This window comes from Abramis brama, assembly GCF_963993115.1.
Source record: "Abramis brama genome assembly, chromosome: 10".
Classification (NCBI taxonomy): Eukaryota; Metazoa; Chordata; class Actinopteri; order Cypriniformes; family Leuciscidae; genus Abramis; species Abramis brama.
In genome coordinates, this window is record NC_139972.1 from 22,741,018 (window position 1) to 22,813,106 (window position 72,089).

Sequence of the window (72,089 nt, forward strand, 5' to 3'; positions counted from 1 at the left end):
TGCATCCCTGATTTCCGGTTAATATGAGGTTATAACATACTGCATATCTATATCTATATATATCATATCATATCTATCTTTTGGATTGAGTATCAACGTCCTGAAGTATCTCATATCATCTATTTATTAGTCTAAAAATGTATTACTATGTTGTCACATTCATGCCTTGTATAGTTTTATTATCTTGTTCTGTTTAGTTTTATTGTCACTGTCTTTTACCTTCACTGAGTTCTCATTTGTTTCCACGGTTTCTTATGAATGCGCATAAGTGTAGGTTTTACGCATGCGCAGTAAGGTGCAAACACCTGAAAACGCTAGTGTGGACGGAGAGCATTTTTTAAACGAAAACAACGTTTTCAAATGTATCCATATTAATGTAGACGTAGCCCAAGTTCCCTGAGTTCTTTAATGTTTGTAGTGATTATTGCTCTTGTTGTTGTTTATTTAAAGTTGCTATATTGTTTATTCTACATCATGCATCAATTTTTTTTGTATTCACTACACCGCCCTGTGACATTCTAATGACTCATAAAACTGCACATTGTGTTGTGCATGGTTTTAAGTTTAAATTTTGCAAATTTTGGAAATTTGCTTTATGTTTGTAAAATTATGATTGGATTCATCACAAATACATGTTATGGTTTAAAATACATGTTGTAGGCTACCTCTACCAGTCTCTGTCACTGTACAAAATATGTATTTTCATGCTTTGGTAAGTATACCCTGCCACAGTTCTTCTCATCTTAGACATGTTTGAACTGTACATACAAATGTGTTAGGGCAAGAGTCAGCTGCACTGAAATTCAGCTACCATGAGAGAGGCACGTAGCAATATTTAAAAGACAGATTGCCTGCAGCTTCAAATGACACAAGGGAATGAACAGCAAGGCCTTTTGCTGTTTGCTGCGCTCCAAGGGGGCTCAAAGCAATGATCAAGCAGAGGGAACAAAAATATGATTAAAGAGTGATGCAAGACAGATGCAGGCACCCTGTCTTCTAAAAAAAAAAGGCGATAGAATGTAGGAAAGAAAGCTTATAAAAAACGTTTTTGCCACAGTAATCCTGAGGTTTGGATTTTATATATTATGTTAGTTATTACTGGTAGATTCAGTAAAGCAATGAATGCCTCCTCACATTGCTTTGTAAACGGTGAACAAATAATTCAGGCTGTTTTAGTCTCCCAGGCATGTGCTGGATTTGATTTCCTCTGAATATCGTAAGAGCAAGTTTATATTCTCTTTATGTTCTCAAACAATCTTTTGTCACCACTTCTTAGAAGATGAAAAAAGACACCAGCTTGCATCATGAATTTTATTCATTGTATTTTCACAACAGCAGTCAAACCTTGGGGACCGGCCCCTCTCAATAGCATCCACTCAAGTGAATAGCAGTCACAGAGTCTGACCGATGTCAAGAGAGTTTATGAAAGTAAAAAAAACCAAAAAAACACTTGAGCTCATTATGCCTCTTGTTCATTTGTTCTAGGATGGCAGAAATAGAACCTATTTGCTTCTGTGGAAAGTTCAGTGAACATAATCAATTCATAATGGAATTCGATTTTTTTCTTTTGTCCATGGAAAGAGGCACCAAAACATGAACAACACCGTGTGCACACACACACACACACACACGCACACAAAAGACGTAGGCAGTCGCATACTACTGTACACGTTTCGATGTAGCGCAAATGTGCACCGTATACTGCAGCGATGTGCATGGAAATAAAATTCTGTTTCATTCAGACGTTAATCTGTCACAGTTCTCCAGGCAAGACACAATGACCTCAGCACCAAGCCTGCAGGAAATCACAGTGGGGGCGCAATGGAATTCATTTATAATTCATATCAGGCGCACAACATTTTATTCTCCACGGCAGAGGCTTATAGAACAAACCTAAAGCGAAATCTGATATATTTCATTAAACCTCATATATGGCTCATTAATTATACTTGTGTTAAGCTTACTGATGTATATCTCTTTGTAAGAATCCTTTGGGGCCAAAATAATGTAACTTATAGTTAATAAGGGCTTAAAGGGATATTTCAGGGATAGAAAATGAAAAATCATTAATCCACCCTCATGTCGTTCCAAACTTTCTTTCATTATAAGGAACATACACACAAAAAAGGTATTTTGAGCGAAGTTTCGGCTGTTTTGGACCCCATTGACTTGTATGGACAAAAACTGTTAAAACATTCCTCAAAATGTCTTTTGTGCTCTGAATAAGAAAGAAAGTCATGGCAGTTTGAAGCAGTGTTGTTAATGTTAGCTAAAACCATTAAATATAAATATACTAAATATTATATGGTTTAAAAACCATTCTAAAATGGTTTTCATTAATTGAAATAAAAGCTTAAATGAAATACAATTTTAATATTAGATTAAAAACAAACAAAAATTTGAAATGTTGCATTGGCAACCAACTGAAATAAGCTGAAGTACTGAAATTGCTCAAATTAAAAGCAAATTCAAAATGTTAATAAATACTAGAATAGTACATAAATAATAATAAAATAACATTGGTTTGGGATAAACATGAGGGAGAATAAATGAGAGAATTTTCATCTAAGCTTAGTTGATTCGCCCCAAAAAGTGTAAACAGTATGGCTGTGGGACTATTAAACTGATCTTTTTGTTTGAACATCCCAAGCAGTACAGCATAGCAACACAGACTCAACCAATGGCGTGAGGTTGGGGGCGTTACTGTCGGTTTTCCAGACCAATGATAGATGAGGGGAGAGTTTGTTTAAAGTTACACACTCCTGCTTTATGCAACACTAATCACTGGTATTAAATTATGGATCAAACTCCAGCAATGAGGAATTTTTATTTAGCCTACACTGAATGACGCTAACCGATAGATTTTTTTGTATCTCATTGAATAACTCTGCAGAAACAGACCCCCGGTGGGATTCCTGCCACTAGCACTACAGTGACATTGTCTGAATATGCCGCTGATCCCAGTTTGGCAATGTGCAAAAGAGTATTACACCAGCGCTTAATCCAGACACATCTGGAGCATGCTGGCGGCGTGCTAATCAGCTCTGGGAGGATTAGCATCAGGCTAGCGTCATTCCACAAGGCTTGTCTAGTCCAGCTGAAAGCTTCCTTTCCATTCTGAAGGAATCTAGCGGGATGGGGACTGTCACTACTCGTTTGACTTTGATGTATGCTAAGTCTGTTTGCCATGTCATATTTTCTTGATCTTGAAGCTTTGGAAGAAAAACATGTTTGTTATTCTGCTTCTTCATGACAGAGTATTATGTTTCTCATCTATCAGGGCCATAACCACCATAGACACGTTGCACTCAATATTCAGATTTAGTCAACCAATGACTTGATTCGTTTCAGTTGATAACATTCGGTCCACCCTTATCTTCAATATGTGTTTAAATCAATGTCATCTGTTATGCTAATAGATTACATAGGCCTACATTGATATCAGCTCTATAAACGGTCTAAATGGTCCCTACAAAAAACGTCACTGTATAGTAATAAAATGATCATGTTGTTATTGTGGTAGACATGTCATTATCATCTGCAGTACATGTCAGATTAGTTCATAAGCAATTACATCTGTTGTTTATTAGGCCTCTTGTTGACTTGTAGTTGAAGTATGTAATTAAGCACTCAAGTTTCCTCCCAAAGGAGGAAGGAGAACTTATTTAGCTTCTGACTAGAGATGTTTTTGAGTTTTAAATCTACAGTTGTCAAATGTAATCTTTATAATTATTCACCACGTTGTCAACAGTGTTGAACTTTGTTCTCCTTTACAGATCGCCGTTAAAACATGACGATCTCAAAGCGCACCAGTGAAGAACAGCATCATATGGCATCATTTCGACCTCAATATGTGAGGAAATAAACGTATCAAAATATCTCCTGGACATGGTAGTAGCGTTGAAACTTGAGCAAGATGACCGCGCCTGTGCTCTAGTTCTGGGCTTATCATCTTGGAAGATACTCCTGTGGCAAGCCAGAATGGTTGCTGGCTCTGAGTGCCTGGTCCACAGTACTGATGTAACCGTCAATCAGCCGTTTCATATCTGGGGTGAAGGGGTCAAAGGTGGGATGTCGCGTACCTGAGCGCTTGAAATGGCCATCCTTGTTGCACTCAGCACAGAGAAGACTCTCTTCACTGACACTGGTATTGAGGAAGGAAGTGATGGATCGTAATGTGGGCACCAATGCCTCCTGCAACTCCTCATAATGCACCACCAGAAGTGTCTTTCCATAACGCAGCCAGTCCAGTACGTGAGAAGCCCACCAGGAGGCATAACTACCCACAAATTCTGGCCACTCTGGAAAGAGGAGAAAGTAGGATGGTAAGAATTACATAAATGATTTGTACTAAATCTTGAGTTTACATATTATGAGGATACAGTATGTGTCTCATTTTTGTGTCTCCGAGTCATGGACCTCTTATAATGTGTTCATAATACCTTTGCTCTTCCAGTGCTGATCAGAAGCGTAACCAAGGTGCCCGGCGCACTTGCGGTTGAACTCAGCCATGAGTGAGCGGTACGGGTTTCTTATCAACAGTATTGCTGTGTCATACATCTCTATATCCCGCTGGCTGCTCTCATGTGTCTTCACGCAGATGGTCCGTCCACTCTTCCAGTAATCTTTCTCACCCTTGAAGCCTGCACAGTTGGGAGGAGAAGAGGATTAGAATATACAGCCAACTGCATGTGGCGACCACTCAGTGCCGGCTCTGAATCCAAACATATACATTCCAAAAACTGCATCCAAAAATGGTGTTAGTCCAGGCATGAGCACCACGGCCCCCCTCAGGCAAATGTGTCAGGCTCTGTGATGGATTTGAAAAGGCACTGCGACTTTCAAGGCAGGTCAAGTTCTTTAATAATAGAACAAAAATATGCTCAATAAAGTTTGGCATTTGAAAGAGAACAGAAAGTCAGCTGTGCCCAAATGCACAACATCAAGCGATCGCAAATAAATTACGTATATTTATGGATTAGAAAAGATGAAAAATGTCAAGAAACTTCACATAAACTCTATAAAATAGTCTCTGCTGTATGAATCTACAGCCCCATGTAAAAAAAAATATTTTACCTGAATTTGCAGACCAAATTGAACGTGATAAGATAATAAGGCTGTGTACCACAAAATAATGGCAAGAACAGACATCTTTCTGTTGAGTTATTCTTGTGAGCCGCACTAAATAACTTGCATGTAGTCAGATTTATGAAGAAATGACTCTTTAAGAACCGGTCCTTGTAATGATGAATCATTCCAAAAACTCACAAATCCTGGAGTTACTGTTTGAATCAGACTGAATGAACTTACTGAATCAGTTGCAGTAGTTATACTGGAAATATTCCCAAATGAATTAAATTGTGGAATACAGTTTAAATGGAATGGAAAATGACTGATCTTATGACTGAACTTGTAATTCTGAATTGAGTCAGGAAATCCATATTGATACCCATTCCTAATGACAATGGCAGTTGTGCTTAGTAATGCAGTTATGCCAAGATGTTGTGGTGGCAGATTAAAATGCCCATTTTCTATTAGAGACATCAATGTTTTTGATTTTCTGTTTATGTGCATGAGAGAAAAAGATATTATGATATTATGATAAATTCATCTCATCCACTGTCTGAGCAATAATATTTTTCAGAGTGGCTCAATATGTGGGAAAGATTGCCTCCAGCAATGATGCATGCAGTCTTTTAAAATGGTAATATATATTATCACTGATATAGCAGTGATAGTGTTACCTCTATTGTAGAGGGTGCCATCAAAGTAGTAACTGCCTGTGTAGTAGCCTGTGGCAAGCTCGATCAGATGCCTCACCCAGGTGTTCCCAGCCCCAGGAAAACTGGACAAAGCCACCAGTGAACTTGACTTCTCAGGTAGAAACTTCTTCTCTGTGCATCTGGAATCTGGACCAAAAACTGGCACTTACAGAAGGTAACTATAAGCAAAAACCTGTTATTTTCAGCCAGAATTAAATGAGTTTAAGGACTACAATTGTAATTTGCTGTGCTTTTTTTCTGGTTGTGTAGCACCTACAGCTCTGCATAGCCCTTCAGAAGGATCCGGATGCTACTGTAGGTAAGAATGACTAAAGTTTATTTTTAACAACAACTGTTTACAATTTTCTTTCTTGTCTTGACATATTTTCTATTGCAACAGGAAGCAGTGGAAGGACAGCCTGAAAAAAAACAAGTTGCTATTATCTCTTGCTAGAGCTAGTTGGTGGCAGGTGGTATTAGATAGACGAAACATTTGGTACATTATAGTATACTACAGTTAAAAAGTTTGGGCTCAGTAAGATTTTTTTTTAACTTCAATTACTGAGATAATTATTAAGACCAACGAGATAGTATTAGTCTTACCTTGAACAGGTGTCTGATAGACCTGGAGGAAGAGATGATGGGAACTCTGGTTAGGCAGACTGCTGTTTTCCACAGCACAAAGCTCCTCCTTCACTGGCTCGTGAAGAGTGAAGCGAGGGGTGGCATAGCCACAGAAACAGTCGGGCTTCCTGACCAGGGCCAGAGGAAACTCCTGATAATAGAGTAAATATGTGTATGAATCTCACCAAGAGCCGACCCCTATGTCTCTCCATCCATACTTCAAATTACAACTATTTTGAGTTATCCGAAAACGTTCTCAAGCACTGCAATTAGCTTCTCAGCTAAAGACGAAGATAAATCAATTTACCATGTTGCTGGAGTGGAACAAAGCATGACCATCTGATAGAGAGGGCCAAATTATACCACAATCAAGAGGATTGATTACAGAGTGAATTTGTGCTCTTTAGGGACACATTAAAGGTTAAAAAATCAGATTGTGTTTAGAAGACTGTGTGAAAAAATCTGTACACCTAGAAGAACAACAACTAAAGCGGACCATATCCAATCTGAATTAATCTATATTAAGTCAGACCTGATCCATGCAGGTCTTGATGCACCATTGGGAGGTGAGGTTGGGCTGGACGGCATGGGCCAGGGATGCTGCTGTCGTTTTGTCAGGATTTTTGAAGCATCCCCGGTAGCGCACGTTCCTGTCTAAAGGCAGAGAAGAATGGAGAAAATTGCTGATTGACAGGAGAAAAATAGTGTAGGAACAAGACTTTGTGCCAACACTCAATTCATTGCTCTAAGGTCTGGAATGCTGCAGTGAATGCGTAATTAGGTATAAGATGTAAAAAGAAAAAAACCCTTATAGACCTTCAAAGAAATTTCAAATAGTTCAAGGAATGAGGCTGTATGGATAATGAGTGAACAGCAAAGAAGCCACATTTCACAGAAAAAGGAAACTACGCTATCTATTTTCCGAACCCTTTTCAGGCACAGCTGTATGTTTCTTTTAGAAGGTGCTTTTGAATCTAAGGAGATGAATTTTATAAAATTTACTATGCTTTAAAACGACATTGACATTTTATTTTGAATTAACTTCTCATGATAGCAGATGTACACAACATAAATATGAATGATAATATGTTTAATTGATATGCACTACCATTTCAAAGTTTTAGGTCCATAAGATTTTTTATTTGTTTTAGATATAATAATTTTATGCTAACCAAGGCTGGATTTGTTTGATTACATACAGTAAAAACAGTAATATTGTGCAATGTTGTTACAATTTAAAAATAACTTTTCTGTTTGAATAAAAAATGTCCTTTATTCCTGTGATGGTAAAGCTGAATTTTCAGCGTTATTACTCCAGTCTTCAGTGTCACATGATCCTTCGGAAATCATTCTAATATGCTGATTTGGAGGTCAAGAAACATTTCTTGTATAATAATACATTCTTTTCAGGATTCATTGATGAATAGAAAGTTCAAAAGAACTTTTTATTTGAAATATAATTATTATATATATAAAATAATTTAATGCATCCTTGTGGAATAAAAGTATTAATTTCCTTATGTAGTGTAGTGTAGTGTATATTTTTTATCATTTATATAGCATCTTTCCAAAGTTCATAGTCACTTAAAACATTTAAAAACATTTTATTGGCTTAAAACAAACTTTTCTTTATAAATGACCCACCAGCTAATTTCCAGCCAGCGTTGACAGTGAAATCAGTGGAGAAACTGATTAAAAACATGGACAAACACAGAATGTGAGTGGATACTGTGATTTAAGGCCTTCATGACACTTTGTCACCTTTGCAGAGTAAACAAGCACTGTAAACGAAACCCCAGGGCTTTTGTTTGCCTCTGCAACTAAATGAAGAGCCCCCGCGGACCGCCGTTTGCGTTTGAGGGATCACATGTTTCTTTGTGAGGGCCGTAAATGAGACACAGCTGCATGAAAACATCAAACAAATCACTATTAAAACAGACTTTAGCACAGTGGAGAACTGCAGCTCTCGGGTGAGTCTCTGAACTTCTTACTAAGACAAGAGGTAGAGTGTTCAACTTTACCAAAAACAAGGCAGACCCCATGCAGTCACTGATACAGGTGTGGAAAAGTGATTCTGATTTTGCAGAATATTATACATAGAATATTATTCACATAAATATGCTATGCACTACAGGCTATACTGCAATAATTAAAAAAAGAGATGATAAAATTCTTTCATAGTTTGGGAGTATGCTTCAAAATGATATTTTATGAATATATATAAAAATAAAATAAAAAAAGGCCTTTAAAATGGGGGACTGCAATTCTGAAGCAACATGAAAAACTAAACTTGTATTTAAAAGCTGTCTTAACCGTACAATGCACATCTTATTTAAATAGTGATGCACAAATCCCTCTTAACAAGATATTAACTTGTACAATGGATAGTATTTTCAATTTAAGCCACAAAACATATGGTCCGTGGTTAATAGCTGTGTCTGTGAGTGCTGTGCTGGGCCGAATCCAGTTGGCCTGAAACTGCAGAGGGACATTGGGTCTGGACTCCGAGGTCCAACAGCATGTGGAAGAGACTGATGGAGGAACCTGTTTCAAACATATGGCCACATCAAAGCACCACTGCCAGACTGGATTACCTGCAGAAGCAGCGCTGGGTAGGAACTGCAGATATGTGCATTCATATTTACATTTATTCATTTGGCAGATACTTTCATCCAAAGCAATTAGGTTATATATATATATTTTTTTTTTTTTACTTTTGTGTTTCCTAGGAATTGAACCCATGACCTTCATTGTCAAGACTATGCTCTTCCAGTTAAGCTGCATTTTTGCACACACTAACTGCAGTGCTAGAGAGCAGCATATTCGATTTTAAGACTTTACGAGTTATGCGTTTTTGCATGTTTGTATGAGTAATATTTAATATTCCTTAAGTGATTTTGTATGCTTCCCAATGCACTGGTAAAGCTATGCATGACAGAGTGGGAAGTTCTGTCCTGAGAATAAGTAAACTTATTTCAAGCACTCACATCTCCGCTGGCCAGGAAGAACCTCCTCCACCTTGTAAACGGACAGACGGGACACACCTCCACAGATGGCGCCCTTCTCGCCTTTGCAGTCCAAGTTACACTCCTCTTCTTTCATCCGACCGCTTGTGATGCGGTTGCCACAGTAACATTCAGTCCCATATTCAAGGCCAGCGAACTGGTATCCGCTGTGTTAAACAAAACATTCAAAATCTAATTATACTCACAAAAAGTAAGCCACCCTGGTTGGATAGCATGAATATTTACAGCGAAAACGCTTTCATTTCTTAATACAAGACGATATTACATTTTTCACAGCAAAAGAAATGTTAATACAATATATATAATGTGTGCATGTGTGTGTGACATACTACCAGTTTCATTTTGGAATAATGTTTTTTATATATATGTTTCTGAAAGAAGTATCTTATGCTCCAATGGCTGCATTTAATTGATCAAAAAATACAGTAAAAACAGTAATATTGTGAAATATTATTATAATTATTTTACAAGAACTATTTTAAAATGTAATTTATATGCATGTGATGCAAAGCTGAATTTTCAGCATCTGTACTCCAGTCTTTAGTGTCACATGATCGTTCAGAAATCATTCTGATACGATAATTTCATACACACAAAACATTTCTCAATATTATCAATGCTGAAAACATTTTTATTTATTTTTTGTATTTTTTTGCTTATTTTTGTGGAAACTGATAAGTTTCAGGTAAGTTTTATTTATTTATTGTTTTATTCTTTTTTTTTACCAAGGATGCATTATAGTCAATTTATCAAAAGTTACAGTAAGAACATTTATAGTGTTACAAAAGATTTATTTTTCAAAAACCACTCTAGTCTTCCAGAAAAGCCTTACACAAGTAACTCACACTAAAACCCTTGAATGCAGCCCGGACCCAGTAGGGATTCTGCTAAAGTCCACCTGCATCTCTCTGTCCATCCCTGCCTGTGAGCCCAGCGGTTTACCAGCTGGTGATTGGCCAGCTTGCTGAGCCAAACATCTGTCTCACCCTTTCCATACCCTGTGGTGCTAGACTCAGCCACTTTGTAGTGGCAGCCCTTCTCATGGTGCCACTGCGTACCACCTGCCCAGCTATCTCACAGTAACGAGCTTGTCCAGGACGCTGCATCTCAACTTTTAGATGGAACGAAAATAATTTTTCTTCAATCACATTGACATAAGAATCTTTATTGTCATAGCACATCAGGTATACAATGAAATTGCAATGCACCTGCGGCCAGTGCATAATAAATGCATAGCATATAATAAATGCAGTGTATAATAAATGCACTGGCGAGACAGCAAGTGTCATGGTTGTGTTAACCACAACGATCATCCTCAATCTCAACGCTTTTGTCCTTCTCCATGGCTCTCTCGCCTTTTTTTTTTTTTTTTTTTGGAGGTTGCAAAAAGGCGCAGCACGATTCCATTCAAGCATGTTGGTGTAGGGCTCAACAGGTATTAGCTTGAGCCCCTCTGCAAATTGTTTCCCTGATCCTCTGCTTTAAACGTGGCATTGGCACTGCCATGGCAACCTCGCCAGGGACATTCCCACTGTTAATCTGCACTCTGAATTAATCGCTCAGTCTGAGCAGACACGACCCTGCAGACACAGAGCAGGGGAAGATTTTCTACCTGTCATCTATCTGCAAGAGGATAATACTGGGCTGGGATGTCAGATCCTTTTCCATCTGAGCAAACATAGAATGTATTCTTAGATATAAGTAACTTTTGGCAGGTTCCATAAATATGATGTCTTACAAGGTTACAAAATGTTGTAACCTTTACAAAGATGGGTGCACCCTGCTCCATCAGTTTGTTTCATGCTATGCAGTTAGACAGACGTCAATCACCGAGCACCGCAACCGAAACAGCAACCACCTTTTATTATGCTGCGTTCACGCCATAACTACTGTAATTTGGAAGAGATGGAAACCTGTGACGTATATTCGGAGCGGTTCGTGACTCAAACTTATGTTTCAATGGCAACACTATCAACAGCGAAATGAAACTGCAGCAGTCAGGTGGTACAGGTCAGTGCTCTTTAAGTTGTTTATGTTCATTATTATTGTAATGTTATTTGCTTTGAGTTTTACGCCATCTCTCGACTCATGATGCTTTGCAAACTGTGCTGGCTTTAGAAGACGCTCTGAAGGGAGGGTGGGATCTCATGCTTTCATAGCTAACTTGCTATTGCTAGCCGCTCCGAAAATTACCTACCCTACCTTTAAGCAGCATAACTTAACATTGATAATAAAAATAAATGTTTCTTTAGCACCAAATCTGAAGGATCTTTCTGAAGGATCATGTGACCCTGAAGACTGGAGTATGATGCTGAAAATTCAGAAATAAATTACATTTTAAAATATAAATCAAATAGAGAACAGTTGTTTAATATTTCACAATACTACATGTTTATACTGTATTTTTGATCAAATAAATGCAGCCTTGGTGAGTAGAAGAGACTTCTTTCAAAAGCATTACAAAATCTTACTGACCCCAAACTTTTAAGATTATTTCAGGCTTTACAACCTTAATGATTTTTTTCTTTTTCCTTTTATTTCCTTTATTTTTCGTTTTAAATTTTTACAAAATTTACTAAATTATGAAAATGATAAAATCACAAATTTAGTTTTAAACATTGTGGTAACAAGACTACAAAGAATAGCAAATCTCACAGAAAATTAATAGAAATTAAAATAACTCATTTATAAATATAAATTACATATTATATGATACTAATTCTGAGGCTGACGATCTGTACCTCCTTTTCACTAATCATTTGTTGAAATAGAAATAGAAAAATATTTTTTTTCAAGTTTGTTTGTTCTTTGTACAATTTCCATAGACATTATATCTAGCTGTAATGCAAGACCATGATATTGCACAGGTCATGATGATTGAGGTAAAACAAAACCTTAAAGTTGTTTTAATTTTATAATTAACACGGTTAATTATGATTTCTTCTTCATAGGAAGTAACTATGTCAATGTGAACAAAGAAAATCATCTCTAGCTCATGGTTAGGTTTCATGGTTTCTAATGGACTATTTGGATTCCCCCTGAACATTGCAAATGTCACCCAAGTAATTAAATAAGCTCTGAAACGTTGGGGGTAATTACAGGAGGTCAGTCTTCCTCACACTTTTTCTCTGGTGGTCAATTATCTATCGGCCTAAGAACTAGAGACAGTGTATACTCCATCACGGCAGATAGATGTTTCTCCTCCAGCATTAGCGGAAGCCAGGTCCAGAGTCGCGGTCCATTAATTGGGCCTGATCCCATTCCCAGCATGAGCTCCGCCAGCTGGCACACGGATTCATGCTGCATGTTCTTTTCCCTAAACACTGTTTCATTATTTCGTGATTTAAGATGAGCACAAAGGAGACTCAAGGCAACAGATGTCCATCTGCTTTTCAGTGGCTCCATGTTTACAACAAAAGATGTCTGTATTTAACTATATTGTGTATTAATCACATACCTTTCCATGCAGGTGTCCTGACACAAGGTGCTGGTCATTTTCCGGAAGTCATAGAACACCATCCCTTTGAGTGCCCGGTCCTTGGCGTCATCCAGAAAGCAGCCGATGTAAGTGCCTGAGCGAAGAATAACAATCGCATCACAAATTCAGAACGTGACCTTTTTCTGCACAAACAGATGGGAAGATTCTGCAGCACAGCTTGGAATCGAGATAATTGAGAAAATAATCCAATTATCATAAACAACCAATTTGTCATCCTGAAAAGCACACAGCTCATTTAGCACAGACTTTCACCTTTGTGTCGGATTTTTCTTTTCGGAAGGACTTTCTCCACTCTAGACGCTTCCTGTTCGGACATGAGGCTGTGGAACCAGCGGCGTCTCAGATATCGGATCTCCTGGTTTCGTGAGGTCAGCCATTGTGGTCCAGCATTGTCTTCGGACAAACCGCTTTGGTATCCCACCCCCTTGCCGTTGAGCCGTGCGCTCATTATTCCATAACTTGTCCGGAGGGCAGGCGCCTCCAGGGACCTGGGAGGAGACGGCAAAGACGGTAATGGAAAGTAACTGCTCGTCCCACGCTGTGACACCACCAATCCATGTCTCTGCAGAAGAAGGACACTTCCAGCCATAATGTAGGCGACACCGAGGAAGAAGAAGAGTAGCTGAGTCCGTCGTAAAAAGCGCTGAAGCCTGTAGAAGGGCTTTGCCATGTTGCCCTACTTCCAAGTTAGTGAAGAAAAATGTATTCTACAGTTTCATGCTGCCATTGTTCCAACCAAAAAAAGGTAGAGATCTATTCCAGGTTCTTCATTCTCTAGAAAGCTCTACCACTGATACCTTATTCACATTCTGTTTAAAAGCTCTTTGAGCGCAAAATTCCTCCGGCAAAATGTCCTGCCGTTTACCTGTGAGAGGATTAAGTGAAAACTTGAGTGTGGCGTTACATCCCCTTGATGACAGAAGTACTTGTGGCAGAATGTACTCTGAGCTCTTACACCTCAAAGACTTCGGGGAACCTGGTGGGAAAATAGAAAGCAGTTAGACACAAGTCAAAGCACATCTTTCACTTTTTTTATTCGCAGATATAGACCGGCGTGCTAGAGACAAGAAAGAAATATAGAGTGTGTAGCAGTTATTCTGGTAGTATGTCTCCATTAAGAGGAGATAGAAGGGCTCGCTGGCTGGAGAAACATTACCTGTTTGTGCTCCTGTCTGTCTTTATGAGTACACAACAAATGTGAAGATTGTAAGAGGGTACATACAGTCTCCTACTGGGTGCAAAATATGGTGGGCTTGGGCTCTGACAACCCAAAGGCAGTATACACAAAGAGTTGCGGATTTGTGTGTGTGTGTACATAATAAAGTGAAGTACGTGGAAATGTTATTTCGTTTTTTACAGTATTTCAGCTAGAAAGAACGCATAAATTGTGACCCTGGACCACAAAACCAGTCACATGGGTCAATTTTTTGACATTGAGATTTATACATCATCTGAAAGCTGAATAAATATGCTTTCCATTGATGCATGGTTTGTTATGATATGACAATATTTGGCCGAGATACAACTATTTGAAAATTTGGAATCTGAGGGTGCAAAAGTTGTCCATTTACGTGAGATGGTCCTCACTGCAGAACATGAAATCCACGGGGAGGGGTCGGATCCAGATCCAACTCCTCCCACCTTACATATACCTAAACCTACCCATCTCCACCCCCTGATCCCTAAACCCACCCCTAAACCTACCCATCTCCACCCCTTAATCCCTAAACCCACCCCTAAACCTACCAATTATATCTGGATCCAACTCCGCCCCCCGGATCTCGTGTACTGCATTGAGGTGCTACTGATTTATGTTCGCGATTGTGCTGCATTCACTCACAAAAATAAATGTTTTATATATTTACGGTAGGAAATTTACAAAATATCTTCATGGAACATGATCTTTACTTAATAGCTTAATGATTTTTTGGCATAAAAGAAAAATCGATAATTTTGACCCATACAATGTATTGTTGGCTATTGCCACAAATATACCCGTGCAACATGTGACTGGTTTTGTGATCCAGGGTCACAATTGATCAAAATTGACAGCAAAGACTTTTAGAATGTTACAAATAATGTTATTTCTATTTCTAATAAATGCTGTTCTTTTGTGCTTTCTAATAATCAAACAACCCTGAATTTTTTTTATTACGGTTTCAAATATTAAGCAGCACAACTGTTTTCAAAAATAATCATGTGACACTGGAGACTGGAGTAATGATGCTGAAAATTCGGCTGTGCCTTCACAGAAATATATTTAAAATGGAAAAGTAGTTATTTTAATTGTACAGTATGTTTTTACTGTATGTTTGATCAAATAAATGCAGCCAGCTTTAAAAAAAATTAAACTTTTAAATATAGATAGATAGATAGATAGATAGATAGATAGATAGATAGATAGATAGATAGATAGATAGATAGATAGATAGATAGATATAGATATAGATATTTAACATCAATCCTCAACAAATGAAAATTACAGAAATCTGCCAGGGGTGATTAAATACTCTTTCCATTCCTGATTTTCATTTCTCAAATCTAATGTTTTTTGACATGTAACATGCACACTAGCTGACTGAGTGAAATGAAATCTGGTTTAGTACTGCTTATCTAAGCCAGATAGTTTCTGGAATTTGCAGCACTTTTCCACCTCCATTCGCTTTAGACATTCTTGAAACTTTCAGCCCATTATTTCAGCTCCTCTGAGAATCCTTTTGTGTGGCAAAAACAAACCTTGTAAAAAGTCTTACTGAACACCGGGGTGGGCAGTCTCTTGCTTCCATTCATTCTTACCAATCAAGCAAGTCTAACTATACAGAGTCCACTGTGTGCCCCACATACTCTACCAGACTATTTTATCTGAAAATAGAAAATGACAACACGGGCTGAGCCTTAATTGCATAATCACCAGACTACACATGAATATGAATGTGGATTTGGTTTAATGCATGGGAATCTAAGGCCAGACGAAGAGTAAAAACAGAATTTAAACTAATTTAATTCAAGATGGTCTTCAAGTCAATTGACCATATTTACTTTCTTAATACATGTTTCTGTGCTTAAACAATCCAAAAGAATTTCTGTAATCAATGTATGTATTTTGTTGTCCTTTTCAACTGACATCACTTAGGATAATGTAAACCAATAGCCAAATAGCTGTTTTCTTTAACTCTTTTTCAATCTCATTTTACAGCTTCAAACTTTGGGGCAAAAATGTCATTATTCTTATTCTTAGATCTTAATCAGAGATAACTGGGCTTGTTGCAGCTCTTCATACAAGCACAGCTTTGCTCATTGAACCCATTTTATTTTTTTGTCAGTGAGCCCCCGACTCATTCTTTTTAGGCCTAGTGCTGGAAAAATGCCTAGATTTGCATAAATGCTTGAGATGCAGGGGCGGGTGTCCTAGCCAGCACCAGAGGAAACCATAACTATGCGGCGGCTGAGAATGTCAATCAGCCTGAGGGCTCATTATTCTTCTAGCTATGAACAGTGAGTGACTGGCGTCTGGTAGTTTTTCCCCCTCTGCCAGCACACAGAGCAACTTTCTAACAAATCTCTGCTTTACAACACAGAGGCTGCATGTAGTTGACAGAAATCAAAATAACACACTGCATCTGCCAATCTACACCGTAATTGTGTGGGGAAAGTATTTTAAAAAACTGATTTTAACATGCAAGGACATGTTCTAATAAACCATGTCATATTCAGCTATACTCTATGAATCTGCTTTTCATTTGAATTATTTGCAGCAACATGTTCTCATAAAAAAAATGTCTTTATACATAATTCATAGCTTTTGAATAATATATACAATTATGAAAAGCTGCTTACATGTATATGAACAAGATTTACAGAACTGACAGCTGTTCACAAGACGTTCTTGTTGTGTTCTTGTGTTAATGACAGCTAGATAAAATCGAGCAAACTTTTCAACTAAAAACTGAAAATGTTTTATGCATTTTGGCTGTTCATTTACACGTCAGTGGCATTTTGGGGGCCTGAAAACAGTTTTTCTTTTTTTTTGTGCAAGTTTTTTGCGTTTTAAGTGTTCAGTCTGTGTTTAGTGTTTCTTTACAAAGTGACCTCGCCAACTACTGGCCTGGCATGCATAATACAGTGTTTTTAGTAGTTTTTGTGGATCCGTGTGAACGGGGATCGTTTTGGTAATGTTTTCGTCTGTACGTGAAAAACCCAAAGCAAATACTTTTCCACTTTTAGTACATCGTTGTCGCGTAAACGCACCCTTAGAACTGTAGGCATGCCATCTTAAAAATGTTGCACTCATGGCATGAGATGCTAAAAAACAACTTGACTTCTATATTTTTTAAAAATGTCTATACATTTTTTTTTTCCCTCAGCAAATATTGATATATGCAAATCATTTTAATTTATGCAATCAGTTCCATTACAATTACAATGATTGACAACTCAAGTATAAATACATACATCCCCTAAGATGAGTTATTGAAAATATAAATATAGACATTGAAAGAGATTAAAAAACATGTACATAGGGCTTTGTGTTTTGTGTATTTATATAGGCTCTTAGTGGGCATTTAATGTCAAAGCCTACTGACATCAATTGTTATTTCTGTTCCTCTTTCATCTCTGTAGAAAGCAAACAAATACTTATTGCATTTTTTATCATTAGGCATAATGAAATAAAACTACAGTGTAACTAGAGACAGTATTTTCCCCAAACAGAGTATAGTATTTATGTTACATATTTTTGCTCAGCAGTTTTTGCTTCAAAATGAAAATACCTCTAACAGGTGCTACAGTATGCCTTCACTGCTTTAAAGTGAAGGCATGAATCCTACTCAACTAGGATTTTTCACTAGATCTAATCAGTTAAAAATCACTTTTGAAAATGAACCTGAAATGAGGCCACGGTATGTTTATGAGAGATGAGTTTCTCATCATCTTGGTAAACCGGAGCATTTGGCAGTAGTACCAAGCTTTTTTTTTTTTTTTTTGAATATTATTCACTTTAAATAACTGTAATTAATGGAGCCAAAGGGAGGCGGCTCGATTAATTATAAGGATGGTCCGTTAATGAATTTTATAGCAGTGAGATGCGTGGGACACATAATTCATCTTATTTTATCTTTCCTTTTCGCTCTGTTGTGTGCTTGCTGGTAAATGGCACTGCATTTCACACAGAAACAAATGCATTTATGAATAATAATGCAGAGCCAAGGTCATTTCCATTTCCTTTCAGGGAACTCTGACGACTCCACGGTGCATTTCAGAGGGCATTAAGTTCGAAATCAAATGTTATTCGCCTTTATTTGATGTATTATTTATTAGACTATTTTGCTGTTGCTCTAGTGACATATGCCTCAAAACTCTTGAGTTGTAATAGCACTGGGCTGAGTCTTCATGCTGTCGGTGGACAGCAGCGAGCGGGTGCTGTATGTCCAGACTGGTGCACTCATTTGTCTTCATCTGCTTTCCCAGCGTGTTATCATCTCACTTACAGCAGGGCAGCCACACTTCCATCTCAGAGGCTGATGGACTGACCCTGGAGCTCAGATGCTGCCTGGAAAGCTCTCTTTTCTCTCATATAAGCATATTGCCACCATCTCTGGCCATCTGAATGTTATGCACTCCACTTTAGTATCTCTGAATGAAGCATTTCAGTAAAAAAATGTTTAAGCAAAGAAGGTTTCCACAGTCATAATCTTGCTTCTAAAGAGTGTCACAGTGGGGCGGCAGACATATGACAGGTGGCCCGCTGTTCCCCTGGCCCCCAGTCTGTCCTCCTTTAATATATATTCAAGGCTAAATCCAAGAAACGAGGGGAAAATAAACATTTTTATATTATGCTTAACATGTAATGCATTTCTTCTTTCTAATGCACTGTACAAAAAATGTTAACCTGCAATTGTTACTGTAAGGAGCTATTTGTACCTGATCTAACCTTTACATTTAGTTTGGCTAGTGTAACCTAATATATTTAGGTTGATTCAGTGATGTTAAATAATACTTTGGTTTAAATTAATTTTGTTTAATTTAAATGTTACCACATGAAGCTAATTTTAGATAACTTTTTATCACTCAATACAGCAGTGCGAATGAAATCTCAAAATTAGTTTGTAGCTATGTGTTTTACATATATTCTGTAATATGTTCTGGGAAATAATCTTGCGGTAACACTTTATTTTACAGTGTCCTTGTTACACATGTTACATGTAGTTTCTATAGTAATAACTATAACCAAAACCAAACCCTAAACCAAACCTAATCCTAATCCTAACCCTATAGCAAGTGCAGTTAATTAATATTACTCAGTACTTAAATGTATAATTACACAGTAACAGGGACACCTTAAAATAAAGGGTAACACTTTATTTTACAGTGTCCTTGTTACATATGTTACATGTACTTACCATAGTAATAACATTAAATGATGCATAATTACATGCAACTAACCCTCAACCAAATCCTAATCCTACCCTAACCCTATTTTAACTTAACCCTTAGTACATGTGGTTAATTAATATTACTCAGTACTTAAATATATAATTACACAGTAACAGGGACACCTTAAAATAAAGGGTAACACTTTATTTTACAGTGTCCTTGTTACATATGTTACATGTACTTACCATAGTAATAACATTAAATGATGCATAATTACATGCATCTAACCCTCAACCAAATCCTAATCCTACCCTAACCCTATAGTAAGTACATGTGGTTAATTAATATTACTCAGTACTTAAATATATAATTACACTGTAACAATGACACCTTAAAATAAAGTGTAACCAAATAATCTAGTCTTGCTCAGCATTACACACCAGGGTTGAATAATCTAATCAAAGAGATTTAAAAAGACATTTCCAGCAGTTCACTGATTGGCAGCCTCTCAGCGAATTCAAAATAATGTATGCAAAGTTCCCAAGAGTAGTCGTGATGACTAATTAGGAGTTCACTTATCAAAATTGCATTTTATTTAGCATAATATTAGTTTAAAGGAAATGAAAATAAACCAAACAATATCCACCACGCTATTTAGTAGACACGCTATTTCAATCAAATGAATAATACTGCCTATATCTTGGCCAAGATGTGTCCATCTGATTTGAAACGCAAAACCTAAATGACTGAAAAAGCATTCGTAATACTTAATCAAAATCCTCTGAAGAAAGAGGAACCTCCAGCTGTGAGCTGAACTGCAGGTGATTGTCAATCACTTTATTTACAGCCTACTCAAACTATTGATCATCCACTGCAGGGATTGATTTCACTGCAGTGTCCAAAAGCTCCATATAAAGTGAACTGTTATTTGTTGTTAATTTGGTCCGATTTTGCTTTTGATCCAACTGAGCTTTTGATTAAAACACACAAAGCCTGTTGCAAAGTAACACACACATATAAGTGTATTGCGAGTCCGTATACTCGTTGTTTTTGTAGAAACGTTTCAAACATGTTCAATTTCACTGGTTCACGTCCAGTATTTACTAGACACTTACAGCGGCAAGAGAGGAAAGGAGATAAATTAGACAATGCATTAAAATTTTGTTAGGAATAGTCTGTCTTTGATTATTTATGCTTTGTGTTGCTTGAGGCACATTTACATTTGGGGATTTATAGCCCGGCTATAAACAAGGCACTATAACTAAAATTCGCTCAATAAATGCTGGCTGAAAAGATGGCGACTGCTGGCCCCTGGACACCGATTTATTGACCACTAAACTACAACGGATGCGTGCACGAAACGGTGTAGTCGAAGTACTGACACTGGAGCACTTTAACACCCACAGACCACAGACAAGTAAGTGTGATCATTCTGAGGCCTCTTCTGGGAGATAAAGCAAGTTCAGGCACACCGCAACACACAAATGCATATACAGTAGTCCTCGCTGACACAAACCGACAAGACTGCAGCATTATTTCCATGTATTTCGCAGGAATTCATCACCATCAGCTGCAGAGGATGACACTGCATTCCAAGAAACGTAGCCCTTTCTTCCTCGACTGTAATGTCTTCAATTTTTTTCAGCTGCTGCAGTAAGTAAATGTAGTTGTTTCTCACGAATTGAAAGTCTTTCAACTGAGCATACTCTGCTTCCTGCTTCTGTACAATGAAATTGAACAAGTTGCATTATCACTATCCTTTCTCCCACTTTTAGTAGTTCCTAAACCAACAGTAAATGTTGTACTGTAGTATATAAGGCCCTTAAAGGGATACCAGGAACACAAAAGAAGATATTTTGAGAAATACGTTTGTTTTTTGTTTTTCCGGCCTTTCTTTTCTTCTCTGATGACATGTTTTTCCGATGGAAAAGTCCCGCACTACATTTTTCCCGCCCCTGGCGCTGATGTAGTTTAGTACAGGTACGATCACCATTATTATTACTAGTGCAAGACGGACCTAACGGTGGTGATAACGGCAGTACATCCGCGATGCTGTAATGTTGAGTAATTGCATGTGTGCGTGCATCAAAGAGTAAGTTAATTTCTTATATTATACTGTGTATTTAGCTCTAAGTCTCCTGTGTCTCCAGAGATCCCACCCAGCCTCCCTCTCCCACCTCTTCTTCCAAAGCCAGCCAGTCCGTTGGCCCCGCCTCCGCTGTTTTCCTTCAGCTCTTCAGCTCCTCCTCTGACTTCACTACAGTATGGATTTGCCTCGGGTCTTCCGGTCACCAGCACCGCCTTGGCAAGAGTAACCCTGGGTCCACCTCCAGCCGCTGAGCCCATTACTCGTCTCATAGACCAGTCAGTTCAACCTTGGCTCCTCCTTCCCTCGGCTCCACCTAGGACCATCGTCCTTAAGGCTCAACCAGGCTCCCTCATTCCTCCTACTCCCCCATGGTCAGACGTTGGTCAGCCTGCGCCACACACTTCCAGGCTTTCAGTTGCTCTTTGTCTTTCCACCCCTTCTGCTCCGTCCCTCCGGCTCCACCTTGGTCCTTAGTCCCACTGGCGTGGTCTCATCGGCTCTGCATGGGTCTCCACCTCCTTCGGCTCAGTCTCTGTCAGTCGTCCCCCGAGTTTCATCAGCCAAGTCTCCACCATGGCTCCTTCATTGATCACTCTCCCTGTGTACTTAAGCCCTAAGTTCATTCACTTATGTGTCGCCTTTAGTTAAATGGTTGTGTGTTTTCTCCTATGTATTATTCCTGTTTTGGGATTTTTATATTAAAGACTGTTCACATTACCTCCGATAGTCACGCAATTCATTACAGCCACAGTTTAGCGTGACAAGATGACGAAGAAGAGTATTATAATATCACATATCCAGATGCATGGTGTAGGCAAACACACTTTTTGTATTTTAAAAACTGATTCAAGAGTTTTGATCAAGGTAGATGAAAAAAAAACAATGATATCAGATATATAAAAACAATATTTCCCCTTTTTAATGATGTAAAAAGAGAAGAAAATAATATAGACAAATGTTGTGCAGGGTTTAACTGGTTTCCAAATCTCCTGCAAGTTATTTGACAGCCCAAGATCAAAATTATAACACAGTTCAATGACTTTCCAAAATATACACATAAATAATAATGGCCATGGCAAAAAAGATCCGTTCATTCTATTTAGAATGCTTCTGTCAGTTTTGTGAAACCATGGGAGACAGAAGGGAAATAAGACTCTTTTGCAAACTGTGCTATGGCCAGAAAAATATTTCCAGAAGCATAATCAACCACCCTCCATGCATTCATTATTTACAATAGGTTTTAGCAAGGCTGGAGAACACTGCAGTCACCAGTGGTTGATCAAACCATGGGAAATCTAAAGGGGAAAAGACAGCCTAATAAAAGCAATATAAAGGTATTTACAGTATATGAATTGTGACCTGGTTCAAGACTTAATAATCACTTTATCTGACTGCTTCGTTTAGCTTCGTTTAGTAAGTCTCGTTGTAATGATTGTTCAGACACTTGACCTTGTAGCTGGAGATGTAATCACATTCTGAAAAAAACAAAAAGCTTTTTTCTAAAACATGTAAAGGTCTGCCATTACTTTCATAGCCTACGCAGCTACTGTAAATATATGCATCATATAGGCACAAGTTAAAAAAATAAATTGGAGCAGGAAGAAAAATTTGCAAAAGGGGCACTATGACATACAGTAAAAGCACACTGATGCAATGCAATCATGAAGGATTATGTATTCATACATTATTCTATGGCAGATGCCTCTCTGGAGATGAGGCGGCTTGCCCCATAGGCGGTAAATGTATGCGCCTGAAAGGTCAACCATGACAAAATGATCTTGATTAAGCCTGTGAGACATGAATGCTGAAGACTGACTCATTTACAGTCAGTCTGAAAATATTCCTTTTTCATAACCATAAAGAACCGATATAATGATGAAGGATGAGGGAAGGAAACACTAACGAAATCTATAGCATCTGGGAGCACTAAAAAGACATATGTTAGTGCAGTTCATCAGATAATTCAGCTCATATGGACAAATTATATCACTGGGCACATCATATTTATACACAGAACTCCATTAGACCTAGTGTATAACAGTTATGTGTTGTAGCACAAAACACAAGCCTATCTGGTCTATAAAAAGTTATTGCAATTTTTTATAAAAAGGTTTATTCCAGACACATGGGGACCCCCCATTTAGACTTTCAGCCAACCTAGAGGCATAAAACGTTATGTATATGCAATATTGTTTTTATTGATCAATGGACCCCTGGTTCTATTATTTGTATATACTTGTAAGCTGTTGTGTTCACTTGTGAGGGATTGGTTTTAACCAATTACATTAAAACAGTAATGTCTTTAATTCTAAAACACTATTTCTACTATTTAGACTATAAAGCAGTAGCACTGCAAACAAGTAGGCAAAAAATTCATGCATTTGAGCACAAATCCTAAAAGCAGAAACAGCTAAATCAGTCACTTGGACATTGGTCATACTCATAAACACTTGTTTGCATTCATTTTGACAAAACTGCCCATGACTTGAATAGATATATTGGTGTAGGCTATAAAAGTGACGTTTTTATAATTTACGTAAACTTTGGAATGCATTTAGTCTTAAGCAATAAAACATGTTAAATTATTAGAACAATACTTTTGTTGTGATAAAAAGCTTTTTTAGGCATTTCTTTTTCTTTTTTTTTAAAGCATAAGAAATTCTCTTACCTTCATCAACTTCCCCCTCGGCAGTGAAGAATACAAATCTTGTAGCATATTGAATGTATTTCAGAGATTTCCTTGGGTTGAATGTCTCTTCATGAACACGAGCATCTCTTTCATCTCTGAGGCGAGCCGCATCTCGCTTTCTCACTCTGTTTTGCTATTTTGCTCCTCTTGATGTTTGTCACTAATCCTCTTGCATTTTCTTATTTTTCATAGCTGTGAAACCACTATAACAGAGATAATCCTCATCTAAATCCGTTGCCGTGTCCCCTTTGCTTTGCAGTCCCACGTTTCTCTGTGTGAAACGCACGTAAGAGCTCAGCTGTTTTTAAGTCGGACAGCGCTGCCCGTGTGCGCATGCGTCAAAGAAGAGAGCGAGACCAGACCACACCAGGAGGACAGAGTTGGGACCAGAGCATCAGCAGCACTTTCAAGGAATCTGTTACTCAAAAAGACGAAGATGTAGGGGGAGACCGGGGAGTGGGTAACACGGGAAGTGAGTTGTAACATAGTCATAGTATGACCAATAAGAAATGAGCAACGGGGTGACATCACTATCGAACATGAGCACCACCTTCCTGAGGTTGTCTCTAGTTGTCTCTATGTAAAACAATGAAACCGTAAAAGTAAAAACAAAATTATGTAGCCTAGTCTATAATTTTGCTTATGATTTGATTTGTGATCATCTGAAGCAGCATATATTTTTTCTGTTGACGAGAGATTGCACAACATCCCATATCAACACATGAATGGCTATGCTCTTCTTAATTTTGTCATTTAATCTAAAAAGCAATATTTGTGAGATTTTGTCAGGCAAAACAGATTTATCATGTTTGCATATGTTCAATATCAAAGGTTTTTGTATGTGTTGTTATTTAATAATTTAATAATAATGTAATTCATGGGGTTATTTTATAAATAATTCATTGAATAGATAAACATCTTCACTATTAAATAAAATCTATAGGCATTATGACATAGAATACATTCTACCTTTTAGATTCATTTCTTTTACTGACATTCTTGTTTGACATCAGTTATTCAATTATTGAACTAAATTGTCAAAGCACAATTTTAAATAATACTGATTTAGTACTCTATATTAATGAGACTTTATATATGACAATTTAAGTTGTTCTTAAAGTTTAGACCATTAGACCATCAAAATGAGACCAATAATGGCTAAAAATTATATACAAATATAAATATACTATAATATGCTATAAATAATGATACTATTTCCTTATGGCTTGAGAAAAGTCAGTATATAAAATAACAGGCAGCATATTTTACCATATGATCCATAATTCATTCTTTATATCATCTTTTCTGATTCAGACATCAGCCCATAATAACAAAGCAGGGCCATAACCACCATAGACATTGAAGAGGAAAGTTAGTCCTCAATCTGGAACATTTCATTATAACCTTGTCTAACAGAGTTTTTTTCTTTTTTTCCTTTTACAGTTAATGAGGCTCGAAATGTGATGCACTGATATAGATATACTATATAATGAGAAGAAATCACTCTCAGGAGATTCGATTCTTTCCTTTTCATTATGATTATCATATCATATCAGTTCATATCAGATAAAGTTTATGATAAAAATGATCCATTATTGTTAGCATAAGTGTTGATAGCACAATAAGCCTTCTCGTCAGATTTATGGTCTGTTGTTTGAGAGTGTAAGTCGCTGTATGCTTCTGAAGAAAGTACCAACATATTTATCAGCTCAAAAAACACTGCCGCCTGTGTAGTGCCTCTGTAATGCTCACAAGTGTACACAAATCCCCCCCCCCCCCCCCACACACACACATAATTCCACACAGATGCAAAATTAATAATGAATGAATAAACAGTGGATGAGAGAGGCAAGAAAAGAAATAAATCTGATGTTGAAATTAAGATTATGGAAATCACAAATGTGTCTGCGTAACTCACACATGCAGCACATTTACACTTATTTAAATAAATAAATGCTGGCCAAAAGCAGAAGGAAGAAAAGGAAAACAACTGTTGGTGTAACTTAATGACTGTATTCAGATGCAAAACACAAAATGGATGAGGGCCCGTTTACTGCAGATCTGAATACAGCAGCATTTAACATAAACATTTGGCATATTCTGAAAACTCGACTCCCTCACCAACATTCAGATAGAAAACGAGATCCGATGACTGGCCAGATGACTAGCGGTTTACATTGGCAGCCTTTTTTGTCTCCCAGCACACATGCAGAGCAATTCAGAGGTCTTGAATTTACTGTAAGTCCCCTGAAATGAGAATGAAAGTGCTGCATAGGTTTCTGTGCGTGTGCTTCCTTTGTGCTGCGACAGTGCTTGACTGGATGTGGGAAGATAAATTGTATGCAAATTGATTGTGATGCTGATGAATGCAGTCTAATGCATGGAAGGTGGAAAAGATTGCCAAACAATGTTGAGTAGACTTTTTCTAACACCAGATATGTAAAGTGCATTGTGGCCCCTTGAATGCTAAATAGGTTTGTAAAGCGAACATTATGGCATAACAATGTCTCTGAAGTCATTACGCTGCCATTTGCATTGACTAAATTCATGTAAATTACACATGAGCAGATATGTGGCAGATGTACAATAACCAGACTGCAATTATTTTATTATGTTTGCGAGGATAATTGGAGAGAGCCTAGATACTTATTCTCCAACCAAAATGGGGTTAGAGCACCACTGCATTCATTGCTGTTAATTTAATTTTTCGTTATAATTCTTAAGACAAATGATCCCTGCCTCAAATATAAAAGTCAGTTTCAAACCAAACAATAAGCGTATTAGCATTCGGAGGCCTGTTTGTGATATCATTTACATTTTTATTAAGTTAAGATAAGCATTGCCATAAATCTCTTCATATCCATGATGCCTATCTCAACCCTTTAGTTCAGCACATCATCGATGTTTCACTGTGTATGGAAATAATTGTTCACTGGTATTGTACAGTAGACGGTACAATACTCAGGGAATACGTTTTTTTTTTTTTTGTGTGTTCCTCATGAAATAGATCAGTAAGAGATGCTATGCTTGTGGATTAATGGATTAATTTGAATTAAAATGCTTACCCCCAAAAGAGACCACTGAAAGATTACATGATTTTTCATATTTTATCAAAAGAGGCAATTTGGATAATCGCAAGTTACACAGGAGACAAAGAAACTGACAACTGTATTAACCTTCTTGTTTATCGCTTTTGTCAGAACTTGTCAGACTTAAAAATGTTTATAGTATTATTTTATATTTTTAGATATTTAATCATCAAATGGATCTGTCTGTGACAGTCAGACACTTCCATCCCTTTTCCACATGTATTGTGCTTTCTTTAGCCTCTTCTATTGGTTCACATCTGGATAAAAGGGACATTACGTGCAAATCCAAGCCAAACATTAGCATGGCCTTCTGATTATCAAGGTCTTTGCAAATCCATTTAGTTCTGCCATTTCCCTCAGTTCCAGTGCTGAAGTGAAAGGAGAGTGAAATATGATTACTGGCGCAGCTTCATTTTCATAATGTTCTCGTCAAGCAACAACTTGAGCCACCAAGGTTGTTGTACTTAAATTTCCTGAAGGCCTGTGCACTTTCCGTGTTAGTAAGGGTAGGCACAATTACAGGCAGTATACATTTTTATTTTATTAATTTCTTCTTCTTCTTCATTTTACCGCTACTATACCATGGAATGTATGGCCTCATGGCTTTGACTTTTTATACTAAATTATATTAGTCAGTAAAATATCTTTCGAACTTTCTAAAAACATATTATTTTATTGTTTATCTCCAATTTCTAGTCACTTCTCTTCCTATTTTGGATATTGCTTCTTTAAATGTAATGGGGGTTTTTTTCTGTATGATTTTTTTTTGCATTTCATTGTGTTCTACATGTTCATGTTTCACATTTATCAGTTAATATTTTGATAATGAGAAATAATGTATTATCTAATCCACTATCCCAATCTAAATAATTGTATTGATGTATTCTTGAGAATTAAATTTAATTCTTCTCTTCGGTTTACCATTTAATTACAAGATAAGTCTAACACAATTTACCTGCCTATTTTGGTCTGCCAATGAAAAATATGCGTGTACCTGCAACACCCAACATGAACAATCGATGTCTGATTCAATGACTCACTCATAAAGATAGTCACTAATTTCTTTCCTTTGAAAGAATAGGCTGAATGAATGATTCACTCACTCATAAAGACAATCACTTTGTCTATTATATTACTATTACTACTATTTCTCCATAATATTTTTGTTTGAGTTTGTTGTTGTTATTTTTCTGTTACTTTTTCAACTGTGGACCAACTACTTGCAAAAACAATATATAGAACCAGATTGGTCTAAATAATAATTCATGCAAAAGATACAATGCACACGAGTAGCCAAATACACATGCATGAAACCTAATTCACGTGCACAAAAAACAATTAACATGCCTGGAAAAATAAATGATATATTCTGAAAAATCAGGCTGTGCATACAGTGTGTGTGTATTAGCATATGGTGATGATGAATGCGCACTGTGCATCTAGCGTAAGCGTAACTCGTTCATCTGGCATTTTATGTACTGATTTCAATTATATTTAGTCTTTTCTATCCAAAATGTTTGCTTTTATCAGCAAGAGAACTTGTTTGTTGTCTACTACATGGAATAAAACGACATTCACAAATGTTACTAGGCAACCAGTAGTGGAAACGCCCACTAGCGACCTGACTGCCAGCCATTGGCAATATACAGCGACAAAGTCATTGGCGGTGTGAACAGAGCTTGCCTTTAAACATATCTTAACTTTCTTGCGTCACTGAACATGTCCAAATCCTGTCGCCAATGGTCACTGTCGCTCGTGTCACTGAAAATCGCCAGCTCTCCATTGAAATGAATGCGATCATGTAGCTTTGTCGCTGCTTGTCTCTGACGATGTGAATGGGGCTTAAGGCTTTTGAGCGACATGAGAGTAAATAAATTGTGAAAATTCCGATTTTTGCCCTCAAAGTTTCCATGGTAAATATTTGAATATCATACAAGAGTGACACTCTGGTGATGCAGGATAAAATTCCCTTAAAAAACTTGTGAAATTTCCTCAAAAGACCATGTTGGGGAAAAAAACCTCAAACACAGAATCACATCTATAGACTCTCAGTTTGATATTTGGATTACATTCTCACTTACTCTCAAGGACACATTTTTAGTTGAGATGCAATTTACATATACTTTTTTTTGTACAATTTACATAACTCTCTTTTATACAGTGTAGACCAGTGATATGTTTGTTCTGAACTGAGAGAAATAGACTTCTTCTAATGGAGCTTTATGATGTATGACTGAAAGAGATCATTGAGAGCATACATCAACATGCATTGATGGCCAGTCTTCAGGAGCCTACTTCTGTCAGTCAGTGGAGCCCTATCTCTATTCAACACCTTCCAATCACAATAGCCATGAGAGGCAAAGAAAGAGCACAGTCCAAACAACAGACTCAAATACTTCAGTCCCAACGGGCATGATTTCTTTCAGAAAAGCTGTTTCAATGAACTGCTATGATGTATTCCATAAGAAAAAAAAAGCACACATGTGGGAGACGAAACCAAGCTGCCACAGATATGATACATGTATTCATCCAAACCAGTCACAGCCTTGGAGTGCAATTAATCTGGGATTAGGTGGGACAAAGCCCAGAGTCAAATCCCCTTCTCTCTTTAAGAGTCAGGACCCCATCATAACTGAAATTCCCAGCCCATGGCTTTGAAAGTGTCATGTGTAAAAGCTTTTGGTTGGTGGTTATTTACACAGGTGCTTTGACTGATGTGTGACGGGAAAGATGAGCAGAGGGAGTCTGTCTTATATTGATCTGGCACCTTGCATGACAGATCATTGTAACAAGTTAGCTCAAAGGGGAAATATTAATAATAACTCATAATTATCAGTTATGATTAATTATTAATATTTGGGTCAGTTAATTGGATTAACTTGAGGTAGCTAAATTAATATTACAATCAATTAATCAGTTCCAACGAACTCTTTTGATTATTAATTTATTCTAAGAAAACCGTATCTTTCATGGCCACCGAAAAATAATTATTTCTTAGCATGTACAGCGCTTAGAGCATGTAACAAGATCAAGATCGTAAAATGGACTTTGTTGCAAGCAGAGAATCAGAACCAAATACATATTGTGCACAAGTTTTATTAACTAAATCACAAACATAACTAAACTAAACAAACATACATACATACATGCATAGGTAAAATGGTGAGTGATAGAATGGAACTGGAAGCAGGAAAGGGAACTATGAAAAGAACCATCAGCTTATCATTTTCAGAGCACCTCATTAAATTGATACTTGCATGGTCTGTGCAGTGGACACAATTCTTGAAGTGGTTGAAAATTGAGTTCGTTGATGGGTCCGTGAGTGTCAAATGTCACTGTACAAGTTGCAATCGTTTTCTTCTCTGCTGGATGGAGAAGATATGATGAACTTGCATGGTTATTTCAACGCTGTTCTCATGGCTGGAGTGCAGATTGTAGCCTGCAGGCTCTGGGCCGGCAGGACACGCAGAGCAAATTGTGGGAGTTGCTATGGACTTCGTCCGCATTGAATGAAGACATTGAACTCCTGAGGTTGTCCTTGATGCTGTTGTGGTTGAGAGAGTCCTCTCTCTCCTGAGTGAGCACATGGCTGTGGTGAGTCGAAGCCTGCTGCCCTGGGGCCTGCTGAGGCCACGCTGGACAGCATGGCATCCTGAACGTACTGAGAAGCCAAGAGATGATCGTTGCAAGAGTGATGGTAAGGTTACAGTTTTAGTCTTGGTTGGATTGAAGAAAACACAGTCTTGACTCCTTTGGGAGCATGAAAGGATGGCAGGCGGTGCTCACGGCCTGCTGGGGCCCTTGGGATTCCTCTGTGGTTGATTTATGAATCTTTGTTCTAAATGTGCTCATTTGCAATGGCAGCTGGATTGGTTTCTGATGAAGAAACTAAGAAAGATTCTTGTAATACGAATATGTTGCGCGGCTATCGGCATATCATGTACACAATCATTTCGATCTTCAAAGTACCAATTTATAGAGACCAAACATGGTATAGGTGAGGATACCTTGACCGTTAGTTTCTATAATAAAATACATAGTATCAAAGAGATAATAGTATCAAAAGATAATAGTATTAAAAAGACACAACACAAGAGAGTAAATCATTCACAAAAAGTTCTGGGATGCATGTTAATTTCAGGTTAATCAGTTCATCGATAAATGAATGCAGGAGAGTCTGTTCTTTGAGTTTCACATTGTTAAGAGTCATAAAACCAACTTATCTGATTGTGGTCATGGTAACTAAGACCTTCTTGCCCTGTTTGGGGGGATGGGGCCACAGATCCCAGATTGAGTTCTAAATATAATTTGTTAAACTATAACAAATACTTGTGTCTGACTATCAGTCGTTACATCATGGAAGAGAGGTGGCATATGTATGACTACGTGAACGTGACATCACTAGCGGAGCGCCCGGAAGTAAAAGTAGATGCCGGTAATACTCGTAATCCACTTTTTTTGTCTGAAGGAGAGATGCAGGTAGGCCCAATGGTATGGCAACAAGACTCAGTGTCTTGTTCCCAACTCAGGGAAACATGGTTACAGTCATAACCTGAGACGTTCCCTTTCAAAGTGGAACTCAACACTGCATCTTGGATTGACGCTATGGGAACAAATACCCACTCCGCCATGCCGCGGGAATGCTTGCCCAACAGATTATTTAGTTAGAGTCAGAGAGTCAACCCAGGACACATCCATAAAAAGATGTACAAAGACCATCTAGTGGTAGTATTCCCTAAGCCATAAATATCCCATAAATATGGAAGATATTTCAGTTTCTATGCCTTTATAGCTAGAGAACTTCCAGAATGTACAACCTTCCTCCCTCACAGGCTCTTCTAGCCCTAAAAGCAGAGCTCTAAGGTAAAGAATAGCTCAGCTGTGACAGCCTCTTTCCACTTATCACAGCTCTTAGGGAATGATTACCACAGGGAGAAGAATTTCAGCTGGCCATTACCACCATTTCTCAGGGGAGATTCAACCTTGACCCTCATACAAAGGTTGCAGTACAAGAATGGCAAATATTCTTAGATGCAACATATTCTTGACAATACATCAAGACAATAAGGGAAGAGCACTCACACCCTGCTTGCATTCTTCCCAGAAACAAGACAGATTCCCAACACTTTATTAAAAAAGTGCAGAATATGGAGGACCACTTATTTAAGCAGAGTGCCTCTTGTTGTTAGGTTCCTAACATGGATTTTAACCCATTAAACATGGGTTTAAAAGGGGGAGCAAAGGACCCTATTGTAATACACAAGACAGTCACAGAGGGAACTGTGAGAGGGAAGACAAAAAGAGTTGATGCCGTGTATTATGGGCACCTTCTTATACTTCCGGGCATTCCGCTAATGATGTCACGGGCTGTCGCTAGCCAATGAAATTGGATGTGTGTTCACACATGCTTCAGACACTGGTCACGCTGATGGCGTTCCCCATAGCATCAATCCAAGACGCAGTGTTGAGTTTCACTTCAAAAGGGAACTCTTTTTTAAACACCAAAATAATGACAAAAAATCATAAAGAAATAAAGAAAAAATACACAAAGTTTGCAGATGTGTAAAAAATTATTTTATTAGCCCTAAAACATTAAGAAGCTAATGTTTGTCGAACAATTGCCTTTGTTAGTTTTCTGTCTTTGTCTTTCAAGTTAAATGTATGCTGTTGACAGGTTTCTGTGACAGGTTATCATGCAAGTATTTCTTATGCTAGAATATTTTATGTGCATCTTATTAAGTTCTAATTCTGATTATTTGAGTGCATTGCTGTTGAACTCATATAATGATATTGCATAAAATATCATGCTAATTTTATTCGTATTTTATTGACATTTTGACTTTGTATCCAAATTCTATTTATATTATTTTAATTATATATTTACTTCTTTTGTGATTTCTCTTCCTGTGTAGTTAATGCGGCAGTGAAGTGTATATTCCGGCTTTAGCACGGCTTTTGAAATCAGGCACTGACTGTAAATTGTTCTAATGATGTGCTCGCCATGCACCCTCCCTCAGGTGCTTCTCCAGTCTTGCTCCTCGCATCCGTTCTGACGGCCCTGTTTTCCCCCCTCTCCTCCTCCTCTTCCTCTCATCTCCTCCTGTGTGCTCTTCAGTGTCAGCGGAGTGTGGGCTAACAGTGGAACAGGGCTTTTGATGTACAAAGAGCTATGTTTTCCGCTACAGTAAAGATGGAGGAGCACACCCACTCTTTTACGCACAAACATCAAACACACATCAGCAGATACAGAATAAGAGAGTGGCGCGCCTGAGACTGACAGCTCCACATCAGAAGTGGGAAGTGTCAGAAATCATGGCCACGTTTCTATGGCCTGTATCATCTGCGTGGACATCTTTTCTTTTTTTTATTCTTCAATTGATGTCAGAAAAGCTTTGAATTTCATAGACAGATGACAGATGATTGGCCCCGAATATCATAATAGCCATTGTCTGCTGTTCAATGTTAGCACTTTATGTAAGACTGATATGGCCCTTATTCTATTCATAAGTGGGGCAATAAATACTGAATTCATATGAAAAAGCAGTGCTTATTAAATGTTCATTCTGATTCATTCTGATCTGTGAAATTGCAGGCTTATCAATGACTGTTTTCATGTTATATTTTACATTTGTTGAAACAATCTGTTAAAGCAGACTGTACTCCATAAATGTACAATATGGACATACTGACAGTATCTAAAACACTACTAATGTATGCACATTGCACAACTTCTGAAGTGTAAAAATTATTGTTTTATTATATTGATATGTTTAACCTCTTAATATCCACCTCTCAACAATATAGGCAGACTAGTGTGCAGTTATATATCAATGTACTGTATAGATCATTATATGAGACACATTTATGATAATTTTATGGTGCATTCGTCATTTATTTAGCCACAGCTGTGATAACAAAATAAAAGTTAAATGATGCATTTTAACATTTTAAAGCTATAGGCTTGAGTAAAGATGCAATCTTTTGAAATGAGTTTAATGCTCCCAGAAATCACCCATAACAAAATGTTAATTATAATGTCAAATGGCCAAAATGTGTTGAAGGTCATGGCATTAAACATATTTAATCATAGATTAAATACAATTATAAAAGTAATATTTCCTGTCGTTGTTAAACGTAAAAGTTTTCTGTTTCAGGTATGGTACTGTACATGGTGTTCATTGAGTTATTCTGTTTAATGACACTTCTTAGGCGAGCTCGCAATGTGATGCAACATGGTTTAAAGCGCATGGGAACAACAGTTTCTCTGTTTTTATTTGTGCTACATCAGATGATGCATTACATCTAGGAAGTAACATTCTCCTGCAGTTTACTGGCGCTGTCAGGGACTATTTTTCTAGCAGAAGAAATTTACTCTGCTTCATCGTGCCACACAACACCCTTCAGACGTGACTGTATTCACGATACAGCATACCTTATTGCTTAATTAAATCAACTAATTAATTCCATAAAATTAAAGGATTTGTAAACATCATTTTTACGTTTTAGATGCTGTCAGTACATAGGCCTACAATTCAGCGTAAGCATAAATGTGTTTTTAAACCTGTTCCCAAACACTCCCCCGTCTGCTAATGATTAGACAAACAAAACTCAGATCATTGATTGAGACAATGTTGCACTTTTTTTTTTTTTTCACTGTTTGCTGGGGAATCAACCTACTAAATGGCTTATTTGTGGTTATAAAATGCCAAATTGCGGGTGGATTTCAGCAGTGGCGTGTAATCAGAAATAATAAACTAAGTGCAATGTAGTTTTGTCAAAAATATAGATTTTTTTATACACATCGCTGCTGAAATATCTGAAGCGTTTTCAATAAAAACTTACTGCAGAATAGACACACGATACCAGTTGCTCTCTCCTCTTGCTCTCTCATCTCTCCAACAGTGAGTTGACACAGTTTACTTATTCACGCAGATTTTGTGCCCACACCCAAACTGTACGCACATAAAGGCCACTCCTCAGTACTAAACTGAGTTCTTTTTCACTGTTTATTGTGCTTAAATAGTCAAATACACACAAAATAATGCCAAAATGCTGGTCTTGACGAGTATTCGTGTAAACACAGTCAGTTATGTTTTAAGTGAGCCTAAACAGTTGAGAAAGAAAACGCATGTGTAACAATATAATTGGTCCGTGCGTCAGGTCTTAAAGTAACTTCAGCCTAATAAACTTGCTGCCAAATTATGAGATAATATTAAAAATATCTATAAGGCAGTTTTTCCCCATGGAATCCATGTCAAAAAGTGAAAATGCTGAGTGGCAAGTAACTTTGGAGAACCAGCCACAGTGGCTGGTGAGCAAAAAAATTTAATGTCAAGCCCTGGTTATAAATATGAGATTGGCTACCTGTGCTGTGGCACGGACATATTTAGTTATTTCTCCTGGACTACAGACAGAGACATGTCCTCCTTACTGAGAACCCCAGAGCTGAAAATAGCCTGTGATGGGCCGATGACACCAGGTCTGGACGATGAGCGTAATTGACAGAATTCTAGTGTGATTACTGCTGAAACTGTGACTAATGAATGCTAACACCACTCATTCCACTCTCCTCTGAGAGCCCAGAGAGGCTTCCTGTCCTCCGGTCATACAGATTGACATGTTAGCAAGGAAGCATCTCTTTTTAATTTCCAGTGTTGTGTGGTCTGCTTTTGAGCAGATCTGAACCATCAAAACAAGATATTATTATTCTCAATGTCGTCATTGGGCTGTACTTTATTCTTAAAAATGTCATGCCCTTTTGAAAATACCAAGGTCAAAACATTTTGTTCTCAAAAGACCAGGCAAATAAGATTTAATTTACATAGATTGTTTCCTTATTTTTTTATTTACCTGTTTCTGTTTTGGATCAAATTGCTCAAGTTTTAGTCATTCTCACACCAAAACCAATAGATCCATAATCTAAATTGAAATAAAATAAAATATATATAAAAACATAAACTTAAAAAAAACTTAAATTAAATCACATAAAGGTACAATATGTAAGATTTTTGTGTTAAAATATCCCAAAAGGCCAGTGTTATATATTTTGTTAAGTTAAATAAAGTAACATCTATGATAACCAATTTAGTATTAAACCTTACTTTCCTTGCAGTTAATTCATTTTAATGAAATAAAAGCATGTCATTAAACGCAATATTTATAAAAATAGAACTTTACCTCATCCATGAACATGATTTTTTGATTCCCGTCTGACTGATTTACATCCACGGTGGAGTTGAAAACGACAGTTCCCATCATTCCACGCTCCTTCACATCATCATAAAGCTACGCCGTTGTTGTTGTTTGGAATGTAGCGCCCTCTAGCGGCAGAAAATCTTGCATATTGTACCTTTAAACCAAACTAAAACTTAAAATCTAAAAATATAAATAATTTTATGTAAATACTATCCTAGTAATAATACTAAAATACCAGTTTGGAAACAGCTTTTTTGGGCACACCCACCATATTCCATTTGTCAGAAAAACAAACAGCCCAGCCTCAAAATGCCATTTGTTGAGCTAGTGTCAGCTGTCAGAATGTTATTTATTTTTAAATTGAGCTCAAGATTAAGTCATAGCTGTGTCTGTGCAATAATGATGACAATAACAGAATTTTTGGTGCATTTTTCATGCACTTTCGTCTTGGTTTTTTGACAGGCCTCTTCCTCCAAACAGCTGGATCTTTTGAGGCATGCTTTGACAGGTGCCTGGATCTGGACCTCACCAATGTGAGTCCAGAGGCATTCATAACAAGGGGTTACTCAAAACCTTACACAAACAATCACTCCAGCCTGCTGATGTCCATGTCCAAGGGTGGAAAACAATTCCAGTATTACTGCTGTGCTGGATAAATTAATGATAATGCTCCCATGTGATTGGACGATGACAATGTTATGTTCTTTTCTCCATATCTCCTTCTATTTCTTGGCTCTTTGTATAACATAAGACGTTAAATATACACTATTGTACATTTATATTAAAGAGGTACTTCACCGCCGGCAAAATGGACTTTCAATAAAACAAATACCACCTAGCTTTATTAGGAAATACTTAGCAAACTTTTAGTGATAATGGTGTCGACCTGTATTGTCCCTGGGTGCAATAATTCAAAGAGTAAATGTTTAGCGTTTCCAGTGAAAGATCCAGTGCGTGAAGATCGACTCGATGACCACGAACACAGTGTTTTAGGCCAAACGGAGGTTAACATGGAGAACAAGTAAACCTTCATCTGTTAATTTATATACTACCGACATTGTAATAATACAAAGCAGGTTGAAAATCTGCGAAGTTACATTTTAAAGGTACAATATGTATGAATTTTGTATCAAAATATCCACAAACCACTTGCACAGTGTTCAATTGTGTACTTCCATTATCCTAAATGTTTCCAGGAATTTGTAAATTGTCCACTTGTTCTGCTATGGTAACCATGGCGACAGACGTGGACAACTGCGTAGTGAGTAATGTCAAGCGGCACACTGTTGTTGTTTTGTTCAAACATTATGGACCATGGCAAGCAGACTTTGGGACAAAAGGAGAACTAAAGCGAGGATCAATAAGCGTGGCGTTTTCGAGATGCCGAGCTCTGCGTCCGCGACTAACTTGGACTTGACAGAGCTTCACGAGTCACGACTTGACAGGGACGCCGCTCTTGCATGTACTTTATTAGACAGGTGAGCAAATGTACATAAAACAAATCAATGTTATATAGCTCAACAAGATGAAATGTTAGAATATGATCAGCATGTTATTCTAATGTTGATCTACCTTACTGCTAGTCTCATATAGCAAACAAACTAACACAGAATAACATTATAACTTTCAACACACTCAAATGCTGTTTAGTATGATAGTGTAACGTTAGACCAAATGAAACAGCGCTGCGTTACCTCACAAGTTTAATTCGTCAAATAAACTGACCTGTATGAGTAGTAATTCAGCACTTGCGGGTAGTTCGGTAGAATTAAATGTCCTTATTCCTTTATATCTGCGGGACTCGCATATGGCGCTGATATCTGTCTCTTATTAGCAATCGCGACCTGCTTCATACCACAGTCATGTTAAAAAACATGAATGTTTTCTCTCATCCATAAACATTATTAGATCCATCAGCGACAGCAAGTCCCATCATTACGCTTATCACTGCGTCATCAACCTACGCCTTTGTTATTGTAAGAGGTTAGCATATTGTATAAAAAACATATTGTAGCTTTAATTAAAGTGGAATTATTGCAGAAGCTCTACAAAATGTCAATATAATGTATGTATAAGGTATTGATTTATATATTGATATAATGTTAGTGTGTGTTTTGATATACTGAAGCCATCTTAGAAAATTCATGAAAATCTAGTGTTATTGTCACCACATTGCTTAATTTGTGAAATAAAGGGGTGGGGGGAGGTGATCATGATTAGTAATGATGTCAGAATATTCTTTGAGGTCTTATGTGAGCAACTGTGAGCTCAAATGTTTAACTGAAGTCAAAAATGTTGTTAGTCATTCTTTGACAATGACCTGAAAGGTCTTTATTCATGGAGTATTTGTTTACAGCGGAACTAACAACAACAAAAATCATTCTTGTCAGGATTATTCTTCCAAACTCAGCAGCTAGATATTTCTTGCAAAAAGAACATTAGTTCTTCTGCATAAAACATTGACTACTGAACTTAAGCACCTCTTTGCTCCCATCCTTGTTTGTATAGTTTTCTGTCTGACAGCACACACTAAAATGCATCCTGGAGTGGATTTTTGCTTCAATTAAAATAATGTCACTCTTCAAGTAGACCACGTCCCTGCATTAGCAGCCCTCCCTTGAACCATGAAATACCCATTTATTACAGAAACATAAATTAAATCCATCTTTCCTCTCTCTTCATACTCTCTCTCTCATTTCCATGATTACACCTAAAAAAGTGCTCAGTTCTGAACACTCTGTGAGCTTTACTGGTGTAGGGCTTGAGAGTCCAGCCAGGCATTTGATGGCAGTTTAATCATTATTACTGCTCCGATGTCATGGGTTCTCTTGGGAGCAGGGATGAAGAACTCCTTGGGAAGATTTCGACGTAATGAGGCTGACAGTCATGGCAGGGGACCTGTAACTGATTGCTTAATGCATGCAGATGAAATGTTAATGGGAAAGCTGCATGTTGAGACACAGTGGTGGAGAGCTTTGCTTAAGACAGCTAACACCCTCCCAACACATTCCCCAACACCCATTGACAACGACAGCACACAATTAGGGACATTACCAGATGTGTCAACACTTCTCAAGTCTAGAACAGAAAATCCACTGTGCTTTAATTGTTCTTTGAGAAAAAATTAAATCATGTCATGAAGCACTTGCATAGACCAAACTCATTATAGACCAAACAGACAAATCTTTTTGTTTTATATTTGTTAAATGACTATAGCCTATATTTTTTATTTTGACACCATGGTGGTAATTACATGGAGCGTCAACAAATACATAAAAATGAAATATTGATTTCAGTTGAAATTATTCAATAATTTTAAGAGTTTTATTATCTTTAAATGTCCACCAAAAAATGGTCCATATTAGAGGCCATCCACATACAGAGATGGGCATAAATACATGGAAATGTATTTAAAATACAAATACAAAATACTGTGTGGAAAAATGTATTTAAATACAAATACAAAATACTGTGTGAAAAAATGTATTTAAATACAAATACAGTATTTTGTATTTTGAAAATACACAAAATACATGTGAAATTGGCCATCCAGTGCAGGTATAGGTCACAGTGAATGAAGAAACTACATAGGCCTACTGACTTTTCATTCCTAACCTCATCTCTGCCCTCTCTGTCATTCTTTCTTTTTCTTTTTCTTTTTCTTTCTTTCTTTCTTTCTTTCTTTCTTTCTTTCTTTCTTTCTTTCTTTCTTTCTTTCTTTCTTTCTTTCTTTCTTTCTTTCTGGCAATTACAAATAAACATATGCAAAATAGCAGCCATTTATATATTTATTTCTGGTTACAATGTAGTCTATTACTTGTGGTGAACAATTGTGGTGAACACTATTAAAAAATTCATACTGTATGTAAAACTGTGGGAACCTTTTCTGCTATCTAGCAAAGAATATGGATGGGCGATATGACCAAAATCTAATTTTACTTCACAGTAACAATATCATGGTTTCACAATTCTCAATATCAGTTTTGATTCCACAGCATACACTGAATTTCAAACTCTTTTGAGTTTTTTTTTTTTTTTTTTTGCAGTAGTCCAATGCTTTTTAAGTAATTTTATGTTTATTTTATGTAAAGTTTATTTGTTTCTATTTAAGTTTAAGTTTATTAAAATTAGAAAGTGTATCTAAAATTTAAAATTAGAATTAATTTAGATTCATTTGACACTATTTACCCCTTTTTTATTATTATTTTTTTTACGTACAATAAAACTAAAAGCTGAACATTTTTGTGGAGTATCATTCATCAGTGTTTGTTTTTCCACTCCAATGTTCCAGTAATTCCTGCCCACTAAAAGCTACACGGATAAATCTGCTTACCCCACAAATAGGCCCATCTATGTAAACGATTTAGAAAAAGTTCCATCAATTCAAACTTTATATCATCGCTATGTAGTGTCATATCACCCAGCCCTAACAGTAATGCTTTAAAGGTCCCATTGCATGAAAATTTCACTTTATGAGGTTTTTTAACCTTAATATGAGTTTCCCGAGCCTGCCTATGGTCCCCCAGTGGCTAGACGTTCTGATGGGTGTAAACCAAGCCCTGGGTATTTTTGAGAAAATGAAAGCTCAGACGGGCGAATCTAGAATCTTCCCCTTATGTCGTCATAAGGGGAAAGGTCACCTCCCCTTTCTCTTCTTTGCCTGCAAAAAAAATGTGGCCGCCCATGAGAATATGAGAATATACGCGAGCGCGATATTGGTTTTTCCTCGAGAGACATCATGGCTTGCAAACGAGCGAAGCATGGCAGTTGCTCAGTGTTTGGATGTACAAATGAACACAAAGGTATTTTTTAGTTCCTTCATCCGAGCCTCTGAAGAACCAGTGGGTTATGTGAATTTCACAACAAGAACAAAGAACAATCCCTTTCCAATCGCCCAAGCTGTCAATCACACAGCGCGAGTTTATCTGGACACTTTCCAAAACTCGTTATGAAATCAATGACGCTGTTACGCTGCACAACAAAGCTCTTACTGTACTTACCTCATGTTTGTATTGGTGAAATCATTAGTGAGAGTGCAGAAACTGCGTTGCAATGATAAGATCTTCCTTCACGCGATCAACAGGCTGTTATCTGCTCAGTGCTCATCACTGCAACCTTTCATGTGATGGAAATAGATCTAAATACTTAAAAAACTTCTCACGATTCGTTAATCCCGATAGCTGTAATAGTAAAAATGTGTAATAGCTGAATAGTAAAAGTTTTCGAGATAGTTCCACATGCAATGCTAAATATTTCATATGCAAGCATGTCAGCCAATCACAGCAGTGGGCGTTTACACTGAAGTCTCTCAGCAGCCAATCACAGCAGTGGGCGTTTACACTGAAGTCTCACAGCAGCCAATCACAGCAGTGGGCGTTTACACTGAAGTCTCTCAGCCAATCACAGCAGTGGGCATTTACACTGAAGTCTCACAGCAGCCAATCACAGCAGTGGGTGTTTACACTGAAGTCTCTCAGCAGCCAATCACAGCAGTGGGCGTTTACACTGAAGTCTCACAGCCAATCACAGCAGTGGGCGTTTACACTGAAGTTTCTCAGCAGCCAATCACAGCAGTGGGCGTTTACACTGAAGTTTCTCAGCAGCCAATCACAGCAGTGGGCGTTTACACTGAAGTCTCACACAGACACACCCCTTCAAACAGAGTGTTCAAATCAGAGGTTAAATTCAGGCTAGGAAATATGCCTTTTATTTTATTTTATTTTTTATTTTAACTTTTGATCTAAAAAACATGCTAACATTATAAGGGCACCCCAGGAAACATTCTAAAATAATAAAATAATCCATGCAATGGGACCTTTAAACACATTTGACAAGCTAGTTGATAAAAATCAACAACCGGTCAAGACTGATTGGCTAACGCTATTTTCCCACTTGTCTGTGCTCTTTTATTCTTTCATGTTAACTGAAGTGAATAATGCACTATTTTAACTTTAATCAACAAGTAGAATTGATCATGACATTCTCACCTTATTCCAAGAAAAAAAAATCGCTGATCCAGTGCTGAGCTAGTGAATGTCTGAACTAGTTGATGCACAAAATCAGTACCCTGATAAAGAGGTTGACTGGCAAAAAGTATTTTATGTATTTTGAAAATACAAAAATACTCATCTTAAATGTATTTAAATACAAATTACATTAGATTTTTTCCAAAGGCTTTAAAATACAAAATACAAAATAGTATTTTGTATTTCAAATACGTATTTTAAATACATGTATCTGAAATACTGCCCATCCCTGTCCACATAGAATGTGTTTTTGCGATTGAAAATGTAGGCTTATTTATTTGCTCATTCCCTTTCTTGTAAGCCACTTTAAAAGCGTGAATGCATGAATGTACAGTAAATGTAAATGTGAAAACGCAAGATGCAAGGCAGAATGAAAAAATAATGTCTTCTAACTTGAGCGCCGTGGCCGCGCGAGTCCCTGCAAAGGACCTGAGGCAAACTGAGACACGTACATCTAGCGCATATTTACCTAATAAAAACAATAGGAAGCAAAGAAGTGGAATGCAAAAACGTGAGACGCAGAGCAGTGGAATGAAAAATAGATGTGTAGATCTTGTGTTTTACTTCTTTTATTCAAGATTTTTTAGAACGCAGCATCATGCACAAGACCATGCAAAAGTCAAATACGACCTACTCTAGCGCATGTTTACATAGAAAAGCAGCAGAGTGGAATGCAAAAAAAACCCCAGCATTCTGTGTGGCCTGCCTTACAATATACTGTATAAAACAAGCAACAAGATTAACTTTGTAACAATATATTACAGCCCTAATATTAAAGTGCCTCTATTATGCTCAAGGTTCCTATTTTGTTTTGAAGGTCTCCTATTCAACAGGTTAACAAGCATCAAGGTCAAAAAACGCTTTCTTTTCATCGCCACATTTTTCAATGATTCTCAAACGACTCAGTATCATATATTCAGTATCTCTAAATCCCTCCTTTCCGTGAGCCTACTCTGCTCTGATTGGCCAGATGGCCTAGTCTGTGATTGGTCTACCGCTTACAGCGCCTGTCGAAAACAAAATGCCCCATTTCCATGCCTGAACTTCATCTCCGGAGGCTTCCTAAAGCTCAGAGATTGTTCACATTGTAACGATGGCGTCGATTTTACCAGTCAATCCGAGCGCGAGTCCGATGATGAAACATTGGAAGATCTAGTTATTAAACCCAAACCTCAATCGCAAGGACGACTTGAACAGAACGTTTCTCAGTGATACACTACTCAGTTTGACGTACATTATGAGATGTTGCGGCTGTAATTCCTCACCATCAGCATTAACAAGTGAATGTCCATCAACAAACCGATGTGTATATTTCTAATTTATTGCAGTGTAGCCTACATGTGGGAACTGTATCATTAACTTTCAATAACGGTGCATAAAGTTGTAGTCAGAATTAATGCCACCCCTGGTAAATATGATCAAAAATGGCTGTAAAATATAAATCTGCATTGTTTATCCTTTTGATCTTTCATTAAAAAAATTGCACAAATCTAACCTTTCATTGAAGTAAAATAATTGAAAGTGGGGGGTGGGGGTGGGGGTGGGGGGGGGATCACATTGTGAAATAAATGTTTTTCTCCAAAACACGTTGGCCACAATTATTGGCACCCCTAGAATTTTTTACGAGTAAAATATCTCTGAAGTAATATTCCCATTAATATTTACCTTTTTTTTAGCACACCAGGGTGACTAGGAACATGAAATTGTCTAGCTATGACTTCACAGGAGTTTAAATATGAGGAAACACAAAGGCCAAATTCCCTTAATCATCCATCACAATGAGTAAAACCAAAGAATATAGTTCTGATTTGCAGCAAAAGATTGTTGAGCGTCACAAAATAGAAAGTGGCTGTAAGAAAATAGCTAAAGAATTGAAAATCCCCATTTTGACCATCAGGGCAATAATGAAGAAAGTTCCAATCAACTAAATATGTTACGAATCTGCCAGGAAGAGGACATGTGTCTATATTGTCTTAATGCACAGTGAGGAGGAGTTTGAGTGGCCAAAGACTCTTCAAGGATCACAGATGGAGAATTGCAGAGATTAGTTGAGTCTTGGGGTCAGAAGAAAAACAACCCCTACATCCCCACATGTTGTTTGGGAGGGTTTCAAGAAAAATCCTCCTCGCTCATCCAAAAACAAACTCAGTCTCTCAGTAAATTCAGTCTCTCTAAAAAAAGAGCTTTTTGGCAGCAAACACGCTAGATGGGTTTGGTGCACACAAGGATAAAAAGTATCCATGTGTACAATTTAATATACCGTTGGATCTTTAAATTTGTGGGCATATTTTTCTGCTGGAGGTCCTGGACATCTTGTTCAGATACATGGCATCATGGATTCTATCAAATATCAACAGATAAAAAAAATAAAAACCTGACGGCTTCTGCTAGAAATCTTATAATGGGCCATGGTTGGATCAGGACAACGTTCCAAAACAAACATCAAAATCAACACAAAAATGTGTTAGGGAGCACAAAATGAAGCTTCTGCCATAACCGTCCCAGTTCCCTGACCCGATGAGTGGAGTGAACTGAAGAGAAGAAGCTTCAGAGATTCTGTAAGGAGGAATGGTCTCTGATCTCAGGTGTTCTCCAAACTCATCAGGCATTATAGGAGAAAACTCAGAGCTGTTATCTTGGCAAAAGAAGATTGCAAAAAGTATTTAATAAAAGGGTGCCAATAATTGTGGCCAATTGTGATATTTCTGAGAGCTGTGTAATATAAATAATATAACCTTACACTATTTTCTGTCCCGTTTTAAAACTTAACACTAACACAGAGCTTTTTTTAGAATGTCTATCCAAATGAAAAATACCCGAAAGGAAGATTTTGTCAGAATCAGCAAACTTTCCTCAAAGTATCTACTGCAAGTAAACCTACACACACCCACACTTCCACACAACCCTTCCAGTTAGAGTGCCAGAAGCAAAAAGCAGCTTTGAATAATAGATAAAATTATAGATAAAAGGTGTGACATTTCCCGTGCCATTCTTCTCCAGTGTTAATAAAAGGCTCTAATAAGAAGGTGACCTTTTTGGAATAGATTTGTAAATGTCACAAACCAAGACCCTCCGTATGAAATTGGCACCTTAGACAGAGGCACTGAGAAGGAGGGAATGGGCTCCTTTTGTCTCATAATAGAATGTCACATGTGCTTCATTTGCTGATACTCCAATGTTCATTTGAATGTGCAATCAAACATGATTAAAACACATTTTATGTTATTGCTTTTACAGAAGCTCTGGTTCAGATGTGAAGGTTCATGTGCAGAGAAGCTGGAAATTTCCAGAAGAACAATCTCTTTTTTATATTTGTACTTCCTACTTTAGTGATGAATGTTTCAGTTGTGTTTTATGGCCATCATTGAATATGAACAATTCAATGACTCATATTTCACGTGGATATTTATGACTAGCAAAGACAAAGAAGGTCATGAGGTTTTTCCTGTCCATGGCTAGCATGAAGGATAAAGAGGCATCTACTGCAGATGTTGTGATCTAGGTTGAAGTTTCAGAACAGACTCCTTTCCTCCCTAAAATTTTCATCATAGAATAATAATGCAGTATTTTCTCTGACCTTCCTTAAAGGTAAAGAGTGTAATTTCTGCACTACTATCAGGTTCATGCCCATTCAAAATGAATTGCACCCCTTAAGATTTTTGAGTAATGCAAGTGGAATTTGAAAATTAAATTGCACAAGTCAAGTCAAGTCAAGTCATCCTCATTTATATAGTGCTTTTAACAATGTAGATTGTTTCAAAGCAGCTTTACAGAAATCAAAACGTATAATTTATGGTAACAGAGATGGTTTTGGCTTTATAGCGGTTCTTTAATAAAGTTATTTTTCAGCTAAAGTTATTTTTGATTGATTCGCTTCCGTCGCAACGATCATTTGTTATTAAATTAGGGGCCGCTAAGACGACACCATTCTCTCTACACAGACTTTAAACGCGAACCTGTGAGAAACGCTGATGGCGTTCACATGAGCATTAAGAATTGGTTCTATAGTTATGTGCGTTTGAATATATGTACGCAGGTTTGTAATTCCCTACAAACCAAGCCTAAACAAAGTACTGGTCTTTCCTTATAAATTTTGATACAGAATTTTATTTTATTTTGTCACTTCGGGGTAGGTACGCAAAACAAATTTCCCGAATGGGCTCCACAGTTATTGTAGGCACAAAAACAAAAAAAGGGGTTTAAAATACTGTGACAAAAATCATCCATTCACATGCATACATTTTTGTCAGCATCTTTAAAAATATATAAAATGTAAGTATATACACAAACGTTATATACACAAACGTTATATACAGTGAGGAAAATAAGTATTTGAACACCCTGCTATTTTGCAAGTTCTCCCACTTAGAAATCATGGAGGGGTCTGAAATTGTCATCGTAGGTGCATGTCCACTGTGAGAGACATAATCTAAAAAAAAAAAAAAACAGAAATCACAATGTATGATTTTTTAACTATTTATTTGTATGATACAGCTGCAAATAAGTATTTGAACACCTGAGAAAATCAATGTTAATATTTGGTACAGTAGCCTTTGTTTGCAATTACAGAGGTCAAACGTTTCCTGTAGTTTTTCACCAGGTTTGCACACACTGCAGGAGGGATTTTGGCCCACTCCTCCACACAGATCTTCTCTAGATCAGTCAGGTTTCTGAGCTGTCGCTGAGAAACACGGAGTTTGAGCTCCCTCCAAAGATTCTCTATTGGGTTTAGGTCTGGAGACTGGCTAGGCCACGCCAGAACCTTGATACGCTTCTTACAGAGCCACTCCTTGGTTATCCTGGCTGTGTGCTTCGGGTCATTGTCATGTTGGAAGACCCAGCCTCGACCCATCTTCAATGCTCTAACTGAGGGAAGGAGGTTGTTCCCCAAAATCTCGCAATACATGGCCCCGGTCATCCTCTCCTTAATACAGTGCAGTCGCCCTGTCCCATGTGAAGAAAAACACCCCCAAAGCATGATGCTACCACCCCCATGCTTCACAGTAGGGATGGTGTTCTTGGGATGGTACTCATTCTTCTTCCTCCAAACACGTTTAGTGGAATTATGACCAAAAAGTTCTATTTTGGTCTCATCTGACCACATGACTTTCTCCCATGACTCCTCTGGATCATCCAAATGGTCATTGGCAAACTTAAGACGGGCCTTGACATGTGCTGGTTTAAGCAGGGGAACCTTCCGTGCCATGCATGATTTCAAACCATGACGTCTTAGTGTATTACCAACAGTAACCTTGGAAACGGTGGTCCCAGCTCTTTTCAGGTCATTGACCAGCTCCTCCCGTGTAGTTCTGGGCTGATTTCTCACCTTTCTTAGGATCATTGAGACCCCACGAGGTGAGATCTTGCATGGAGCCCCAGTCCGAGGGAGATTGACAGTCATGTTTAGCTTCTTCCATTTTCTAATGATTGCTCCAACAGTGGACCTTTTTTCACCAAGCTGCTTGGCAATTTCCCCGTAGCCCTTTCCAGCCTTGTGGAGGTGTACAATTTTGTCTCTAGTGTCTTTGGACAGATCTTTGGTCTTGGCCATGTTAGTAGTTGGATTCTTACTGATTGTATGGGGTGGACAGGCGTCTTTATGCAGCTAACAACCTCAAACAGGTGCATCTAATTTAGGATAATAAATGGAGTGGAGGTGGACATTTTAAAGGCAGACTAACAGATCTTTGAGGGTCAGAATTCTAGTTGATATACAGGTGTTCAAATACTTATTTGCAGCTGCATCATACAAATAAATAGTTAAAAAATCATATATTGTGATTTCTGGATTTTTTTTTTTAGATTATGTCTCTCACAGTGGACATGCACCTACGATGACAATTTCAGACCCCTCCATGATTTCCAAGTGGGAGAACTTGCAAAATAGCAGGGTGTTCAAATACTTATTTTCCTCACTGTATATACACACATATATATATATATATATATATATATATATATATATATATATATATATAGTGTTTAATTAAAATGATATAAAAACAAAATAATCATGAACTGCAGAAAATTGTAATTCTAAAATACATTATTAAAAAAAAAACACTACATTCAAAAGTTCCCCCATTTTGGCCATCTTATGTGTTATAGGGGAAAGTACAGACACAAAATACAAACTAATGGAAAGTGAGGAAAAACCTGTATACAAATCAAAAGTTATGGGTGCTCAGATATAATAAAAATCCACAGTTCTACATAGGTTAAGACCCTCCCACTTTCCTTTTCAGCTCCAGCCATAAAAACACTCCACTTTGGCTTTCAAACTTCAGTATTAATTCAGTCAGTCTTCATTCAAGGTTCAAAGCTCTTCAGGCTGACTCTGCAGAGCAGGACAGGAGAGAGTATTATGGTGCACTCACTGTGCATTTTACATGACTGGACACAGCATATCGTATTAGATGATGGCTCTTGTGTGAGAGAGATGAAATGTAGCCAGCGGGCTCTGAGCTTGTTTCTATCTGAGTATCAGATGAGGAGGAAGTTTAGAACCTGTTGTTCTGGGCTGCCATGATCTCGCCCTCCTTTGACTGATGCATGAGCCTGAGAGACTGCTTGTGTGAGTGTGAATGGAGATGGGACAGTTTCTGCTCCCCTGCTGGAAAACCAGGTTCCGTCTCTTCCTCCAAATCTCCAAGACATCAAGGTGAACACCTTGTAAACACGAATGTGTGTGTAATCATCTTCCATTTCATCTATCACATGGGAAGCTGACAAAACAGGTATATCCAACAGACTACAGTATATAAGCATATTGGAGGTCCTTATTTTTATACAAAATGTACTTCGCTCTCAAGCAAGGTTGTTTTTGTTGAATTCTGCTGTTGAGTGAAGTGGACCCCAGGGCCCAAAATGATGACAACAGAGTGCCAAAAATGCTACAACATACTTATGTGCCCACAGACACACCTACACAGAATTTTACTTGCATGCAAATTGTCTAATCTGATAAGACTCGTAGTCACAAATGGGCAATAATACTTGATGCTATTTTAGTAGAAGCACTCTTGGGAGATATCTCTGAGCTGAGTGATTCACAAGATCCCAAAAAAAGAGAGAGGGAAGAAAGCCACGAGCATGTGTCATTTAAGCCATTTTATCCTAATTTCTTAGTATCCTACTACCCTGACATGTACTCCATTAAGTGTAAGTGGGTGTCAGGGACTCAAAAAATACATGCTATGCTGTGAACAGAGGTCACAGGCAACTCGCATAATCTTTCAAATGGACGTGTCGCTGCTCGCATCATGTTCAAGGCATTGACGCTTGTTTACAGAACTACCACAGGCTCAGCTCCCTCCTACTTTCACTCGCTCCTACGAGTCTACATCCCTACCAGAAGCTTACGATCGATCAGCGAGCGACGGCTCGTGGTACCATCACAGAGAGACACAAAATCCCTCTCCAGAACATTCTCCATGCTGGTGGAATGATCTCCCCTCCCTCATCTGGAATACAGAATCCCTGACAATATTCAAAAGAAAACTAAAAACTCATCTTTTCCGTGAGCACTTAACCTCATAAAAAAAAAAAAAAAAACTTTACTTTTCCTTTCATACTCCCTTGTCTGGCATTTGCCACTGTATTTTGAGCACTTCTTGCGTTGTTTTTGTCTCACAATGACTCATTATTCATTTATTTTAGTCCTAATTTGTAAGTCGCTTTGGACTAAGGCATCTGCTAAATGACTAAATGTAAATGTAAATATATGGCAACAGGAACGATATACATATATTGATGATTGCGTAATTTTTTTAATGATTTTCTGTAGGTTATATCGTTAGGCCAGCGGGTGGCGACAAGTGACTGGAATCTATCATTTAACCAATTCATTCAAAACGGTAATTCATTCAGAAACTAATAAGTCATTGAGTCATTCACTCAACCGATTTGTTATAAGGCACTAAATAAATGAATAACAAAACACTGATTGCTGCAACATAATGATTTTGCTGTGGCTTTGTTTGGAACTGTTTTCGTTGGCGGAGCAAAACATATTGTGTCCAAAATGTAAGTTACTTAACATTTTACATTTTTATGTATTTGGCATATATTCATTTATTACAAAAATCATTTAAGAACACATTGTAATTTGAACAATCAGTCATTAATGAATGACCCATTTCCTTTCAACGCTAACATCACAGAAAGTAATGAAAATAACTTGCAGTTCACTAAGTGACGAGTCAATAATGATGGATTCATTTTATTGAATAATCTATCAAACAACTTTTTGAACTATAGTTATAAAAGTACTGCCTTACATGTACTTAATTTGCTAAAGGCGAGACTACAGGCAAAAAACATCTTAGTTACGCATTGTAATGCGTATGTCATGACTGACGAAATGGAAATGGGGATCTTGCTTGAGAGACCAATCTACTTAGAGTGTAAACTAAACAAGCCAATGCGATAATTGCACCAGCTGCTGCTCAGTATATGCTCGTGCTGTGATGCACAGCAGCTGGTGCAATTGTAGCATGCCAATGTGCATCTTTGTTTTTCCGCTGGAGGAGCCGGACTTGTGACTCGGCCGTACAGCGGGAGCTCAGCAACTGTGGCGACGGGACGTACGTCTCTGTTCCCTCCTCAGGGAACGAGGGTTACCATACGTAACCGAGACGTTCCCCTTCGTCAGTCACTATTACGTACGCCATGACTGACGAAATGGGGATATCAACCAACACGCCACTGCTGCTGGCCCTTCCAGCGCTCCGCTTGAGTCTCCTGGCCTGACCTCAGTGTTGGGCAGAAAGTAGGAGCTCTAAGCAGAGAAGGTCAGTCACTGCTGTTCTGCAAGACCCACTCAGTGTGACTTATTGGATAACGCTGGGAAAGCGTGCCCTTGGAGAAGGGGACGCTGCGGAAGTCACATCCTACCCCGTAGGGAGGCACTGTGGTGGTTATACATTTGGACTAGCCGAGCAGAGTAGTACAACTTATGACAGTCTCTTGGGTGGTTCCAGCCTAGTTATAGAGGGGAAAGAACATCAGCAGAGACGACAGAGCGGACTCTGTCAAGGAAAAGACATGGGCTCGTCTGCAGAGGAGCTGATCTTGGAGGAATACACATATGGGGTGTACATATGGACCTATACATATGCATACCCGGGGTGGAGCAGCGAGGTGGAACACAGGGACTCGGCAAGCACTGAGGTGGCCCGATGTGGGGTCTGAGTGTGCTGTGCAACACTACCTGGTTCCAGGGTGGGGCAGAGGGTGCGTGGGAAGGCCTGGTGGCGCCCCCGAAATGCACATTGCTGCCCGCTGGCGATAGAGGGGGATGGGAGAGGCAAGGCACGGAAGCGTCACTAACTGCCATCCACGCCGTCTTGATACCCAGAGAAAGAAAAGCTGCTCTTACTGAGAATTTGGGTACCGCTGACTGAGACGAGATGGGAAGGATGGGAAGACGAGAAGGCCACCTCGTGAGATGGGAGCATCGAGAAAGCGAACTTTGGCGATGTCTCACACCTCAGCAAGGTTTAGCCATGGCCCTCGCTTAACATCGTCTGAGCGAGGGCCAGCGCTGTGACTTAAACCACGGTCAATCATTATGCGCAGCTCAACCCCAACTCAGAACTACCCTCGTGCATTGAGTGTTTTGGCCTTCCACAGACTTGTAGGGTGGCCCTCACATGCAGGGAAGAGGCGGTCTGCAAACAGCAAAGCTGCCCCACCACCAAGAGTAGTGAGAGAGGAAAAACTTTTTCTGCAGATTTTGGCATGTTTGGCTTGCCATATTGGCGCCAATATGCTTCCATACTGCCAAAGTTTTTCATATACATCCAAGCAGGCACGGGGCGGAGCAAGGCGATTACACGTCGCACTGCACCCCCAGAGTAGCCCGGGAAAGTGTGGCTGTCAAGTCTGAATCTGATTCAGCATGAGCAGAGCGTAACAGCCCCCTCTCCGATGTACCGATCAACATCTGATCCTCCCCTGGAGCCCCGAAAGAAATGCTTGGTCCCTCATGAGAAGGACCAGTAATCCCATCCGAAAGCTGCCAGGCATGCGAGACGGTGAATGTGGCCGTCAAACTCGATGGCACACGGCACACTGAGTGCTCAAGCCCTCATGAGAAAGGCAAGACGAACAACGTGCCGACGTGGTCATGCTCTCATGAGTGAAAGACAAAGATGCGACGCACCTGCTGCTCATTATATACTCGCACCGCGATGCACAGCAGCTGGTGCAATTATCGCCATAATATATTATGCCAATGTGCATTGGCTCATTTAGTTTACACTCGAAGTAGATTGGCCTCTCAAGGGAGATCCCCATTTCCATTTCGTCAGTCATGATGTACGAAATAGTGACTGACGAAGGGGAACACTGTTTTTTCATGCATCTATCAATTTTGAGATTTGGGGCTTTTTGGCTTTTCCGAAAGTGTTTTTTCAGACTAGTGGAAAGAAACCACTCAAGTACACTTTTAAGTGTATCTTTTAAAGCACTTTATCTATTTGCGTCTGTAGATTTCAATTACAATACATATATTTAAAGGCTGTTTTCTCAAAATGAGTTTTTTATATTCTATATTATATCTTCTGAAGGTTTTTCAGAGAGGTTTGTTCATATATAATTTGCCTGATTTTATACAGCATTTTATTCTTAAAAAAAAATAATGGTAAAAAAAAAAATGCCTTGCTGTTGACAGTATTTTCTGATGTATGAAGTGATAAAAGAGATATCTAGAATCCCCTCTGTAAAAGCCTCTAATATGACAAAAAAAATAATAATTAACAAGAATTTTGAACCTGGCTTCATCCAGTGTTCAGATTTTTGTTCTACATGAATGCAAATTAGTGCATATTTAATTAGATAATGCCTCATTTACATATTTAAACATAACATTTCAGAAAACTTGTAATCAAAACTTATAATCAATCAACTGTGGAAGAATGGTGATATCTATTGTTTTGTTTTTTTAATTAATCTTTTTACCCTATTCACCTGGGGTGTCTTGCCTAAAACAAAGATGTTTCTTTATTTCAAGCTATACATCGCATTTTTATAGCATCACAAGAACTGGAACATTCACAATCTGATTTATTTTGCCGTGCCACTAAAGATTTGCCTGCACAGCATTTCAGGAAACACTGCATTTTCATTTTTAACCAAATTAACTGCATAGGTCCATCAAAACAGTCTATTTCTACACCTCAATTTATCCAATTCCAAGTACCTGAACGTTTAGTGAATATGAACTTCGTAATAATAGTGGGCTGGAACATCAAATGTTCCTTTCTGGAAATAGAATTGGATTTTTATTTCAATCACATTTTTGAGTGTGTTTTTTTTTTTTTTTTTTTACATATTGTATCATCTGCATTAATGATTTCTCACATATTCATATATCCCACTGAGGTTCAGGACACAAACTAAAATATGACAGTCACTGATTGCCTTTCTCTATGATATTTTTTGCAAGGTCGATGGTTGATGTTTATTTCCTCTCTTGGTTTCAGTTGAGGAGGCCGAGGTCTGTTGATGAGCATATGTGATTACATGAGGCTGGAGATGGAAGATGAAGTGTGAAAATGGAGCGACCTGTGGGAGTCTCACAGCCTGGGAAAATCAATATTACTTTCCTTGAAATCCTTTTTCTCTCAGCATCTGCGAGGTATAGATTCCCATATCTGCCACGGTTGTGGACTCTGCTATGTGTGCCCAGCACTGATGAAATATCTGTGATATTTACCATTGTTTGATCATATATGTGAGGCGAGTAAACTACAGAGCTAAACTAACAGCTCAAACCAGCTTCAGCAAGAGTCACTGAGCCTGACGGCTGCTGTCCAGTCAGTAATGAGTAGTTTTGGTGAGTTCAGTCTCCACATGGCTTTATGCTTTTCAGTCAAATGTGTTTTAAACATATCAGGAATAATTTTTACACAAATACAATCTTACCATTAGTCCCTCAGTCTGTGCACCACCAGGTTTATGTCTGAGCATATTAGTCCAGCCAGATAGAACAAAAATGACACCATGCACATTGTTCAGTCATGGGGTGTTGCGTGTGACTCATTACGCAACTGTGCCTCTATGCAGGCTCTGCCGATAAGAACCGCCCTTGCCTGGATGGAGTAATTGGACCAGAGAAATAAAATGGCCACACAGACTCCAGGAACAGGGAATTAACTGCATATTGACAGTGTTAAACTTGGCAGGTTCCCAGAGCTGAAAGTTGATGCTGTTTTGCCAGAGTGAGAAACTCACGGAAAGACAAACCTTTATAAATTATGGAGCAGTAAATTCAGACAATAATAAGTACCATACTTTTGTAGTCTGACAAGGTTAGAGAGTTCTTTCATCGCAAAATCTATCTCTTGCTCTCACTACTTGGAGTCAATATAAGATGCTGGCCAGTGAGTGACTGATCTTTGTAAAAAATAAAAAATAAAAGCCTTAAATAAAACAAGACCTTAAATATAAAGAATCCTTTATGCATATCTTTTTAAACTCCTGCCAGCAAAGCAAGAATGAAAGGAACTCAGAGACTGCCAGCATTATCCTTAGTGTCTGCAGATAGAATGTTTTACGAGACAAAGGATCCATACTCTGCTGGAGAAATTAATGACTTTCTTTGAAAAGAGGGCCTTCGTGTTGTTATGGAAACCTCCTCTCAAGAGATGCTAATAAGCTCAAGCCAAAGCAAAAGAACCACTTTTGAATGTGGATCGAAAAATTTGAGCCTGTCTTTAATGCACTATATTTATAAGAAGTTGCAGGACGTAATTAATGCCTCTTGCTCAGGCGATCATTGTTATTTGCGGCCCAAATCTCCTCCTGCACTAACTGTGCTATGGATATGAATGAAGAGAGGTGTGATCCGACTTACATTTTACCTCTGGTGGACAATAGAAACAGGTGACAAAAAAAAATCCCATAGACTTGCTTAATCAGACTATCACAGACACTATTTTTCTACAGCAACCAGATAAAAACCACCAGAACACTGCATAGCAACAAGAGAAAAACACTAAAAACTACTCAGAGCAACTGGATAACAACTCTTTGGCAAACACCCAAAACAGCAACCGCATAGCAACATAATACTAAAGCCTATTCGATCTGTAAAAATACATTTGCATGCCTCTATTCAGTGATAAAACTTGTGCGTTTGAATGATGATTTATTCACGTAGAGGAGCGGCTTCTGTGCTCTACAAACCAGGAAATGCATGTAGTCAGTCATGTTAAAAATGTTAGTTTAATAATAGGAAAATAATATCAAATTTATTATTTCTTTAAATATTCTATTTAATAAAATTTTAAAATATAAAAATTTGCACAAAGTAACCTCTTTTGACCTGGCTACTTGTTCAATACAAGCCCTAATTTATATAATTGTATATAATAAATATTTAAAAAATGTACTATAGGCTACTGTTGCTAATGGCCCATTTCAAGAGTTTACAAGATTTAGTCTATTTCTTCTTAAAGTCCCCCTGTAGTCACTAATTGTATCCCTTAAAACTCATCTTTGATCACCAACATAACATATTTAAAGTTTTTTCTTGTGAACATTTTTTCTTCATGCCTTAAAATAGCTTGAATGTACATAGACATATAAACAACATGAAGAACTTGATTTTCACCACAGAGGGTCTTTAAAAGCTCCCACTCGCTGTGGTGGAGCGATGATGTAATATTATTATATTAAACAATTTGCAGCATTTCAGTAATACAAGTGTTCATATTTAAAATGTGAAGCACAATAGTTAATGTACAGTGCTTGGCAGTGGTCACAAAGGATGTGGATCTGATGGCAATTAAATGACCAAACAGCTTTAGTGTTTGTACCTGACGTTCTGGATACGGACGACCATACAATCATAGACAAGCCCCTGTAAATGTTGAAATTACCTTACATTCCCATAAGAAACCATTACCATTCCAATAGGGCTTTAGATATGATTTTGAAACAGATATATGCAATGTGATTGAAGTGGAATCTATTGACCCTCAAATATGGAAATAGCAGTAAATTCTAGTAATAATGGCATAGTCCCAGCCCAGTTTTGACTATGGGAAAATGGTTCTTATGCATATGCATGAGATAGGACCTCAGGTGAGGAGGGGTGTGACCCAATTGCAGACATCATCAGTAATAATGATGAAGTTTTATATGTGGAACTCACCTGAGAACTAAGAACCCCTGCACTCCGAATGTACAGTACATTTATAGTTTTTTATTGCAGGTTTGGAAAGATGTCTATCTGACCCATCTGTAGCACTGTAAGTTCCCCCTATTATCCATATACTTGAAATTAGACGTGCTATTAAGTGAATAATTTTCTGTTAATCAGTGTGGTAAATGACATTATAGCCAAAGGCTGTAGATGCTTGTTGACTATGGCTGCTATTTATATTTAGGTTTGAAATTTACACTATTTTTTCTCATAAAGCGTGTCGCTCATGGGTCTACTGGCTCTGGGCTCTCAGATATTAGAGGACAAACATTCAACACGCTGGCTGAGTGCAGAATCTCATGTCTCTCCTTTTTTCCTAGTATTGCACACTATACCTGTAACCTTTAACAGCTCCTGAGACTTAATGTCAAGTCCATATGGTATGAATGAACAACCCAAATTCCACTCCTGATAACAGACCAGACAAAGGGGGAAAAAAAACAAACAAGAAAAGGGTATGGAAAAAAATACACCAGTGATGTCTTACAAATTCAGATTGTATCTTCAGTAAAATAACATACATGACTTAGCAAAACAAATCAGTTCAATTGCAGATTGCTCCTCCTAAAATGGCACTTTTCTGAGGATTATGCTGAAAAATCCAGTTGCCATGAGACCTATGGTTATTCATGCGGTCTAAGGATTCAAGTTAATTATGCATTAATCGGGTGAAGTTAATTGCACTGACTATGCAATCTGAGAAAATTAATTGTAATCCTTTTCATCTTTTGTTTTGTCAGAAACACTTGGGTGGGCACATTTAGACTTTTCAACATTTTCATGTAAAAACACCTTACAAGGGCAATGAAGATCAGCATAAAATGAATTACTCAAACCATGGTGTGTTCATTAAACATGGTCCATGTGTTCATTTGTTAATTTAAACATAGATAGATAGATAGATAGATAGATAGATAGATAGATAGATAGATAGATAGATAGATAGATAGATAGATAGATAGATAGATAGATAGATAGATAGATAGACAATGATAGATAGATAGACAGACAATGATAGATAGATAGATAGATAGATAGATAGATAGATAGATAGATAGATAGATAGATAGATAGATAGATAGATAGATAGATAGATAGATAGATAGATAGATAGAACAATAATAATTATTTAGTACTGTTCAGTCAATGCAGCAGTGTTAGCCTGACGTCGTCATACTCAGATTCTAGTCACTTCCTGAACTTCCTGAACTTCCTTTTTGTGGGCGGGGTTCGGGCTGGCACCCAGGCTACAGCAGTGTTAAAATCTACAGAAAATTGAAAAAAGAAAATTAACCAAATAAGTGCAACATATAGCAGAAAAGATGACATTCAAAAGCTGTTCATGGCATGTATGTGTGCAAAATGCAAATACAATTAAATCAAGTCATTTAAAAAAAGGTTAGATTTGACAAATTCAGTGCAAAGTAACTTCTTGTACTGTGTGTATCTGTAGCTATGGACATACAAATGTGTACTGTACATGCATTGTTTGTGAGTACAATGGTGTGTACATTTGTCAGCAGTGGCGGTTCAAGACCACAGTAACTAGGGGGGCCAGGCAGGGGCCACTTGTGTTTTTAGGGGGCACACCTTTAACATTCATCTTAGTATTATTTCAAGTCATTTTTCACCATGTCATGCATGACTGCAATCTCTAGAAAAAGCTAATAAATTATATTAGCTAAGCTAATAAAACAATTTCAATTCAAATTAATGTTTCATTATGTTTAATTGTAGTGTGATATAATGATCAATAATAACACATTTTTAGAATCTAAGCACATCTAGGCACTTTTTTACACCTGGGGTGGGCGATATGGCAATAATATCATATCACGATTTTTTTTCAGGAAAATCACGATTTTATCACGATTATTTTTTCATGTTGGTTTTACTATTTTGTAGTAAGCTTGTTGACACAGGGGCACTGGCCCCCCCCGGCCCCCCCCCTAGAACCACCATTGTTTGTCAGTTCCCCTACACTGCATGAAGGTGAATTATCCAGCAGACTAGTGGTCAGAATCACAGCCCAGGGCTGATTGATGCATCTCTAAATGAGCCCCAACAATAACTAAGTGTCTGTGTCAGTGCCTGCTTGCTTAAGCCTCTTTATCCTTAAAACCAAGCATCCAAGAGCACACCTACTCAGATTGAAAGCGCTCAGGTGCTTTTGTGCTCATAGTATCGACGAGTATTTTCGGAGCTATCCATCAACAGAAAAGAAAAAAACAACTGCTCTCCTTACATCTTACATCATGAAGTGATATTATCTCAGTGCAACGCTTTATGTCTGTTCCAGCTGTGCTCCAAATTACAAGGTTTATTTCGCAGACTGTCTGTTCATTGCGTCATTCATTTTTATTGCTGTGTGAGGTTAAAAGGGAAGATAAAGGATTAGTTCACCAAAAATGAAATTTATGTCATCATTTACTCACTCTGATGTTGTTCCAAACCTGTATGCGTTTCTTTCTTATGTAAAACACAAAAGGACAAATTTTAAATCCTATTAGCCTATGCTTTTTACATTTTTACATTTTACAATAAATTCCACTAGAAACAAACCTTGTTGTATTATTTTATTTTAATTTAATACTGTGAAGCTGCTTTGATACAATCTGTATTGTGAAAAGCGCTATACAAATATACTTGATTTGATTTGATTTTCAAGATTCTTTAGTGTGTAATGTTGCTGTTTGAGCATTGAAAAAGGTCTGCGAAGTCTGTCTATCAGTAAGCACATGCAAATGCAAATGCAATAACATCGCAATATTCCTCATTTAAATAATTCCTGCCCAAGGCATATGCAAATAATAATAATAAATAATAATAAAATAAAAAATTAAAATGTGAGATGAAAAAAATGCGACGTCATTGCCATAGAAACCAATGCAGATATTCCGGAAAACGAAAAAGCAGCACGGGACACACAAATCAGATCCGAACAGTTGCGATACACAGTGTGAACAGTCAATAATTTAGATCAGATTCCAATCAGATACACAAATAATCGGATTTGGACTGACAATGAGAACATAGCCACAGAGTAGCCACAACTAAACAGAGTGTTACTGATAGTCTGGGAAGAGAGGTGCTGCAATAATGTAAAATGTGAAATAAATGTGATTTTTAAACATGGTTTGTAAAACTGTTCACCCGTTTCCATGCAATTACAAAGAATGAAGACAAAAGGGACACCAATGAACCAATAAGTATCATGTGCTATATTCCAACTAAATGGAATTGACTATTTTGGGGTGAACTATTCCTTTAAAAGGTATTTTTATGTCCTTTTTTTTTTTACTTTTACCCCATTCTTACTGTTCACATGGTGAAATAACTCTTTAATCGTGTTTAACTGTAGTTACTGTAGGATTGGTTACCATCCACTGAGCTGTGATGTTTGCAAATCTTAAGTGCTTCAGATGTCAGTGTGCAAAATTCAGTGGAGAACCCAAGAGACAATGATGCAACGCAGAGGACAACTAAGAGGCAAGGATGTCTGCTTGATGTTTTCTCACTCTTTTGATTGACAGTGTGTGTGTGTAGTCATGTTAGCACAGATGCAGTACTCTTTTCCAAGCCAACACAAGTGTGTTTGACTTGGTAATCATCAAGCAGTGCACCAGGGGAGTATGTGTGCACAGATGACATGGCCTAGATTTCCTCCAAAACATCCCGGGGCAACCAGATGAGCAAATGAACCACGTGGCATCACCTCAAACAGCTGACCCATAACTCCTGCGCATCCTTCACATGTGGCCAAAATATCTTGATCCCTCTCTGCTGACCAAGATCTGACAGCTGTTGTTTTCTTGGCATTATGGGATTGCTTTCTGTGTGGACCTTCCTTTGTTCACACACATCAGTCCCTGCGTCTTTCAAAGATATCTGGATCACGTTGTGCTGGTGTGCAAGTAGTCAGTCTGATTTTTACTCAATGAATGTGCAGTATGCATAAGAATATGCACTATGGTGAAATATGACAGATATAAAATGTGTTTTCTAATGTCATTTACAGCATCTTTTAAACAACAGCAGAAAATTCCATTCCCAGGGAACACATACCTGTATACTGGCAAAAAGTGACTATGAATAATGGTAGGTTGCTTTAGAGTATTTAAAAGCATCTGCCAAATGGGTTAGGAAATAGCAAAAAAAAGGACTCATTGTAATTGTTTTACTTAATAGTAAAGCAGTTTATTTCATAATTATAGATATGCAAATCAAACTAGATTCCTATTGGCATATGTTTCCATATCCTGTTTAGCTGATCAATTTGGACAGACCGGCAAACACTTCTACAAATTAGATAAAAAGAAAAGGAAAAAAAAATGCCACATGTTTTTTTTTTGTTTTTTTTTTACCATTACCTTAATATTAATATTTTTTAAAATATTTTGTATTTTTAAAATATCCAGGACAATAGACCAGTTGTGAGGTTCTGGTCAGTCCCGGCGCCGCCAGGACGCTCAACTTGGGCAGGTTCTTATAATTCTCAGGGGTGCTTATGGTTGAAATTGCATTCTGGGGAAGGGCGGGGTTCACCTGAAAAAAATTAGCATAAATCTTAGAGGGGGTCTCACCCTTATGAAGGGTCGCTGGGAGGTGCATTCTGTATGCTAGTCCTTTCTGCAGCAGAGTGAGAACAGTGTTGCAAGCATGTTACGTCACTTTTAGCATCCAGGGCTAAATCCATTAAATGTAGGAGTTGTGGACAGATATATTGTCTTTGGTTTGTCTTTTATTAAAAGTTTGGGAGATTTTTGTGAGAGGTTGCAGGTTCAAATCCCGGACGAGCCCCCAATTATCTTTGTAAAAAAAAAAGAAAAAAGATTGGTCCTGTAAAGGACTTTTTATTTTTAGAGACAGTACAGAAACATTTTGTGACATTGAAAGCTTTCAATAATATTTCAGTTTGTAAAAATATTAGAACTAAAAGACAAATGAAGCATTACAATTTGTGTTTGTAATTAATGTTTTTTCTTCCATAACACCATCTGGACTAATGACTTGTAATTCTACTGTGTGGCTCCAATATGCAAAGAGATAATTTACATTTTGCTTACAAAAGACTAATTCAGCCCTAACTCTCATTCCCCAACAGTACACATTTTATCAAAACAAAGGCACTTTTGCAAGCGTATTTATGAAATTTTCCAAAGTGTTACTTTCATTGGTTCACCTTTCAGGCTGTTCATTAATATCTGAGCAGTTGGAAGTCCTGGAGTGTTCTCAGCTACAGCTGGGCTTTAATCAAAACTAAATGTATTTTCAAACTATAATTTATGTTGTGTTAAGAGGAATACCAAAAGTTATGAATAATTCAGGTGTTTTGACTCTAATGGCAAATTGGCTATAATCAGCATAGACAACGTTTTAACAGGCTTTCCCCTTGATGAATAAAAGATGTGGGGCAGGGCTGAGACATTGCTGGCTTATAGCTCTTATAGACCTCGATCTGTTTATGTTGTTGAAATGTGTTTTTAAGCCCTGATGATACTGGAGCTGGTGAGAGCATAAAGATATAGAGAGAAATAAAGATGAACGCACAGTGACCTCAGCATTGCTGAATGAACTTGAGTCCAGAGAGCACCTACCAATACAAACTGAACATACACACACAACTAATCAGTGACTCCAGTGACCAAGCATGTACACTATATATACCATATTGAAAGAATGGCAAAAAGTAGAATAATTCAAACTAGCAGTATAACCCATAGTGAATATAAGCAGTTCAAGATGGTTTATGATTTCAATTATTTACCTACTGTGCTTCACATTACCCAGAGATTGCACTTTCATTGAGATTTTATGTTTTAAGTATCAGCTTTGTCTCAGATGTTACTCCTAAGATACCTTAAATAAAACAACACACAATAAAGACAAGCAGAGGTAAAGGACTACAACATTAATGTGGATTACATATTTAAATCATCAGTGGATTTCATACTAAGATAATCTGCCATTGGAAGAATGTAAGAGCCAGTTCATATTATAATCATAAGTTCAAAGTCATTCATTTTAAAATCCAAAATACCTTTATTTACTATATCATATATGGTATGTATAAACACTTTTAGCACCCAGACATAAATCAATTTATGTTGGAGTTGTGGACAGATAAATTGTCTTTGGTTAGCTTTTATTGAAAGTTTGGAGATTCTTTTTTAACAAGACAGAAATGAGACAAGTAGAAGCAAAGTAATATATATATAATTTTATAGTATAATTTTGGGTTAGTTCACCTGAAACTGAAAATTCTGTCATTAATTACTCACCCTAATGTCGTTCCAAACCGGCAAGACTTTCGTTCATCTTCAGAACACAAATGAAGATATTTTTAATTTAAATCTGTGCAATTTCTGTCCCTCTATTGACAGCTGCGCAACCACTTTGATGCTTCAAAAAGTTAACAAAGAGATCGTTCTATTATGAATGAAACCGTAATGCTTTTTAGCATAAAACTAATTCATGAATTGAGTGGTTTAGGCTTTAAAATCTACAGAAATCTTAAGCCATGTTCAGGCTGCCTGCAAAAAATCTGATTTTTTGCATATCCAGGTTATGTCCAGATGGGTTTTTGAAAGTCTGGACAGCAAAAAGAAGATGCAATCTGATTTTTTCAAATCTGATTTAAATCACATTTGGAGGTGGTTTGAAATGCAATTCCATATTTCTACAGATGCGTCTCAGTCTGGATGCTTTGGCTGCTCAAATCAGATTTCAACCGTCTTTTGCGTCACTCTTAATGCAACCTATCAGCTCGACAGAGCGCTTATTTGTAGAGCGAGATGATGCACAACATTTTTTCTGCATCCGTTTTGAAAGCCTCGTCACATATACGTGGATATGCCTACTTTGTTACCAAAGCAACCCATGCAGATAGGTTGGTTATATCTGGACAAACAAATCTTATTTGATCACTTGCAATTAGTGCGGACAGTCTGCCTGAAAAGATCTGATTTGAGAAAAAATCCGATTTGCCAGCAGTCTGAACACAGCCTTAGTCTAGTTTGTGATCTCATCTGAAGGTGATGTAACATTGCTTGGGTCTTTTTCTCAGGAGAAAATTTGGAGAAGCAAGAGACAGCAAAAGACTCTCACATTACTGTCGAGAAGAAACATCTCTGAGCTTTCCTATACAGTTATGGCTATCTTTATAAATTCTGTCAGTAGGTTTCTTTAGGACTAGCAGGTTGTGTCTCATTTTCATTTGATCTGTTCCTCCAGCATTCACCCATGAACATGTCCTGCAGTTATATGCTGGTTTTCTCATAGCGACTCGCACCAACTTGTTTATCTTCCCTTAAATCCCCCTCGTACACTAATGTCGCATTGGCTCCTCTGTATTTACTTGATTTTGGCAGCGACTGTTAAACAAGGTTACATGAATACACATGAACTAATGTGCATGCAGTCAGTGAATCGCCACCAGTGTAAATCTGGTCGTGTTCTTCTAGTCGACCTGTCCTTATTCTAGGAGCTGTAAGCCCTGGAGATGATGCAGATTTTTGCTTCAGTGTCACTGACTCTAGCATTGTCGCTGTGATTGGTATAGCGAGCCTCACACAGCAGTGATCAAGAGCAGAGACCCCGGTAGCCCTGTCTCATTTTTTCTCTCCTCTGAAAAGCGAGACTCACTTCACATAGCCTCTAATTAGCGAGGATGAAAAGCCGCATTAGCAATGTTAATGAAGTTTGTGTTTGAAAGAGCATCCGGTGAAGGACTGCAGTCCTGTCTGAAGGGTTTTGCCTCACGGACCAGCCAGGATCTGTGATTTTATTCAAAAGGGCTGGGAGACCGAACTGTATTTTCAAGTTTACCAAAGAGCTGCAGAAGTCTGCAGTTTATTCAGATTGGAAAGAAAAACAAAAATCCAATTTTTTCAGAATAACCTGATTTATTTGTGTGTGTGCTGAAAGAGTGTGCTGGAGTGAATTTCAAAAGGAAAACCTATTTTAAATGGCTATTTGCAGAACAAAGCTCTCATGAATATTTTAAACCTTTTGCAATACAGCAAATGTACTTTTTTTTTTTTTTTCAAGTTTACCCATTATATTTTCACACAAATGGAGAAAATAGATTTTTGAGATCCAAATTTCTGATATAATCACTTTACATAATACATCTGAGAACCGTTACAAAAATAGTCAAGGTTGTGTAGAGGTTAAAGCGACTTCAAAAATCATTGTACATTGTGCAAACCCATAACCATATGCCGGATGAATTGCAAACATCAAAACAACCTGATGAACCTGATGAAAAAAAGGTTTTGTTTAGAATCCTTCAGCACAGGAGAAATTTATTCACTCTGGATTTGTTTGTTTATGATAAAAACTGACTGATTGTACATTATCATGCTTATTACAACGCTACTCCACAAGTAAATACATTTTTGATTCTACATTTTAATTTTACCTGTACATTATCTCCAAAAACACGTCAGGTATGCAACTTTCACACAGAAGATGAAAATAATCTGTTATTTAAACTGTGATTAAATTATTCAAATTTACAACAATGCCCTTTACAATCGCTGGAGCTGTCACTCAAACAGCGTGAGTTTATCAGTGATTGAGTTCTGGACTCGCGCCAAAACTACAATTAGAATCAACGACTCTCTTATTTACATAATGTTTGCACTGTTAGTTATGATAAAAGCATTTGTGAGAGTGCAGAAATCGTGTTGTACTGATGAGATCACTGCATTCATGCGCTCAACGTGTCTGTGATCGGCTACAATGCTCATCACTGCAACCTGTCATGCCACAATCTAAATATAATGCTATATATCTAAATATAATCCTATAATCAACACTTTTCACAATTTGTTAACCTTGAGAGCTGTAAAACGTGCTAAAAGTTTTCGAGAGACTCCCACATGTAATACTTAGCTATTTCATATGCAAAGATGTTAGCCAATCACAGCAGTGGATGTTTACACTGGTCTCATAGCAGACACGCCCCTTCAAACCAGAGGGCTACAATCAGGGTAGGAAAAATGCCTTTTATTTCTAAATTGTGACCATTTTTTATTTGGAAAAATCATACAACATTATAAGTGCACCCCAGGAAACATTATAAAACAATAAAACAATGCAGTTCATGACCCCTTTAATATTGAAATCCTCTGAGGTCAATTTTACTACAATCGATTATTGAGGTGGAAGATGTCAACAGTTGCATTTGTATGAAATAAGTAATGGCAGTTTTAGATAAGTAGACCGTTATACAGTGTTGCATGGACAGTGAATATTAGGAAATATATGGATGATAGATGGCATGATTGGCCCATCAGTATGTGTGTTCAAAGCCTTGAAAAGCTTAATCATGATTAATTGCATAAATCAAATGAGAAAATCATCCAGTAATTGTACTGAATAGTTTCATTTGACTTCTTGTACTGAATAGACATTACAAAAAAATTACTTAAAAAGTCAATATGTCAGTGTCATTGAAGAAGCCTATCACTGACCTAAACATTCTAAATTGCTAACTAAATTATCATGATACAATTGCAGCCCTATTAAAATGGTAAAGTTAAGAAACCTGTTTTTCTCCAAATTGAGAACCAGTTGCTCTTTATTGTAATTTATTGTAAAGTTCTTAGCACAGCTATAACATCATCTCTTTCAATGCCCTGACAAGTTAAGTCATGTTTGCACATAAAAACTGAGTCACTGTGGGAGAGCATGAAGAGTAGCAAGAAAATAGTTTCTAAAAAAGATTTTGGTCAAGGATGGGGCTATTCTGTTCTGCATTTGTTCATGCAGAGAAAGGAAATGTACTATAGAGTGAGAAGATATTAAGAGGCTGTCCATAAAGCTGGCGCCTTTGTTTTCCATCTGTGATCAATGTACCAAGATTGTAGTCACACCATCCCAGTCCTTGTGCTGCAGATGTCATGGTTCAACTGTAATCCCATCTCTGCAAGAGGATTTCTCACCAATCTCACCCATGTGCGCTCACACGGTTTTCCCTCTGAATGCATCCAATCGGAAAGATCTCTCTGAGCTGCTGATAGAATATTGTGGCCTCTTCACTATGAAGTTATGCATTTAGAGAGAGAATATTTTGGAAATATGGCTGCAATCACAGGGAACTAAACATTTTGTTCCACTCTGCATGAAACGGGAATCAGGCAAAGAGGACCTTTCAAATAATATTTTCAAATGATTTAACAGTTAAAAATGAAAACACACCTCATGTGCTCTCTCTCTCTCTCTTTTATATTGCTTAACATTTTTGTGTATTTGTGATAGATTTTTTTCAAGATTCTTTGATAAATGTTAAAAAAATTGCACTTCGAAAGTTCGAAGTTCGAAATAGAACTTTTTTTTTCGAAATCACTTTTGATCAATTTAATGCATCTGTCATGATCTCAGCCTGTGTTATCCTGGACTTCTATTTTATTTCCTTTTTTGCGGCATGTTTTTTAGTCCTTTGTAGTTTTTCTTGTTGATTAGTTCTTTGATATTTACTAGGTGTGTCTTGTTTGCCTCGAGTCTTGTCTTACACGGATGTATGTTTGGTGCACTCATTCTGTTCTCTGGTTCCTTGGTTCCCCATGGTTCCCTTTCAGTCGAGAACGTCAGACGTAGTCGACGTCGACTGAATAGACTCCCTAGCATGATCCCATTCAGTCGACGTCGACTACGTTCTTATGCAACCAGGACGTTCTCTGTTCTCTGTGTTGGAATATTTTTTTTTTTGGTTTATTCTTTTATTAAACTCACTGCATTTGGATCCAGCTCTCCTTTGTTTTTGAGTTCACCCTACATTACAGTATCTTTGCTGAATAAAATTATCAATTGAAATAAAAAACACCACAAAATGTATGATATTTTGTTTCCACAAAAAAGCAGTTTTCAACATTAATAATAAGAAATGTTTCTTGAGCACCAAATCAGCATATTAGAATGATTTCTGAAGGATCATGTGACACTGAAGACTGGAGTAATGATGCTGAAAATTTCTATATATATATATATATATATATATATATATATATATATATATATGTGATGACGAGGCAGAGACGTTCGGATCCATATGCAGATACTTTATTGGAACACACAAGTAAACAGAGTAGAACAGACACGGTAATGCAGAAGCACTCAGGGGAAGTCCAGAACTCGTAGTCGATATCAGGCAAGGGTCGGAGCAGGCAGCAAACGTTCATACAAATGTCCTTGGAAACGGGCTAGGATCAAGAAACAGGAAATACTAGGGAATAACAGTAGAATGCTCAGAGTTGTACGCCGTGGCAGAAACAAGACTTCGCAGGGAACAGAGGGGAGCGGGGTCCTGATAAAGGGAAGTTGAGTGAGAACAGGTGGCAGTGATAATGAGGATAAGACAGGGATGGAAGGTGATGAGTGTGATGAGTCCTAGAATTCAGGGGAGAGTGATCTAGAGAAACCAGGCGGAGGCGTCGTTGAGCGCACCATGACAATATATATATATATATATATGTATATATATATGTATGTACATATATATATATATATATATATATATATATATATATAGCCCATGCATATCAAACAGACTCTCTTGAAAAGGCCAGTTAGCAACCACAGAGAATACCATAGCAACCACATAGCAACACCCTGGCAACCACTTAGAAAATCCTAGTGTTCGGCAAGCTTTGCCCAGACAAGAACCACGCACATAAAAAAAAAGAAAAAAAAAAGGGTATTGCACCCTCAGGAGCCATCTCTGTCAACAGAACAACTGAATCCAACCACAGAAAAGCCAAAGCCTGCCAGTAGCACAACATATCAAAGGCTGACTAATTTAATCCCTAAACCTATTGTGTTTAGACTGGCAGCAGTCACACAAGGATTATCATGTCATTGTTCCACGATCTGTTCCATTATCTGCTTCTGTTGTTCTCATGCATAATCCATAATAAGCCAGGCTTTGCATTAATTACCTTACAGTGATCTGTAGCTTTAATTAAATTCTGCCATGTAAAACTATAAACAGAATTGTTAACTTTATGCATGTTTTTCTCAGTTATGAGTCTTTTTTTAAAATTTTCTGCAAATTAGAATACTGATGTTCAAAATGAAGTAAATGATATAGCTCATATTGCTCTGAATATTGATCTGATATGTTTGCTGAATAGTAACTATTTAATGGTATCTTAATCCTGTAGCTCCTTCATCTATAAATCATAAAAAAGCAATATGATTTTTAGCTATTCCTACTGAACTTGGCCCACTTTTTAGCCCAGACTTGTGGTAGTTGTAGTAAGCCTTTTATGTTCTGGATATTCCCATGACAGCTCAGTTTAGTGAAGAAGCAACTTCAGAGAATTATGGCTATTTTCAGACATACAGTAGACCTTTCATATCTGTAAACTGTGTTTCTCAATATGCAGACATTTAAAAAATTTATACATTTTTGTTAGCTGACAAAACATTATCTACTAAAACAGATTGTCAAGAGCTTTTTCGATATAATTATTGTTAGCCACTGATGCCCCACAGCTTCTCAGGAAGTGCATGTACTCTCAGCGCCATGCTCTGTTAAGCTTGGTTCACCCGCCTCGGGGTATCATTTGTAAGGCTTATTAGAGATGCTTTGTGTAACTAGATAAAATTATCCTGCCTGCACTGCTTTAGCAACAAAAAAATAAATCAGTATCTGCATGTCAATTATACCATCCTTGTGTTTGTGTGTGTGTGTGTGTGTGTGTGTTTGCATTTATTCCTATGATGCTTCAGGAGATTATATCTGTTGTTATATATATATATATATACTGTATATCAAGCAATAACTTTGCACATGAAGATACATATATCGGACAGGCTTCTGAGGCAGCATAACGGTTTGATTATCTACAACAAAATAGAGAGAGCTTGGTAATAACTGAGCACATTTTTCATTAATATTTCATTAATCCTTTCTTATTATAAAAGCTGGTCAAAAACAAACATTTACACGCAAACTGATCACCAACCGCAGCTTTCAGGTGCCATCTTTATTTTTTAGTTCAACTGTCATGGAATCGCACACACAGATAGTGGGATCTTATTCGCAGCTAAAGATACATATGCTGCCTTCAAAAATCAATCAGATGAAGGTATCTCAGTAGACAGGATGTAACATGATCATTTGACTCAGACATGCCTTGTTGCCTTCATACCTTCGTATAAACATACCGACACATTCGATACAGAGAACCAATGAGCTGGAGATACTGAGCATGCGTGATAGCATCGTCTCTAAACCGAACTTTCTTTCGGCCAACTGCATGCTGTGCTGATACATGAGCACATGTGAACCGATGACTTAAATGAGGGGCCGAATTCTGCGAAATGTAAGTTTATTTAATAACAAATCAAATAAAACTGATGAAGACCAGTTTATTCACTTTATAGGCTATCATTTAGACATGTAAAACATCAGTGTTTGCACATCGCCTGTACAGGGTTCATTTGCAAAGCGTAAATATAAGAAACTTATCCAAGTTGATTATGACGATGATTACTATTATTTAACTGACGTTATGACTGCAAATGTCTTTATCTGAATTTATTTTTATCCGCTGGGATGAGAGAATTGACGTTATTACGTGAGGACGTAAAAGAACTGGTGAACCGTTTTTTTTAACCGGTTCATTGAAACGAACTGTCCGAAAGAACCGGTTCGCAGAAAAGAACCGGACTTCCCATCACTACCTCCTTTTCTTCCCTTTACCTCTGTACAGATAAAACGTTGTCGGGATAATTCTGGTTCACATGGCTACGCGGAAGCGATAAATAATTCTTTATTATAAATTCTTAAGGCCAGACAAGTACAGGGTAGAGGGTTGGTTTGTAAAGAAGGACTACACGCCTGCACACATATATATTCACATATATACACATACTGTATATACACATATAAACGTGCATACCTATAGACTAAACACGTGATGCACATGTGCAAGCCGTTGGCATTTTTGCGTTTTTTAGGTTTGCGTAGAGATAACCTTTTTTTACCCAAAATTTTTCAAGGCTTGCACCTTGGAATCTATTTCAGGGTTTATGTTCTCGAGCCACCAGGCACTGTTTTGTGTGGAGGAGTGGGCCGGAGCACGTTAAGTGTTTTCTGTTAGTGTTTTCTAAGTTAATAACTAATGATCTTTGCAACTGAATCAATCAATTAAAACGTCTCGGTTACTAACGTAACCTCGGTTCCCTCTAGATGAGGGAACGAGTGTTGCGTAATCTATCTTACACTACGGGAAAATCCCTTTTCTCGAGAATACTGAAGCCAAAAATTATCCATAATTTTGTATTAATTTAAAACGCATTTGCTGCACAGAGCAGACCTAGGCGAGGCAGCTCGCGCGCCTATTGGTTGCTCTGCGGCAACTGCAGCAACCTATCGAGAGGCTGCTCGTGACGTAAGCACCAATGAGGGCGCGGGCGCCCTCAATCGTCACGGCCCACCAGAATAGGCATGGCTTATGCCTATATAAGCCCAGACCCGATAGGATGCTCTTTGGTTTTTCATCGACTGAAGCGAAACCAGAACGTAGCACAAACACAGCAGGGTTACGCAACACTCGTTCCCTCATCTAGAGAGAACCGAGGTTACGTCAGGAACCGAGACGTTCTCTTACGAGAGTACTCTTGTGTTGCGTAAGCTAGCTTACGCTACGGGAACCCAATGTAAAGCGCCGTGCGTGTTAAGTATCGACCAAGGGCATGTGCCCGGGGCACACATGATAAGTGGGTAATATCAAGGCCGACAAGGAATGGGCCTAATGAATAACAGGAAGGCAACAGAGTTGCCTATGAACTCATAGGTGCTTGACACAGTATAACAGTCAGGATGGACCTCAGTCAGCCTGAGCTGCGAAATGAAAAGGGTGCTTAGCACAGTATAACAGTCAGGATAAACATTAGTCAGCCTGCACTGTAGCAAGACAGCTGGACTGAGCACAGTCCACTCTGTATGAGAATATGAACATAACACGCAGTCTGGTCGGATCCGATTCGAGCAGAACTGCTGATATTTCGTTTAGACTGATAACAGTCTAGCCTGTAGGGCAAGGACTTCTAGGTTATAGAACCTTGCAAATGTAGACAGAGAGGCCCAGCCTGCCACCATACAAATATAATGAAGTGATATCCCTCTGGACCAGGCCCACGAAGAGGCCATGCCTCTGGTGGAATGAGCTCTAACACCCAAAGGGCAACAAAGGCCCTTGGAGGTATAAGCCAACGCGATAGCATCGACTATCCACCTGGACAGGCTCTGTTTCGAGGCAGCTAGCCCTTTGGCGCGGCCACCGAAGAAAACGAAGAGCTGTTCTGACTGTCTGAAGGCAGCAGAACGATCCACGTAAATTCTCAGCGCCCTGACCGGGCAAAGGAGATTCACGTCATTCTCGCTGTCAGACCCAGGGAGAGCTGACAGGGAAATAACTTGTGCTCTGAAAGAGGTGGAGAGCACCTTGGGGATATAACCATGTCTCGGTTTGAGGATGACTTTGGAGTCA

At 37.8% G+C, this 72,089-nt stretch overlaps 1 protein-coding gene across 1 annotated transcript; it reads right to left on the bottom strand.

Moving 5' to 3' along the window:
* Nucleotides 1-1,297: 1,297 nt before the first annotated feature.
* wscd1a (WSC domain containing 1a) lies at nt 1,298-24,377 on the bottom strand. The gene is made up of 9 exons (XM_084126504.1): nt 24,041-24,377; nt 13,164-13,887; nt 12,870-12,984; nt 9,374-9,558; nt 6,919-7,040; nt 6,366-6,537; nt 5,745-5,909; nt 4,443-4,643; nt 1,298-4,301 (listed from the first exon to the last, which is right to left on the bottom strand). The coding sequence occupies exons 2-9, from the start codon at nt 13,579-13,581 to the stop codon at nt 3,949-3,951; spliced, it is 1,731 nt and encodes a 576-aa protein (XP_083982630.1). The 5' UTR covers nt 13,582-13,887; nt 24,041-24,377; the 3' UTR covers nt 1,298-3,948.
* Between the last annotated feature and the right edge of the window lie 47,712 nt (nt 24,378-72,089).

Coding starts and splice junctions, on each gene's coding strand:
- wscd1a (XM_084126504.1), bottom strand. CDS start 13,581: ATGGCAAAGCCCTTCTACAGGCTTCAGCGCTTTTTACGACGGACTCAG. Junction 12,985..13,163: donor AAGAAAAATCCGACACAAAG/GTGAAAGTCTGT, acceptor TTCTTCGCTCAG/GCACTTACATCGGCTGCTTT. Junction 9,559..12,869: donor CAGGACACCTGCATGGAAAG/GTATGTGATTAA, acceptor TGTTTAACACAG/CGGATACCAGTTCGCTGGCC.